Here is a 70849-nt window from a genome sequence, read left to right as displayed (position 1 = left end):
GGCTGAGGAGATGCTCAGTGGTTAAAAGTACTTGTCTCCCGAGCCTGTCGACCTGAGTTCGATATCCAGAACCTACCTGGTGGAAGGAGCGAATGGACTCTTGCAAGTTGTCCTCTGACCTTCACATGTGCACCATGGCATGCATGTGCCCACACTCACATGCACACTTTGTACACATACATGATAATAACCTAATAAAATTTAAATGTAAAAAGATAAAGAAAAGAAGGAAAAATTACTACAAAACTTGACAGCTTAAAACAATAAGACAGTTCTCTTACTTGTTTTCTGTGATTCTGGAATTCTCATGAGGGTCTAGTGAAGATGTGAACTGGGGCTGTGGCATCTAGAGCCCTGAGTGGGTTTAGGGGTGGGGGTCCAGTTCTGAGGGGTCTCATGCACATGGCTGGCAAGTCAGTTGGCCGTTGGAGGGGTCTTCGTACTTGCTTATGGTCTGACTGCCTCTTCTAAAACTCACACTGATGTTCACTTGCTACTCTGAGACGGTCGAGAGGTTCCGTGGATTGTCAAGAGGTTAATTAGGTCAGGAAGGCCAAACACCAACATTGTGGGAGTGGGTTGATGATCAGAAGCCTGGGTTTGCTCTAAGAGCAAGACCAGCCCCGCCCCACCCCTGCCTCGGGCCCCTGCACATGCTCCTTCGCCACATGATTCCCCGTGCTGCGTTACGATGCAGCAAGCAAGCCCTCGGCAGGGCTGGGCTCTCAGTCCCAGACTCCCTGACCTTGAGGACTTTGAGCCAATTAAACCAATTAAACTTCTTTATGACTTAATGTGTGGTATCATAGCAGCGCACAGCTGTGTGGGTCTCTCCACTGGGCTGCCTGTCTGCGGTACACGGCCGCTGATGCACTCCGCCCCCCATAGCCAGTGGTTCCAGAGAGCAAGGGAACTTCCAGTGGCTTTTTTGATCTCTGGAGTTAGGCTCTCACTTCTGCAATCGTCCAGTGGTTACAGAGGTCAGTCACATTCACGCGGAAGGAAACCGCCTACGTAAGGGAATAGATACCCTGGGGTAAGGACCATTGAGGAAACTGCCTACGCAAGGGAATAGACACAGTGAAGGAGCTGCCTACTTAGGGGGATAGGTATCCCAAGGAAAGGATCACTGAGGGCCATGGTGAAGCCACTACCAAAGCAACAAACTAATTCACCCAAAGTGACTCGCATAGGAAGCATTCGTTGTAGGTTTTGTGTGCACGTGTGTTTGTGCATGTGTGGTATGCGAATGTACGCCTGCTCATACAAGCCTGGGGTCAACAGCCAGAATCTTCCTTGATTGCTTCTGCACCTGGTCTTTGTGACAGAGGTCTCTTGTTGAACTTGAAGCTGAATGTGACTAGATTGGCTGGCTTGAAAGCCCCACCCACAGGATGCACCTGTATCTACTCACCCCCAGAGCTGGGATTCTGGAGGCTCACCTCCATGCCTGAATTTTTTTTTCTTTTCTTTTCTTTTTCTTTTTCTTTTTTTTTTTTTTTTTTTTTTTTTTTTTTCGAGACAGGGTTTCTCTGTGTAGTTTTGCGCCTTTCCTGGAACTCACTTTGTAGTCCAGGCTGGCCTCGAACTCACAGAGCTCCGCCTGGCTCTGCCTCCCAGTACTGGGATTAAAGGCGTGCGCCACCACCGCCCCGGCATGCCTGGATTTTTTATGAGTTCTGGGGATTTGAACCCTGAGACTCAATGCTTGTACAGCAAGCCCTTTACCCACTGGGCTATTTTTCCAGCCTAGAGGCAGGCTTCGAACTCAGGCAATTACTACACCACAGGCTTGACAATCTGACAAGCAAGTGCCTGCCGATTGTTCCTGTCCTGGAGGTATCCATGCTTGAGATCCTGCTTCAGATTCCAGTGGTCAGCTGATCAGACACTATCTTATGTGTCAGATGGACGCTTATCAAAGACACAAAACTGAGCATGCTCATAAAAGGTTGTGCAAACATCACTTTATGGTGTGGACTTGCTGTGTCAAAGGAAACCTGGAGTTTAACTCCAGCTTTGTGGTTGATTTACTATGGGCCCTCAAACAACTTTCAGTCCCTTAGGGAGCCTTTGTTTTCTCATCCACGTGCCGGAATAGTTCAATTCCGATTGGGGATTTCATGCTTAAAACTGTTACCAGGAATGCTGAGGGATTCCCTCTCCACATTCCCCGACTCTCCTCAGCCCTTGCCAAAGCGCTTTGAGAACTATCCCTGATTGGTGGATGTTTGTCTCCAAGTGAAGTGGACCCTTCAGGTATGAGGGGCACCCTTCTGGACACCCACCAGATCGGGCCAGGCTGTTCAGCTCTGCTTCACCCGCAGCTGGCTGGCACCATTGTTTGCCCATAAAGCTGGGCTCCTTTCCAATTGCTGATGCCCTCTGGCCAGGGGAGAGGCTCAAAGGACTCAGTTGTGTGGCTTCCTCCCTCCCCTAGGGCAGGCCTGGGTCATCCAACAGGCTGACTCAGCCCCTGCAAAGGACAAAGGAGATAGAGATGGTTACGGGAAAGAATTTGACATTTACTACCTCCCCAAATTCAATGTCAAAATAATTACCATGAGGAATATCCCCTTACACTTATTCTGCAGTCCAGTGACATTCTACAAAGGTTGGCGTGGGGTGCTGTTTCCAATTTCAGTACTTAGGGACCCGTATAATTACTTTAAAGATTCATTTTTTTTTATTTTTAAGTGTGTGTGAATATGTGTGTGTGTGAGAGAGAGTGTGAGTGTGTGTGTGTGTGGTGCATGTGGGTGCATTCACCCATGGCCAGAGGTCAAGTGTCTTTCTCTGTCTCTTCCACCTTATTTTTTGAGAGAAAGTTGCTGCTGAACCTGGAGTGACACTGGCTGGCAAGTGTGCCCCAGGAATTCACCTGTCCCTATGCCCCTGTGCTGGGGTTATTGATGAGCACTACTACTCTGTTCTTCATGGTGGTGGTTTTTCAAGACCGGATTTATCTGTGTAGCTTTGGCTGTCCTGGAACTTGTTCTGTAGACCAGGAGGACTCAAACTCAGAGATCAGTCTGCCTCTGCCTCCAAAGTGCTGGGATTAAAGGCGTGGGCCACCACTACCTGGCTCATTTTTTTTTTCTTCAGTTTTTCCAGACATGGTTTCTCTGTGTAACAGCTCTCGATGTCCTGGAACATACTCTGTAGACCAGGCTGGCCTTGAACTCACAGAGATTCACCTGCCTCTGCCTCCTTAGTGCAGAACACCACCATCACCCAGCTCGAATAAGTACTTTTTAAATTGCTACTCAGTATTCCTTATTATGTGAGGCTGTGAAAATATACCCAATGCTTATGAGACCCCTTCCTATATGCTTCACGTACATGTCTCAATTCAACGTACCGACTGGTCAATATCATTTAACCCATTTTAAAGATGAAGAAGATGGCAGATGTGACTCAGTGGTAGAGCATTTGCCTAGCACGCTCAATCTTCACTATGAGAGAAAGAAGTAGGGTTAGGGAGAGAAGTAGGGGGAGGGGAAGAGAGAGGGAGAAGGGAAGAGGAGGGAGAGGCTTGGAGAGGTTTGCAGTCATAACAATATTTTGGCCAATGAGGAAAATGACAGTGGTCCTTTAAGATTATAAAGGAAAGCAGGTCATGGTGGTAATCCCAGCACTTGAGAGACCTGAGGCAGGAGGTTTTCAGTTTTAGACCAGCATGGATGTGCTAGTTAGTTTTATGTCAATTTGACCCAAGTTAGAGTCATCTGGGAAGAGGAAAGCACAATTGAGGAAATGCCTCCATCAGATTGGCCTGTCGGCAAGCCTGTGGGCACTTTCTTAATTAAAATGATTGATGTGGGAAGGCCAGTACACTGGGCCAGTGCCACCCGTAGGCAGGTGGTCCTGGGTAGTATACATGGTCAGCAAGCCATGGAGAGCAAGCCAGTAAGCAGCATCCCTCCATGGCCTCTGCTTTGGTTTCTGCCTCCAGATTCTTGCCTTGATTTCCTGCTCTGACTTCCCTCAGTGATGAACTGTAAGCTGTAAAGTGAAATAAATTCTAGCCCGGCAGTGGTGGCACAGGCCTTTAATCCCAGCACTCAGGAGACAGAGGCAGGAGGATCTCTGTGAGTTTGAGCCTCGTCTACATAGTGGGTTCCAGGACAGCCAGGGCTGCTACACAGAGAAACCCTGTCTCGGGAAAAAAAAAAAAAAAAAAAAAAAAAAAAAACAGAACAAGCAAACAGAAAGATGAAATAAATCTTTTCCTCCCCACATTGCCTTTGGTCACCGTGTTTATTGCAGCATCAGAAAGCTAACTGGGTCAATGGCCTACATAGCAAGGCCCTTCTGTCAAAACACATAGATATACAGTTGGGGCTGAAGAGGGGCTCAGGAGCTACGAGCATCTGCTCTTGCAGAGAGGACCTGGGCTCTGACACCCTCTTCTGACCCACATGGGCACCAGGCACTCACACGCTGCACAGATATACATGTGAGCAAAACACTCCCACACACAAAACAAATACATTTAAAATATTTTAAAATTATAGCAAAGCTGAAAAATCCCAATTTCCCAGGGATGCTGCAGTTGTTCCTGTTGTTAGCACTGTTCTGTTCTTGTGCTAGTCCTGATGTAAATCCCACTGCATTGCCATCACACAACATTACAGCAGTACAGTTGTGTACAGTGCACAATACAACACAATGACAAGAAACCATGGATCTTAAAAAATCTTATTTAAAGCCGGGCATGGTGGCACACATCTTTAATCCCGGCACTCGAGGAAGGCAGAGCTCTGTGAGTTCCAGGATAGCCTGGTCTACAGAGTGAGAGCGAGAGCGAGAGTGAGAGCCTGGGCTGGACAGAGAAACCTTGTCTCAAAAAAAAAAAAAAAAAAAAAAAGAATCTTATTTAAAAAATAAAGTTCATTGTAGCCAGGACGTGGTGGAGCATGCCTTTCATTTTGGCATTCAAGAGGCAGAAGGCAGGTGGATCTCTGTGAATTCAAGGCCAGCTTGGTCTACAGAGCTAGTTCTAGGACAGCCAGGGCTACACAGAGACACCCTGTCTCAGAACACAAAAACAAACAAAAAGATTCACTGTAGGACAGAATGCTTGAGGGGGTCCCTGCAGGTGTCACACAGGGAAGCACCTCAGGAAGAGATAAGAATGAAAACCTAGGCAGATTGATTTCATCAACCCAGACCAGACTTCGGGGAGTCTAATAACAGACGGGCAGTCTATTCCCAATGTATTTAGTCCAGTAAAATTTGAAGAAAAAAAAAAAGTTTGCTGGTGTAATACAATCCCCAGTGCACAAAGACACATAACTACATTGAAACTCAACTCAGGGTACATATCATTTCTTCCAAGAAGATGGGTTCTAGAGATAGGCTACCTGTACTAGCTTAAAGGCCTAAGTGTCTGGCCTGGTTTTAGTCGTACAGATAGCACAGAGGTCATGTGGGCTGTTAGCCACCTCTGGTCCTGGTTGTGGGAGCTTGGGGGAGCCTCTGGCTATTAGGGTCATTTAGATTACCAGCCACCTCCCTGTCTTGGTTGTAAGAGCTTGATATGGCCTGGCCCAACACAGAACACAGATCACCAGGCTGTTAATCATTTCCACTTCTCAGCTTTCTGGATGGAAGAACAGGTTTTTCATCTTTTGCATTGGAAAGACAGTCCTGTGTGCTTAGCATTCCTGGTTTCTCTGGAGATCTGTGGGCGCAAGGACTGTCATGCTGTGTTCTCAACAAATGCCGTAGGCTGGCACTGTGTGTGGCACAGGCCTGTAATTCCAGCACTGGAGAGGTGAAGACAGGAAGGCCAGGAATTTAAAGCCATCCACAGCTACATCAGGACTTCAAGGAGCCCAACCTGGGCTATGTGAGACCCTGTCTCAAACCAAGCAACCAACCAACCAGTAGGAAAAACAAAAGTGTGCTGTGTGACACCACAGCAGCCTTCCCCGTCTTGTTTTTATGTCTCGATTCCATCAAGAGGCCACGTGGAGTGGCTGCCGTATGTATACCGTCTATGTTTGCATAAGTACCCTCTGATGCTTGCACAATGGTAAAATGCCTAACGATGCATTTCTCAGGATGTAACTCTGCCAGATAAATGAAGGATGATGTCTCTCACAAGTGAGTTCACTTTTGACCTCAAACTGACTTTTAAAACAGAAGCAATTTGTTTATTTCTTCCTCCCTGGTATGTATTTAGGCTACCGCCCACCTTTCCCCTTTAAAAAAATGTCATTAAAGTGGACATCCTTGTACATACTACTTCTTTACATCTACATGGATGTCTCCTAGGGTGGGTTGTGATTGTGCATTTCAGAGTCAATAACTGGGTAGGGGATCTTATCTTTTTGTTTTGTTTTGTTTTCCTAGAAAGGGTTTCTTGGCTGTCTTAGAATCAGCTCTGTAGACCAAGCTGGCCTCGAACTCACAGAGATCCACCTGCCTCTGTTTCCTGAGTGCTGGGATTAAAAACATGCACCACCACTGCCCAGCTAAGGGATCATTACCTTTTTTTATATACCGAAATTGCTTAACATTTCTCCCGGAAGTTGTTTTGCTGTTTTGTTCTGTTTGTTTTTTAAAGATTTATATATTTATATTCTATTGTGTATGGGTGTTTTGCCTGCATGTATGTCTGTATACTACATGTATACAGTGCTCATGGAGGTCAGAAGAGGGCATCTGTGGTGGTTTGAATGAAAATGACCCCCTTAGACTCACAGGGAGTGGTACTATTGGAGGTGTGGCCGTGTTGGAGTAGGTGTGTGATGGGGGATGGGCTTTGAGGTTTTAGAAGCTCAAGCCAGGCCCAGTATCACTCTCTTTTTTTGCTGCCTGCCTATCAGGATCTAGAATTCTCAGCTACCTCTCCAGCATCATGTCTGCCTGCATGCTGCCATGCTTCCTGTCATGTTGTGGACTAAACCTCTGAAACTTTAAGCCAGCCCCAGTTAAATGCTTTATTTATTTATTTATTTATTTATTTATTTATTTATTTATTTATTTAATAAGCGTTGCTGTGGCCATGGTGTCTCTTCACAGCAATAGAAGCCTAAGACAGCACTGGATCCCCAGCAGCCACATAGGTACTGAGAACCTTACCCAGGTCCACTGCAAGAGCAGCCAGTGCTGAGCATTTGTGCAGCCCATATGATAGGATCTTAGGTACCACAGACTGACCTTGAATTTGCTGTTAATTAGCCAAATATGACCACGCTAGGCAAACACTCTGCCAGCTGAATTACCTCTCTAGCTGCAGAAAGCCCTTTTTAACTTTCATCTTGCCAACTGGAGATCTTAGTGTCTCCCTGAAAAGTATAGACTTTGGAACATACCTGAGTCTGCTCCTTTTCTAGCATGACTTTGGCCTAATCGTTTTCTTGTTTTCCTCTATTAAATATATATGTATATGTATATACATGTATATATACATATAAATATATACAAGCTGGCATGGAGCATGGTATGGTGGTTTGAATAAAAATGGCCTTCATGGGGCTAGAGAACACAGGCTGTTCTTCCAGAAGTTCTGAGCTCAATTCCTAGCAACCACATGGTGGCTCACAACCATCTGTAATGAGATCTGGTGCCCCCTTCTGGTCTGCAAGGATATGTGCAGGCAGAACACTGTATCCATAAATAAATACATTTTAAAAAAATGGCCTTTGAATGCTTAGTCACCAGGGAGCGGCACTATTTGAAAGGATTGGAAGGATTAGGAGGTGCGACCTTGTTGGAGAAAGTGTGTCACTAGGGGTGGTCTTTGAGGTTTCAAAAGACCATGCTAGACCTAGGCTCTCTCTCTGCTGTCTGCAGATCAGGATGTAGAACTCTCAGTTACTTCTCCAGCACATCTGCCTGCATGCCACCATGCTCCCTGCCATGATGATAATGGACTAACCTCTTAAACTGTAAGCAGGCCCCCAATTAAATGTTTTCTTTGTAAAAGTTGCTTTGGTGGCCATGGTGTCTCTCCACAGCAATAGAACAGTGACTAAGACACATGGTGACAATAGATCAGTGACTAAGACGCAGGCCTATAATCTCAGCACTTGGGAGGTGTGGGTGGAGGATTTAGAGTTTGAGTTCAACCTGGGCTACTTAGAAAAAACCAGCTCTAGCAGGGAAGAAAGGGGAAAAGCTGGGCATGGTCATCCCACCTGAGAGCTTAGCACTTGGGAGGGAGAGACAAGCGGATCAGAAGTTCAAGGCCAGTTTCAGCCACATTGTGGATTGAAGGCCAGTCTGAGCTACATGAGACCCTGGAGGGAGAGAGAGAGAGAGAGAGAGAGAGAGAAGCTAGAGAGATGGCTCAGTGGTTAACAGCACTTGCTGCTCTTCCAGAGGACTGATGAGTTTGGTTCCCTGTACTCACATGGTGGCTGACAACTGTAACAGGGCCCCAGACCTTAGTAGCCCCCAACACCTGACTCCATGATGGAACTACCATTCGGGCTGTAAAACTCAGCACATAGACAGTGCCACCCGTCAAAACTAAAACAAAGACCTAATCCGTCCAAGCCCATAGTTCTAGGAAAGTCTCTAAATGTACTAATCTTGCTTTTTTGCTTCTGTAGTTCCAATTCTGGCTAACTGTTCATGGTAACTGAAGTATGTCAATCCAGGATATGGTTTTTGTGCTTAAAAGCTCACCCTGAGACAGGCTTGAGGCTACAATGGGATCCTGAACACCCAGTGTAGTCACTGGCTGGCTGATAAAGACTTTCTATTGGCTTAAACCCATGTCCAAGCAATCTTTTCTGGTGGATACCCCACAACAACAACTATCTATAATTCTTGGTCCAGATGATCTGCTATCTTCTGGTCTCCATGGGCACTGCACACATGTGTACACATACATACAGACAATAACTCACACATGTAATATAAAAATAAATAGATCTTGAAAAAGAAAAAGAATGAATAAAAAAGGAAAAGCAGGGGAGGGTATGGCTTAGTAATTCAATATATAATACATGCTTAGCGTACGTGAGACTCTAGGTTCCATTATTAATAATAGGCAAAAAATTTCCTAACTTTATACTCATAAAATTTTTGTGAGGATGACAGTGAATGTCCCTAATTTGCTCGGCACTCAGAAAATGCTTAATAGACAGTGCTCAATAAATAGTTCTGACTTAATTATGTATCATTAAACATAAACACTCAGGGCATATAGTGCACACACCCTCTTTTTTTCTTCCTGGACAGAGCGTGTAATGGATGGAATCAAAGAAGCGACTGTGGACTGTGGGGGCGACTCTGATAGAAGCTACTGAAGGCTGGCGGAGTACAAGGTAAACTTTTGGTTTCTAATGAAATTACCTTAGCACTCTTAGACAGCTTATCTCCAAATCCTTGCTTGCTTGCTTGCTTGCTTGCTTGCTTCCTTTCTTTTTTGAGACAGGTTTCTGCATGTAGCTCTGGCTGGAGCTCTCATTATAGACCAGGCTGACTCCAACTCTAGCCTCTGCCTCCCGAGAGCTGGGTTAAAGGAGTGTGCCATCACACTTGGCTCCAAAGCTTCTTAGTTAGGAAACTTTTTTTTTTAAGATCACAATAAGTGGCTTGGATGGCCTTGAACTCACTATGTAGCCCAGGCTGGCCTCAAATTCCTAATGCTGATCCTCCTGTCTCAGCATCCTAAATACTGGGAATACAGGTATGTGCCACCATGCCTGGCCGAAACATTTCTTTCTTAACCCTCTTCCACTTTTTTCTTTTCTGCTTAGTGTACTGAGTCTAACTTTGCTGACTCACACACACTGAGCGAAGGCATGGGCAGAGAGCAATGTGGGTCACAAAGAAGTCACTGCTAGGCAGTCACAGTTGGAGTCAGGAAACATCTGAGAACATTTTTTTTTTTTATTTTTTTGAAACTGGGTCTCTTTGTAGTCCAGGCTGTTCTGGAACTAGATATAGAGCCAAGAATGGCCTTGAACTCTTGTCTATGCTGGCTTGGAGATTTCCCTTCTTTGTTACAACGTGGCAAAAGGAAGATAGGGCCCTTGCTTCTGCCTCTGGACACTGTCCTAAAGATGGGGCATTTCTGTTTCAGTAGCCATCTGCTGAGCTTGTGAGAAGCTAGTCTGATGACCCAGATAATGCCTGAGGGTGGCAGAATAGGGAGAAAGAAGAACCTGGGTAGATGTTGAAGGTACAGACCTGTCATGTCACTAAATTAATGTTCCTGGAGCCCACCAAGTACGGATTCTTGTAAATTAGGGATAAATAACATCCTTCCGTGGCTGAGCCCTTCTATAGTTGGACTTTAGGCAATTAGTAGCAAACTTGTGACTCGTGCCAGTGAAGGGTAAGGTCTAAGGTGTGGCCACCGAGTACAGAAGCTGATAGGAAGTGGCGGTGAAGGTCACGGATAGTCAGGAGGTGAGGAGTCAGGAGGCCAAAGTAGGGTATGGTCAACCTCATGAAATGACAATTGTCCAAGGGGATGGGAGGGCTTAGGAGGGAGAAGAAGAGCACAGGGCAGGAGCCAGTCTGCAGTGAATGAAGAGGAGGCAAGGCGAGGCAGGGCAGGAGAAAAGTCACTGAATAGCATGGAGCTGAAGAGAGCTGGTGTTCGGATGTGAAGAGGGAGAAGGGGTCAATCAGGATCATTGTGCTTCTAAAGAAGGGAAAGCAGTTGATGTCAGGTAAAATGGTACACAACTGTAATCCCAACTACGTGGCCCACTGAGATAGGAGAGTATGAGCTCCAGGTCAGCCAGAGCTCTGTAGTGAAAGCCTGCCTCAAAACACCCAAACAACAACAACAACAACAACGAAAAACCTGTGCACAGCTAATGCTCCTGTAACCCCAGTGCTCTGCGGATGGGGAGCCAGAGCGCCTCTGGGGCTTGCTGACTGCCAGCGGAGCCCCAGACTGGAAGAGCGCCAAGCAAAGTGAGAGACCTTGTCTCAAGGGAATAAGGTGGAGACTGCTAGAGGAAGACATCAGATTTCTGCCTCTGGTCTCCAGTGCATACACACGAACACACACGTACGCACGCGCACACACACACACACACACACATACACACGCACACGCACACGCACACTCACACACGCACATGCACACATCAATAAAATGAAACAATCCTGCCACTTAGATCTCTCCTGTTTTGGAAGAGCCCGTTCTGTCAGCCCATTCTCTCTAGCTTCCATCTTCCAGTGCGTTTGTCTTTTTCTCATCGCCTTATAGAAAGTCTTTGTGTAGACAGGATTTGGGCCTTGGGTCTGACATACACGTTGTGAGTATCTTTTCTCCATCCATGGCTTCTTTTCACTTTTAAGCAAATACTTGTCAATTTCACATCGAATCCTACGTGGGTAAAGTGGTTATTTTTCACTGTTTTCCCCCCTTAAGGTTTCAGGGTGCAGGGAGCCTTGATGACTTGGCACTGCCCAAAGTACAAGATTCTTTTTCAAGATTTATTTTTATTTTATGTGTATGATTTTTTTTTTTTTGCATGCATGTACGTGCACCACATGTGTGTTTGGTGCCAGTGACGGTCAGAAGAGGGCATCAGATCCCTTTGGAGTTACAGATGGTTGTGAACCACCATGAAGGTGCTGGGGACCTGACCCAGGTCCTTTGGAAGAGCAGTACATGCTCTTAACGGCTGCATCCTCTCAGCAGCCCCAGCAGCCCTGGATTTTGAACTTCTTTTCTCTCTTGACCTTCCTCCGCCACCAGAGGTCACACAGTGAGCCCTGGTCCTCTGGGTTGATGAGGTCAGGTGGTGGAGGGTCTAGGGACCAAGCTGTAGCCTTGAGTCTGGCAGACAAGGCGCTCTGGGATGCCCAGCTGTCACATGTTCATGGACCCTAGGACCTCATCGCCCACACTGGAGCACAGGCAGGACCCATAAGCAGAGCAGGCCTGGACTGCTGCCATCTAGCCTCTCCCACAGCCTCCTCAGGGTGGCTTTGTGCTTCCTGTTTGAGTGAGGCGAGAGGCTCTGTCCTTTCCAGAAGCTCAGAAATCCTACAGACAGGGCCATCAAGACAGCTCAGCAGCTAAAGTTACTCGGTGACAACCCTGCCACAGATAGATAATTTTTGAAAACCCCTCTGTTGAGGAGTTTCATGGGACTCCCCTCAATAATAACTCCAAATGGAATACCAAGTATGTTTGGGGCACTAAAGAATTTACATTCATCATTTCATTTACTCTGCACAGCAACACTAGGAGTCTACACTACGAGTCTACACTACTGTCCTTTATCCAAAGGTGGAAATAAACAAACCAACCTCTGCAAAATGACTTGTGGTAGGTTAAATGGCTCCTGAAAAATATACTCACATCTGGGCTAGCACTTGCAAAGCCCTGTATTTCATCCCTAGCACAGTCAAGAAAGAGAAGTACACAGGCATGCTCAGATGGCAGTTTTGTCTTCCGTACAATGTATGATCCTAGCTCTGGCCACTTGTGGAGAGGCTGTGAGCATCTTCCTGGATGCCCGGATTTATGAGACTGTCGATGTTTGCATTTCAGGACCCAGGTCTTCTGAAAAGTCCTCTCAGGATCCTTCTCGACAGCCTTCTGTTAGCCTTTTCCCACTTGACAGTTTTTCTCTGTTATAAAAGAGGAAATAGAAAAATATTAATTATTAACACAATCCTGGCATCTAAGAAGTGCCTGTGATCACCAGAGCATGTCAGATAGACAAGGCACAGAAGAAAACAGGCAGGTTTAGATGTGGGATCCAGCTGTCTCTCACCATTTTCGCCTCAGAGGACACACCCCGGGCTCACTTCCTTCTCCTTGTTCCTCCAGGTCCATGCGTGGGTCTTCACTTCTTCTGAAAGAAGCAACAACTAGGCACTCAGGTACCCTGTGTGGGCTGAGTGCCAGGTGTGCACCCCCAAAAGCAGCTACCCGGCACCAGCCTGGCTGAAATGCCTCCCTGGAGATTCACCTCATCCTCCACAGCTGCCCTCTGACACTTCCTCACAGTTGCTTAAAACAAAACCACAGCTCATAGGTGAGTCACAGCCCTGGGCTCTGGAGTCCCTGGGGGAGAGTTTGGCACGACATAGAAAGTCTCACTGCGGCCCCCATCACCTTAGCTTTCTTTCTGGGAAGTGGGGGCAGGGGCACGGCACAAGGTCCTGAGTCACCCACCAGTCACCTGTTAGACTTCCACCTTGTCTACCATGTCTCTCCCACTTCCCAGGAGTGTTAGATTTCTAGGGCTGCTGAAATAAAGGCCACAACTCTGGTGACTTAAAACAGCAGAAGTTTTATTTCCTTCCTTCCTTTCTTTCTTTCTTCCTTTCCTTCCTTCCTTCCTTCCTTCCTTCCTTCCTTCCTTCCTTATTTCTTTCTTTCTTTCTTTCTTTCTTTCTTTCTTTCTTTCTTTCTTTCTTTCTTTCTTTCTTTCTTTCTTTCTATTTTTTTCAAGACAGGGCTTCTCTGTGTAGCCTTAGCTGAACCAGAACTAGCTCTGTAGACCAGGCTGGCCTCGAACTCACAGAGAGCCACCCACCTCTGCCTCTTTAATCCTGAGTGCTGGGATTAAAGATGTGCACCACCACCGCCCGGCCCCTTCACATTTCTTGAGCCTGGAAGTCCACACTCAAGGTGTGGGAGTAGCGTAGGTTTCTTCTGTCCCAAGCTTCTCTCCTAATCTGGTGACTGTTAGCAGGCCTTGGTGTTACTGTTTGATTCTGAAATGTCCCCTGTGAGCTCCGCAGGCACCAGGCATGCACATGATTATACAGACATACATGCAGACAAAACACGTATAAACATAAAAATAAATTAAAGGCCACAGATGCACGTGCATGCCTATAACCCAGCACTGGGGAGGCAGAAATAGGCAGACTCAGGGCTGGCTGGCTAGAACAGCCGAGCCAGCAAGCTCCTGGTTCAGTGAGAAACCCTGTCTCAAAAAAGAAAAATAAAAGTTGGAGAGAACTGAAGATACCCAAAGTAGCTGATAAAGTTGGCATTTTTGGCCTGTGGATGCATGACTCCAACCTCTGCCTTCTTCACTGTGTGACTCTCCACTGTCTGTGACTCTTTCCCCTTTTTTCTCTTATAAGGACATTTAAAATTGGATTTAGTTTTTTTTTTTTTTCCAGGTAAGGCCACATTCACAAATGCTAGAAGCATCTTTAGTCAGAGGACCACCATTTAACTCCCAACACCATCCCTGCCTATGTTCCCGGAGCAAGTCTAGAAATCACCTTAGTTCCTGGAAATTGGCAATAGCAGGGGTTCCTCGTGGGGTCTCTCCTCATCTTATCTTGACATTTGACTGGGGAGGCTCACCTTTGTCAGGAGGGGAGCAGGAAATGAGAGGGGACTCACCATAACAAGAGTGACAGCTGACAAGAAGAGGCAAATCATGACTAACACAAGCGTTCAGAAAGTTCTGCAGTGTGGACATCTGGTACAGAGCAAAGCGCTCCATTGGTACCAAGCAAGTGAGAGTGCCAGTCTGTGCTCATCCAGATGATTCTGGGCCACAGAGAGAACGTGGTGAGGGATTTAAGCTTGCATACGAAGGGTGGGGGCAGACGCTGGCCTGGAGACCTTATATATCAGTCATCAAAGAGGGAAGCGATGGTAGCTGATTTGTCCACCACATCAGAAAACAACCATGGGGACAACATCCCAAGAGCCACCTTGCTATGACCTCTGCTCGGCCTTTGTGTCATCCATTCCTGTCTACAAGTCTTGACCAGGTAGCTGCCCTGGTCAGGCTCTGCTGTGATGAAGAGATGTCCCAAGGCTTTGGGTTCTGGTCTGAAGGAGTCCACAGCTTTTGAGCTATCAGGACTCTAGTGAGGTATCCGGAAGTGTGTACAAGACATTTCACAAAACTGCCAACCCCACCCAACGATATGGCCTTAGAGGCAAGTCTCACTTACTGGAAAGTTCTTTGGCAGATCAGCAATTTCCCTGGTGACACTGAATAAAAGAGACACTGGGGGTACTCATATGAGTCTTAAGAATGTAGAGATGGTGCCCACCAGCATCAGCCTTAGTGCCGGGTGTAGAGAGAGTGTATGTACATGTGTGAGAATCCGAAGTAACACAGAGGAATTGGTAAGACATGGAGAGGATTGCCAGGGCTTGCTGGTCAGCCAAGCCAGAGAAGGGGTCGTGTGTGTGTGTGTGTGTGTGTGTGTGTGTGTGTGTGTGTGTGTGTGTAAGAGAGAGAGAGAGAGAGAGAGAGAGAGAGAGAGAGAGGGGTGAGACTCTGTCTCAAGGGAATAAGGCAGAGAGAACTAAAATAAGATGCTCCATAACCCCCTCTGGCCTCCACACATGTGACACACACACAGAGCCACACAGATGCACACATCACACATATATAAGTGTACCACACACACCACATCAAAACAAAGCACACCAAATGGGCTGCTTGCAAGGGGTGGACCCTTGCCTAACCTTGTTTATGAACGTGTGAGGGAGTTTTGTAGGAGTGTTCTTGTGTATAAGCACACGCATTTGTTAAATGTCCAGGGAACAGGGACTTGGTCCTGTTCCTTTCGAATCTTTGCATCTGGCAGTTTCAAATAAAAAGTTTGTGATGTGATGCTAGCTGGGATTCTGAGGTCAAACAGAATGGGTACCTCTTTTATTGTTTTAGTTAATCAATCAACCAATCAATTAATTAATTAATTTTGATTTGTGGAGACAGGGTTTCTCTCTGTGTAGCCCTGGAACTGGCTCTGTTGACCAGGCTGGCCTCGAACTCATAGAGACTGCCTCTGAGTGCTGGGATTAAAGGTGTGTGCCACCATGCCTGGCTTCCTGGGTGCTTCTTTATTTGCACATTTTATGTATATGGTGTTTTGTCTGCATGTACATGTGCACACCAGAACAGAGCATCGGATCCCATGGGACTACAGTTATTGGTGGGTTGTGAGCCACCATGTGGTTGCTGGGAATTGAACTCAGGACTGCTAGAAGAGTAGCCAGTGCTCTTAACCACTGAGCCATCTCTCCAGGCCCTGTGTGCGCTTCTTACTTGTGAGCAAATCACCACTGTGGGCCTCAGTTGTTCATCTATAAATGGGTATGGATGCACCTTACAAACATATTGAAGAGTTTGGAATAGTGGAGAATGGCAGAATCTGGTGATACATGCCTTTAAACTCAGCACTTGAGAGGCAGAGGCAGGTGGGGCAGGCAGATCTCTGAGAGTTCGAGGCCAGCCTGGTTTACACCATAGCCAATTCCAGGGCAGCCGACCTACACAGTGAGATCCTGTGTCAAAAAAGAAAAAACAAAACACACCTGTGGCGAGCGAAGGTGTACCCAACAAATGACAACTTCAGCTACATCACAGCTAGCGCCTGGCTCTGGGCTAAGCCCGTTCAGAACAAGTGTAAAGACCATTTCCAAGGAAAGGCCCTCTTCCCTTTCCCACCCTCCATTTGTTTCTATGGGGAGGGCCATACCAGGCAGTCAGGTTGAATGTTTCCTGCTGTCCAAACTGCATTCTTCAGGACTGAGAAAGGGGTTGCCTCAAGCTGAAGCCAAAGCTGGGTGCAGGGCGCCCTCGCCTGGTGCAGTTGGGTTAAGGCGACTCCAGCCCGACCAAGGCTGACTTCTGAGGTGCAAGGGTGCCATCAGCAAGGGGGTGTCTCCTTCGCAGGAAGCCTGGCCAGGGCAGAGGAAGGGGAAGGGGACTCTTTTAAGGCTTCCTAAGAGCCATCTGCTTTCTTGGTTTTTCTTCCCTCTAAGCTCGCTCTAGAGATGGCCCCGCCCATCAGACTGGTCCAAGCCCCTTGTTAGAAATCCCCAGTGCACTCCTCCGCAGGGTCGTCACTTCAGAAGTGACCAGGTGGGGCAGCCTACTGATTGCTCGGGACCCCGGATGAGCCTCTTAGCCTGTGCCAGAACCAGAGTATATGTAGATGAGTACAAGGTCACCTTCAGCTACCTACTAAGTTGAAGACTAGCCTGGGCTACAGGAGACCCAGCTTCAAAATTTCTGTCTCTGTCTCTCTCTGTATGTCTGTCTCTGTCTCTTCTCTCTCTCTGTCTCTGTCTCTGTCTCTCTGTATGTCTCTGTCTCTGTCTCTCTGTATGTCTCTGTCTCTTCTCTCTCTCTCTCTGTACGTCTCTGTCTCTGTCTCTCTCTGTATGTCTCTCTGTCTGTCTCTGTCTCTTCTCTATCTCTCTCTTTGTCTCTTCTCTCTCTCTGTCTCTATCTGTCTGTTTCTGTCTCTGTCTCTCTCTCCCCCTCCCCACTCTCTCCAGAAAAAGACTCAGATCTCCAGCAATACCTGAGACTGAGCGGAAGTACAGTGGTTGGGGCAGCTGTCAGGAAGAGTCATTTCACAAACACTGTGTGCCACATGCTGAACTGGACATTGGCGATTGAACATCTGGCCAAGCTAGACACATTTCTGACTTTTCTCCTAATGGAACAAACACATCATTGGGTAAGTTATGAAAGTGTATCCCATACACCCCATATACACACATTCAGACACCATTACATCTACACCCATTTTACAGGCGGACAGACTGATGCTCAGAGAGGACTCTTGGGTGGTGAGGGATGTTGTCTCCCAATGGTTGGGTCTGGAGGGATACAAGAGGGCAGTGGTGTGTGGCACAGGCCTTGTGAAGGCAGCTCCTGGAATCCTGTCACCTACCTACAGCAATCAGAAAGAGAAGGGCTGAGGCAGAGGGGAATCCTCTTTCAAGGACTGGAAGATGCTCACATTGGCAGCAGACACCTCTAGGCAGACCCAGAGGGTGTTTACACATAGGAGAGGGGCCTGAAGAGAGGATTATGGGAGAAGGAGATGGAGGTACCTGGACAGGGATGGAACAGTGGTGGGAGGGGGGCATCTCAGAAGGGCAGAGTCCAGCCCCATCTCCTGAAGCAGACGTCCTTAACACTTAGACGTCATTCCTCTGTTTTGTCCCCAATGAACCCACAGTGACAGCCTGGGACAGGCCTCTCAGCCAATAACAGGGATCTTGCTCTCTCCACCCCTGGCACAGGGACCTCAATGTCTGAAAGGGATGTACAAAGGGCAAGTGGAAGGGGCAGCTTGTTTCTGCTCAGGGGTCAGGAGCCCAGCAGCCTGCCAGAGGCATTATGGGAGCTTGGACTTAGAGAGGAAGGAGACCCGGCAGCCACTTGTCACTGGAGCTTATGTCCTGCCTCCCTGGCACTGTGAGCAGTCCCTTGTATCCTGCCTGGTACATGTGTGTGCGTAGGTAAATCCCAGTCTGTCCGTTTCTCCTCCCCCCTCCTCACATTGAGATAGAATCTCATGAGGCCCAGGCTGGCCTCAAAGTTGTTATATACCTAAGGATGACCTTGAACTTCTGGTCCTCCTGTCTCCACCTCTCGAGCGTGGGGGTTACAGGTGTGTGCCACCAGACCCCGTTGTTCCCTTTTCTTTTACACAAAAAAGCAGCATTATAGGCCGATTGTTCTATACATCATTTTTTCCTAATTCTTTATGTAACACACCTTGAAATTTGTTTGATCTTAATAAACGTCGCCCATTAAAAACTGGCAGTCTCTGTAAGATGGCTCCGTGGGGAACAGTGCCGGCCACCAAGCCTAACGACCTGAGATCAGTCCCCAGGATGCACTTGGTGAGAGGAGAGACTCACTGCCACAAATTGTCTTTTGACCTCCACATGAATGCTGTGTCACACACCACACACACACACACACACACACACACACACACACACACACACACACACACGGGTATGCATAAAAAAAAAACCATAGTTGCCTTACTATTCCTCCCTGGTGGGGTTGTACCATTACTTAATAAATCTTCTACTGAAGGGCATGTGCACCTTTTTCGGACTTTGACTTTTAACATCATCACTCACGTGTGTGTGTGTGTGTGTGTGTGTGTGTGTGTGTGTGTGTGTGTGTGTGTATCTTTAGGCTAAATTCCTAGAAGTGCAGCAGTTTGGTTAAAAGGTATGTGAGTCTGTTATCTTATCAGCGGTTACCAGAGTGTAGTTTATGAATGTTTCTAAATTCTATGTCTTGGGGGGGGCTTACCAACAGTGTACAGTCACATTTAAAAACACACACATCTAAGTAAACTTAAAAAGAAACCCAAATATAACCTTTCTTCAACCCACGTGCAGGGTAGCATCAGGCCTTCTACCCCCATCTGGCACTAGTGAGAGAGTCCTCCTCTCACTGTGGATGTGATGCGGCCTGGCCCCTCATATGTCTCTCCTGGTTTCCTTTCCATTACGAAAGGATAGAAGAGCCAATCCCCACTAAGACACCACACCAGTCCTAAACACGTACGTGCAGAAGAAAAGACCTGTAAAATATATGAAGCAAAGGCCGCTGGATTGGAAAGGACAGATTTCAATAGCCCTTCCATCTTTTGGAAGAATGAAGAAGCAGAAACTCAGCAAGACTACAGAACTCTGCATCACCATTAGCCCGCAGCATGTAATGGACGTCTAGCAGATTCATGAAACAGCAGAACACACATTTGTTTCAGATGCCTGACAACTGTGCACCAAGACTAACCTCATCCTGGGTTGTCATCCTTTGTTTTCCATTGTGATAGAATTTTTTTCTTTTTTCTTTTTTTTCCGAGACAGGGTTTTTCTGTGTATTTTTACGCCTTTCCTGGAACTCACTCTGTAGCCCAGGCTGGCCTCGAACTCATAGAGATCCACCTGGCTCTGCCTCCCAAATGCTGGGATTAAAGGTGTGCGCCACCACCGCCCGGCTGTGATAGAAGAAAATTTTACCAAAGAAACCTCAAGGGTTCCTTTTTGTTCACAGTTCAGGGTAGAGTCCATCATTGAGGGGAAGTCAAGGCAGCTTGTATAAGCAGGCCACATTGCCTCCACAGTGAGAAGAGAGCAACAGATGCATGCATTCTAATATCCAGCTCTCTTCCTTCATTTTATACAGCTCCAGGGTCTCCTGGCCAGGGAATGGTCCAACCCAAATGGGTCTTCCCAAATTGATTTCAACCAGTGTAATCCAGATAATCCTTCACAGGCACGCCCAGAGGCCCATCTCCCAAGTGGCTTTAGAGTTTTCAAGGTTAAAAATTGACACTGTGGTGGTTAGAAAGAAAATGGCCCCCAAAGGAAGTGGCACTATTAGGAGGTGTGGCCTTGTTGGAGGAAGTGTGTCACTGTGGGGGTGGGCTTTGAGGTCTCCTCTCCTCAAGCTTGCTCGGTGTGACACAGAGTGGCCTCCCTGTTGCCTGTAAGATGTAGGACTCTGAGCTACTTCTCCGGCCCCATGTTGGTCTGTGTGCTGCTATGTCCCGCCATGATGATAATGGACTGAACCTCTGAACTGTAAGCTGCCACCACAATTAAATATGTCTTTTATAAGAGTTGCTGTGGTCATGGTGTCTCTTCACAGCAATAGAAACTCAAATTGAAAAGAATTAAAACCATACGGAATACAGTCTCTAAACAATGGAATCAAACTAGAAATGTATGACAAAACAATAATGGGAAAATGTCTGAACCTTTCAAAGCTAAACAATACACGTCTAAAGAGTTCACAGGTCAAAAAGAAGCCTCAGAGAATTTGTTTATTATTATTTGCACTCGTGTGTACCACAGTGCACATGTAGAGTCAGAGGACAACATCCAGGACAGTTCTCTCCTAACTTCAAGTCAGGGTGTCTTTTGTTTCTGCTTAAGCTTTGCTGATTTCCACAAACTTCTAGGTAATTTTGCTGTCTCCGCCCCCCCCATCTTGCCATAGAAGTGCTGGGAATACCCAGCCACAACAATTCCACCACATCTCATTTGTCTGGTGTGTGTGGTACCATATGGCCACTTGGTTACCTGAAGGCTTCATTTCAGAACTGAACCACAGGAGAATCTTTGCTGTTGTTTTGTTTTTGTTTTCAAGACAGGGTTTCTCTGTGTATCCCTGGCTGTCCTGGAACTCACTCTGTAGCCCAGGCTAGCCTCAAACTCACAGAGATTCAACTGTCTCTGCCTCCCGAGTGCTGGGATTAAAGGTGTAAGCCACCATGTCTGGCTTGAGAACCTTTTTATTATTATTTTATTTTTTGAGATTATACTATAATTATATATAATATAACATAATTATTTCCCCTTTTCCTTTCCTCCCTCCATCCCATGAAGCCACCTGCCTTGCCACCCCCTTTAAATTCATGGTCTCTTTTCCCCTAATGGTTGGTGTGTGTGCGTGCGTGCGTGCGTGCGTGCGTGTATGTGTGTGTGTACATACATATATATTTCTAAATACATAAATACAGCCTGCCTAGTCCATATAATGTCACTTGTATATATATGTTTTCAGGGCTGACTGTTTGATATTGGATAAGCAGCAATTGGTGTGTTCTTTCCTGGGGAGGACTATTCTAGTCTCGGCATTCTCAGTTGCTTGTAGCTCTTTGTCTAGGGTTGAGGACTGCGTGAGCTTTCCCTCTCCCACGTTAGCATGCCTATTGGTACCGCTGTCCTTCGGGATATGTTTAGACAGCCATATTGGTGAAACTCCATGGGTGTAGCTCCTCTGACATGTCTAGGACACACAATTTCACACCAAACTTCTTGTTTCTCTGGCTCTTAAAATCTTTCTTCCCGGACTGGAGAGATGTCTCAGAGGTTAAGAGCATTGACTGTTCTTCCAGAGGTCCTGAGTTCAATTCCCAGCAACCACATGGTGGCTCACAACCATCTGTAATGAGATCTGGCGCCCTCTTCTGATGTGCAGATATAACACTGTATATAAGATAAATTAATTTTAAAAAAATCTTTCTGCCCCCTCTTCCATGATGTCTGAACCTTAGGTGCAGGGGTTGTGTTGCTGATGTAGAGTTGGGACCGGGCTCTACATTTCGGCCTTTTGATCAGTGTGGTGTTCTGTCGTGGTCTCTGTCTTTTGTAAAGATCCCTCAAAGAGGCAGGAGAATGGCACTGACCTGTGGGTATAGGATACAGATTTAGAATGTAGTTAGGGATTATGATAGTTTAGGAAGACAGGGGTCGTAGGTTCTCCTCCATGATCCATGGCTTCCCTAGCCGGGGTCGTTGGCTAGGTCTCTAGTACCCGGCATGATTTCCCTCTGGTTGAGTAGGCTGTCAGTCTAACTTGAGAGCTGGTGGTTACTGACAAGGTGTTTGTGCCGCTGCTGCACCTTAGGGATATTGTGCCATGCTGGTCATTGTTCTGGTTCAAAGGAGTCATAGCTGGGTAGACCCTCCTTAGAAAGCTTCCACGGTGCCTTTAGGTACCATGAAATTTAGTTCTCAGGAAGGAGGCTTTCAGGTCAATTTTTATTTTCTTTTTAAACTTGGGTTCTGGAAAACAAATCCAGAAGCAACTCCATGAAGTTGTGCTCTGACCCACATGCATGCTAAGGCTTGTGTACCCACATGTATACATTATATACACATATAATCACAATAATAATAGTAAAAAGTGTATATGTTATAAAAATGTTTAAATGTTATAAAAAATAAAATAAGAGTCGGGCATTGGTGATGCACACCTTTAATCCCAGTACTTGGGAGGCAGAGGCAGGCAGATTTCCGAGTTCAAGGCCAGCCTGGTCTACAAAGTGAATTCCAGGACAGCCAAAGAAACTCTGTCTAGGAAAAAAAAAAGACTCAGATCAAAGGCTAGCAAGATGGCTTCTTAGTGGGCAAAGGTACTGGATACCTGATGCTGTGAGTTTGATCCCTGGGACCCACAGAAGCGAAAGGTGAGAACTGAGTCCCACAAGTTGTCCTCTGACCTCCACATGCAAGCTGTGGTGACCTGCATATACAGAAATATATAAATAAATAAACTATAAAAAATAAAACCGATTTTATATTTAACACTCTCAAGAAAGAAAGATCCATGCCTAAATATTTTCACTGGGAAATACTAAGGATTAGAGAGTTTCTGGGTGGTGCTTGTCTTTAGTCTGCACTCAGGAGGCAGAGGCAGGAAGATCTCTGTGAGTACAAGGCCAGCCTGGTCTGCAGAGCAAGTTTCAGGACAGCCAGGACTGTTATACAGAGAAGCCTCAAAAACAAAAACAAAAACAAAAACAAAAACAAAAACAAAACAAAACAAAAAAACCCAAACAAACAAAAAAACCAAACCCACACATAAAACAAAACACAAAGATTAGAGAGTTAATACACACTGGAGAGAAGGCTCAGTGGTTACGAGTGATTACTGCTTTTGTGGAGGACCTAGGTTTGATTTCCAGGTTGATCCACATCAGGTGGATCACAACTCCCTGTAATGCCAGTTCCAGGGGATCCGATTCCAATCTGATTCCTTTCGGCCTCCAAGGGTACCTGCACACAGGTGGTGCACAAAACTCACACAGGCGCACACATAATACAAATACAAATAGAAGTTTTTGGAAGAGTTAACAGGCATTCTATATAGTCTCTTTTAGAAACCAGAAGGAATACTTCTGTGTTCATCAGCTTCCTGTAACTATAACAAAAATACTTCAGACAATCAACTTACCAGGACAAACAGCCCAGCATGGTAGACCAAGCCTGTAATCTCAGTACTTGAGAAGCTGAGGCAGGAGGATCTCAAGTTTGAGATGGGACAGGACTATATATTGAGGTCAAGGCCATTGAACTACATAATGACAGGGATGGAGGGGGGACGACAGAAGAGAGAAAAGAAAGAAGGGAGGAGAGAGAAAGGAAAGGGAAGAGGTGTGTATGTGTGTGTGTGTGTGTGTGTGTGTGTGTGTGTGTAAGAGATTGAGTGATTGATTTTGGTCCATGGTTTTGTAACCAGGATAGTAGAGTTTGTGTCTTGTCACTATAGAGGCCAATGAGCAGAGATGAGGATTGACTCTTTAGGACATGCTTTATTCAGAGTCAGCAACCTGAGATGGCAATGGGGTAACAAGGATGGGGCAGGGAGTGGGAAAGAGGACGGAGTAGAGAGAGGGAGGGTGTCCTAGTTTGCTTTCTGCTGCTTCGGTAAACACCACGACCGAAAGCAACTTGAGGGAAGAGTTTATTTCAGCTTACCCTTCCGGGTAACAGTGCATCACTGAGGGAAGTCAGGGCAGGAAGTCAAGGCAGGAACCTGGAAGTAGAAACTGATACAGAAGCCCTGGGGAAGTGCTGCTTACAGGCTTGCTCCCCATGGCTTGCTCAGCCTGCTTTCTTATATACCTCAGGAACAACTACTCAGGGTGGCACCACCCAAAATGGGCTGGTCCTCCCGACAATCATCAACAAAGAACATTCTCCACAGGCCTGCCTACAGGCACTAGGGATAGAGGCATTTTCTCAATTGAGGTCCGTCTTCCCAGATGACTCTAGCTTGTGTCAAGTTGACAAAAATAAATGAATGAATGAATGAATGAATAAATGAATGAATGAAATAAAAACCTAACCAGGATAGCCAGGCATGGGATACTTCCCTGTGAATTATTGACCAGGACGGCTCCAGAGACCCCTAAAATAATACAGGTTATTGCCACTGTTGTTGTTTGCCCCCCAGAATTAGACAGTGTCTTAGTCACTGTTCTATCGCTGTGAAGAGACAAAACACAGCAGCTCTTATAAAAGAAAGAACTTAATTGGGGGCTGGCTTACAGTTTCAGAGGGTTAGTCCATTATCATCATGGTGGGGGCATGGCTGGAACGCTTCAGGAGCATGGCGGTACTCATGGTACTGGAGCAGTACCTGAGAGCTACACCCTGATCTGCAGGCCGAGACAGACAGACAGACAGACAGACAGAGAGTAGATGGAGAGAGAGAGACAGGGGGAAGTTCACACTCGCTACTGTGAGCCTGGTCAAAGAACCATAGTTGGGGAAACAAGGTCCTCAGGAGGAGCCTACTACTGTTGCTTGGCTAAATGAATATGTCGCCTCCTAAATATTTGTTTACACCCACAGAGTGGAAGAGCCCTCAGTTTTGGTCGGAGAAGCCTCTTTCTGCAGTAAGTGACAGTCAGTGCAGACATTCGTGGCTGGTCAAGGTGCTGAGAGGAAGTGACTGCTGAGCGCTCAGCCCTCAAAGAATGCAAGGCCTGGATGAAGGAGCAGAGGGGTCTGGCAGGGTGTCTTCCTAGGGATGCCATGGCATTGCAATCATGAACTCAGAGCACCTGCAGTTATCTGCACAGGACCTGCAGGAGACTGGATCCCCAGCAACATTCCGTCATGGACGGGGGAGGGGCTCATGAGACGTTGCTAAAATTCCTTCCCAGGAGGAGACATAGGCAAACTCTGCTCTTCCTCCCACATAAACTGAGTCGTGATTCTGCCAAAGATCACTCTAGGGGAACCAATGAGTTCACGGAACTTCCTGACAAAGCATACATAGGTGAGGGGTTCCTTACAAGTTGCCCCCCCCCCAAAGCCACATCTGGAAGGCCTCTCTATCCAGCAGGCCTGAGGGCTTCTCCAGTAGCCAGGGAGCTGGATCCTCCTTCCCTGGCTATAAACTCTAACCTCTTCCTGAGGCCATGTTCGATTAAGGCAGAGTTAGTTGCATAATATAGCAAGCAGGTCGTGGGGTGCAGCTGGATACTCAGGAGAGGGTTTGGGACCCTTCTCTCCACTCCATGAGATGTAAACGGTAAACAAGTCCAGCTGGGATAATCCTTTTACAAGGGGGCCAACTGAGCGCCCCAGAGATGGTGTTTGCCCACAACACGGGCCTGGCTCCTACATGAAAGCTATTGGCAGTTATGGCTGCTGAGCCACGGGTGAGCTATCTATGCTCCTATGGATAGCTCCACACTCTTTTCCACGTGGGTGGCTTGTGGGTCACCAAACAAAAACAATAAGAAGACATGATAGTGGAATGGGGACTTGTTGAGGAAGGGTAGGGACGGGCAAGGGAGGGAGGGAGAGTGTCACAATGCAACTTGTAATTTTCCTTATTTTTCTTTTGGAGACACTTTCTAGCCCAGGCTAGCCTGGAACTAACTAGCTGTAAGACCAGACTGGCCTCGAACTTGTGGCAATCCTCCTGGCTCTGTCTCCCGAGTGTTGGGATTACAGGCGTGTACCACTAGGCCCAGCTCTTTACTTGTATCCTGTGCGGTAGAGAGTCTTGCATACCAGAAGAAATTAAGGCTCAGGGAAGTAAATCGGCCTGAAAGTTCTGCATTGTTTTGACCTCTGGTTCACTGGCTGAACGATGGGAGAAGAACCTCCCCTCTCCACGCTCCCTTCCTGCCGGGTGCCAGGAGTCCAAAGGCCACAGAACATAAAATATATTATTTTTTGTGGTTGGGATCAAAGTCCAGGCTCGTTGCCGCTCAGCTCTGCACCTCCCGCTAGACTCCGCCCCCAAGTCTCAGCCCCCGCGGGACTCATGAATATTCAAATAAGGAGATATTTAAAGACGCCGGCGCCAGGCGTAGATCCCTGCCCCGCGCCGTCCGGCCCCCTTCATTGAGTTCATCAGTCCTAGCGGAAGCGCCGCCAGCATGTCCGATAAACTGCCCTACAAAGTCGGTGAGTCCCAGGGGTGCAGTCCTCCGCAGCGACTCGGCTCCCCGCCCTGGGCTTGTTGTCCGTACCAACCTGAGTCTGGTCTAGGCAGCGGCCTCGGGGCGCCCGGGACCCCTAAAATCGCTGGCCTGGCCTCGCAGGTGCCTGGGGGTTGGAGTCCGCGCGCCGCAGAGAGCTAGGAGTGGGAAGCAGCCACGGACTACAAGTCCCGGCGTGCCCCGCGGCAGGCGCCCTGAGCGGCGGCGCGGGCTACGATCCTTGGTTCGGCAGCGTGCTTCTCGCGTAGAGACTGGCCCTTGGGAAGCGGACCTAGCGGCTCTGGCTCTGGTGTCTGGCGGCCCGTGTGGCCCCCAACAAGGGTCCACCACCTTCTGGGCCTTGAGCGGGGCTGGAGAGCGCACTGGTGCTCCAGGTGCTAGTGAGGAGAGGCCTGGAAGGCAAGTCCCGGTGCACCGGGGACTTGGGGCCAGCTCAGTCTGGGATTATCTGGTGCACGACCAGAAGAAAATTTAGAATGGTTAGAAATTCCCCATCCTTTCGTCCCGGCGACGGAAAGCTGACCGAGTAAACAAATGTTCGGCTGAGCGTTTGCAATGGGATAGGCGCCGCCTTGTAGCATTATTCTAGACTAATCCGTTTTATTATCGTAGCTCCCTAGGGAAGGAACGATTCCCCTTTTACGATGAAAACCCAGAGGTATAGAAGTTATTTTCCCAGAATCTTGCAACTGGGAAGTGGTTGGCTAGAATTTGGACCCAATACGTCATGACCCCTGGGCTCATCTCTTTCACTGCTGTCTGTATGCAGGGGAACACACGTGGAACAACCCTAATGAAATTTCAGCACAATCCAATTCAGGCTGGGCTTAGTGACACAAGCTTGTTATCCCAACACTCACTTCTGAGGCTGAGGATCGATCAGAGGTCAGCCTGGGCATACAGTGAATTCCAGGTCAACTTGTACAAAATAGGGAGACCATATCAACAAAACTACAAACTAACCAAAAAAAAAAAAAAAAAAAAAAAAAAAGCAATTCAGGCTGGCTAGCCTTTAAGATAACTTCAAGATGCCATTAAATTGGAGAGGGTCACCAGCATGAGACGGATGCTATGCCATTATACCGAGAAGGATGACTCGGAAAATTCTTATTAAAATAGTTCATGAGCCGCCAGTAGATCATTGTCTCCATTGGTTAGATGCTGAGACTGGGGTTTAAGTCAGCGTTGTCATGCTGTGGAGGGGTGGGGGACCATGGGTTGTGTGGATAGGTCCTTTTGTCATACTGTGGGGGTGTGGGGACCATGGGTTGTGTGGATAGGTCCTTTTGTCATGCTGTGGGGGTGTGGGGACCATGGGTTGTGTGGATAGGTCCTTTTGTCATGCTGTGGAGGGGTGGGGACCATGGGTTGTGTGGATAGGTCCTTTTGTCATACTGTGGAGGGGTGGGGACCATGGGTTGTGTGGATAGGTCCTTTTGGCTTGCTCTTTTTGACAGGTGTTCCTGTGACTTCTGTAACTCTGGTCCCTTGGCACCCAGAGCTCCTCCTGTCCCTCTGGAGTGGAAGTCCCAGGAGAACTCTGGGACGGGCACAGCTGCCACAGGGGCAGTGAAAGAATCTTTCTTAGCTAGAGGCACAGGTGATCGTAGACGGGGTGGGATTTAAGCAGGAAAGCCATTGTCCTCTCCAGGAAGGCCTTGAGAGCAGCCTCGCCATCGGTCCTGCCTCTGACTGGAGACTGTAAATGCTGGAAGTTAGACTAGGTTCTCCCTCCCTCCTCCCTCCCTCCCTCCCTCCCTCCCTTTTGCCATCCTTGCCCTGTGCCAACCTTTTATGAATCTTTGCTCATTTAGTTTTAGCAGATGATGTGGTCAATAAACATTTTCTGGTCTCCTCCTTGCTGGTCACTGGAGATATAAAAGTGACTCAGGTAGAGTTGAGACAGGGAGGCGGCCTCTGTAGTGTAGCACGGTCTCTTGGTGTTTTGAGATGGGTCACTTTTCACTCTCCATGGCTACCAGCCCCCATTCTCATCTCTCCTCACTGAACTCCCGACGTCCTCCACAGCACTGTGCTTAGAGGTTTATGTCTTAGAGTTGGCCAATAGGATCTTTCAAAAGACAGATCTGGTCATAGAATGATACCTCTTTTGAAACTCTGTAGATGACCTACCTCACTGCAAGTAAAGTCTTGATTCTTCTTCTTTTTTTTTGGGAGGGGGGTGTTTCGAGACAGGGTTTCTCTCTAGTTTTGGTGCCTGTCCTGGATCTCACTCTGGAGACCAGGCTGGCCTCGAACTCACAGAGATACCGCCTGGCTCTGCCTCCCTAGTGCTGGGATTAAAGGTGTGCACCCACTGCCACCCAGCCATCCTGATTCTTAATGCCTCTGAGTCAGCCTGGCCCATTTTCAGGTTTTTTTTTCTTTCTCATTTTTATTATATGTGTATGTATGGGTGTTTTGCCTGCATGCATGTCTATGACCATGAGTGTGTGGTGCCTACAGAGGCCAGAGGAAAGCGCTGGATCCCCTGGGACTGGAGTTATAGGCAGTTGTGACTCTCCATGAGCTGTCAGGAACTGAACCCCAGTACTCTGGAAGAACGCCAGTGGTCTTAACCATTAAGCCATCTCTCCAGCCCCTCCATTTTCAGGTGTTTTTGAGCATACCCTGAGCCAGGTACTTCATGTGGCACTTGGTCTGAGCCATCCAGGTTCACGGCTCGTGTTAAATAAAGCCCTATGATGGGAGAGGTCCATGTGGCTGTGCAGCTGGTGAGGGGGACGAGGTGGAGACAAAAGCAGCTGGTAGACTGGGGAGGGGCCTGAAGCCAGGGAAGGATTAGGATTTTAAAGTTTTAAAGGTGTCCCACTGGGCTGTAATGAGGAGCATGGTATGTGGGAACAAAGGGGACCATGAAGCTGCTTTGTAGGTCCAGCTGAGAAGTGGTGCTTTACACAAGGGTGAGATGTTCAGTCAAACTGAAGGCTGGGGCATAGTGGCCCACACCTTTAACCCCAGCACTTGGGAGGCAGGGGCAGGCAGTTAGTTATCTGTGAGTTTGAGGCCAGGCTGTTCTGCATAGTTTCAGGACAGCTGGGCTACATAATAGACTCTGTCTCAAGGAACAAAACAAAGCAGTAACCCAACAACAGCAAACACAAAACAAAAAAAAAAACCCCCCCCCCCCCCACCAGAACTAACCAAACAAATATGCTGACAGAAGCAAATATGGAAACAGGAAATCTTACAGGTTCGGGGCCAGAATGGTTGATTGAATGGTGATTTCATTTCCTGAAATGGGAGGATTGAGGGTGTGTGGCCAAGGAGTCTTGAGGGCTCCTACTTGATGGATAATGATTGGACAGCAGTCTAGAGGTGCTGAGTCAGCAGCTGGATTATGTGCGCCTCAAATTCCTGGGAGAAGTTTGCACTGGAGGTAAATACGTGGGAGTCAGCACCACAGGGAAGGCATTCAGAATCATCTGAGTAGGACTGACTTGGCAGGAATTGGAGAGGGGCGGAGATGGGTCCTCAGGGCTGGATGCCAAGGCAAAGCAGTCTTTAGTGGGGTCCCTGCTCCTGTGAGAAACATAAGCATAGATAATTACCCCAGTGGTACCCGGAATGGAACGGTGAGATCTGAGGGGTGAGAAAATTGGGGACCAGGGACAGCTTGTCCTTTTTGACAAACAAGAATGCCTAGTCTAAGCACAAATGAGGATGGACTCCGTGGAAGGAAAGTGAATGACTGTGAATTGTGAAGTAATGTTATCTGTTGATGGGGAAAGATGCCTGGGGAGAGGAGAAGGGGATAAACTTACTAGGAAATGTAGGATTGCTGGGATGTGCCCGGCATCCCTTGAGTGTTATGTTCATAGTAAGCAAGACTGTCGTCCTGGGGCTGTGGTTCTCCTGCTGGTTCAGGGCCTTAGGTACAGCAGAGAGCTGGCTCCAACCAGGTGGAAACTTTGACTTTTGCTGACTAGGTCTCTGCGAAGCTCAGGATGGCTTCAAAATCATGGCACTTCCTCAGCTTCCCTAGTGCTGGGATTACAGGCATGAAGCTACCCATCCTAGCTTCAGGTGTGAGCTTTGCCAAGGGAGGTCTCAGAGGCTGAGAGCAGGGGGTAGACATGGGATCCTAAATTGGAAGAAAGAAGAGGAGGTCATGAAGGGGGCTTGGTAAGGACACTGGAAACTGATAAAATCAAAGGTTTAGAGTCTGAGCTGCTCCCTCTTGGAGTTGGGAGTGTATAGGGAGAAGGCATGACTAGAGGTAGTTGCTTGAAATTCAGATTTCTGAAGGAACTCTCATTGATAGCCTGGGGTAGTGTGTGTGTGTGTGTGTGTGTGTGTGTGTGTGTGTGTGTGTGTGTGTGTGTGTGTATAGGAGCTGTGTGTATAGCCAAGTGAACCCTCTGTAGGGTGGAGTGACCTTGGGAACTGTTTGTTTAGTGCTGGAAGTTGAACTCAGGGCCTTGGACACACCCTCCCACTGCTCCTTAGAAATTATTTAATGCAATGTAGGAAGCAGAATATTAATAAAGTCTTCTTCTTATTAGTATTAGTATTTGAGATAGGGCTCCATGTGCCCAGCTTGGCCTTGAACTTGCTATGTAGTCAAGGATGACCTTCCTCCTGCCTCCATCTGGAATTAGGCATGTTCCACCACTCCTGGCCTCTTTAACTATTTGCTAAATTATTAAAATGTCTGTAGCAGCCTCCTTTTCTCCTTCACCCCTCATTTCCTAGAGTGAGTAAGGTCTGAGCTCCCCAAAGGTAAATGCCAGGGAGATGGCTCAGCTGGCAAGTGCCTGTCTTCATAAGCCTGAGGGCCTGGTTCACATCTCCAGCACCCATGTAAAGCTGCAAGCACCCATAACCTCAGTGCTGAAGAGGCGGAGGCAGGAGGCCTACCCAACCAAGTCAGTGAGCTTCAGGTGCCGCGAGATCCTGCCTCAAAAAATGAGACAGAAATGGGAAAGACGCTGACATTGGCCTCTGGCCTCTATGAATGTGCATACATAAAAATAATTCAGAAACAAACAAAACCCACCATGAACCCCAGGCCCATCCTCTTTGCACCTTCTGGATTTGATTTTTTCCCGGGGAGCGACGTGGAGGTTGGTAGGTGTCAGTGGAAAGGATCGACAGTGGGATTCACAGTCTCAGCTGTTTTTAAGGGGCACTTCTCTGTGTTGTGAGTGACAGAATGCTGTGACAGATTGCTCAGCCCAAGGGCTCTAGGGTCACACTTGGATCAGTCCTTACACGGTGATGGTGCTTCATGGCTGAGGGGAGGAGGTGGCTCACGTAACTTGCCATCTTGTTCCTGCAGCGGACATTGGACTGGCGGCCTGGGGACGGAAGGCCCTGGACATAGCTGAGAATGAGATGCCAGGTTTGATGCGCATGCGGGAGCTGTATTCGGCGTCTAAGCCACTGAAGGGTGCTCGGATTGCCGGCTGCCTGCACATGACTGTGGAGACTGCTGTCCTCATTGAGACTCTCGTGGCTCTGGGTGCTGAGGTGAGGTCCGCAGCTCTGTGACTCCTTTGAGTCCCTTGCTTTCTCTGGGTTCCGCCATGGGAGACCTAGCTGGCAGAGCCCCTCTGGTCACTGGGTTTCCTCTCTGTTTCCCACTGCTGGCCTCCTGTTGTGGCAGATAGTCTTGTATTTTTCCTCCGGTTGGGAGAATAGCTGACTCCTCATTACATCTTCCTGCCTGAGAAGAAAACCCCAACACTCCGTTTAGTCATCTAAAAGCATGCCCGTTGGCCTTCTTATAGGTCAAGTGCCTTCTAGAAAGTCATAGTTGCTAGAAAGGTAGAGTGCTATGATTCATTGAGCCTGGATCATATGTAGTAAGACCTCAAGGAGAGGCCTGGTAGAGTAGGGTAACCATAAATAAGAATACTTGAGGGCTTGTTTGTATTTTGAGACAGCATCCCACCCTGTAGCCTAGGCTGTCTAGGCTTGAGCTATTTTTCTACCTCAACCTTGCAAGTACTGGGATTTAACTGCTTACACCCACCTCCTCTGACATGTTTTTAGATTTGTTTTATTTTATGTGTATGGATGTTTGCCTGCACCTACATCTGTGTACCACTTGTATGTAGTGCCTGAGCAGGCCAGAAGAGGGTGTCAGTTTCCTTACAACTGGAGATGGTTGTAAGCTACCATGTGGGAGCTGGGAATCGAACTCGGGTCCCGGAAGAGCAGCCAGTGCTATCAACCACTGACTCTCCAGCCTCATTGCCTTCTTTTTATTTTCACCATTCCGTTTGTTGGTGATCTGGTCTCATGGCTGTATTAAATACTGCCTGTGTGGTGATGACTCATGTACACGCCTGACCGGGACCCACAGTCTCACATGCCTAAGTATTGATATAAACCACTTGGAGATCGAGCACACGTCCCAGGCTGAACAAGTCCAAGCAAGCCTGGCAGTTTTCTGCCCTCCTCATCCTGAAGTCTTTGCCACATTAATAAACGGCAAGTCTGGCCTTGAGATTCTCTGCGGGAGGACCCTGGAGTAGCCGGCAGCCCCACATCACTTTCACTGTTGCTGCTGTTTCTTCCCTGCACCCTGCTTTAGAAGCTCCTTCGCTGTCTGTTTGTTCACATAGCACTGGAGTAATGTTTATCTTTTAATTGGATGTATGTGATGGTTTTGTCGGTACCTTCATGTGTGTGTAGGTACCGCATACGTGCCTGGTGCCCCCCGAGCCCGGGAGTCGGTATCTGGTCCCCTGGAACTGAAGGTGGGGTTGTAAGCCGCAGCATGGGTGCTGGGAAGCAAACCAGGGTCCTTTAGAAGCGCAGCAAGTGCGCCCCCCCCCCAGCCATCTTTCCAGTTGTTTATTTGTGTGTGTTTTGAGTCAGAATCTCACTGTATAACTCAAGCCGACCAAGAAGTCCCCATACCGCCCAAGCTGGCCTTGAACTCTGATCTTCCCGCCACTTGAGTACTAGGATTATAGGTATGTCACCAGGCCTGCTCAGTGATTTATTGCCCCCCTCCCCCTTTTTTAAGCTCTGGTGGTCTGTTTTTACTGCTCTGGCTTCTAGCCATTCATTTGCCCGGAGTCCTCAGCCGTTCACTCTTGGCTTCAGGGCTTTCCTTTCCCCGTTCCTAACAGGGCGCTTCATAGCCACACCAGTGACCAACAGCCTCGTTTTCCTGGCTCTTCTAGGTGCGCTGGTCCAGCTGCAACATCTTCTCTACTCAGGACCACGCAGCGGCTGCCATTGCCAAGGCCGGCATTCCAGGTGAGCGGGCCTGATGTGGGCTGTGAGAGAGCAGATTAAGCACTTTGCTTTTTGGTGTTCTCTTACTGACTCCTGTAGCAATAGGCTTCCATATGCAGACAGAGGCCCTTAGCCTATTGACTTAGAGCAGAGAGCGGCTTTGTCCTCTACCTCATCTCAGATCCCATGGGAAATACTTCCTGACCCGCTGAACTACGTGTTCTCTAAGGAAAGGATCTTCAGATTGGGAGCCACATGGTGCAGAGGGAAGGAAGTTCCTTAGAGGGACTCTGTGGATCATTTTCTAAAGGACTGGTGAGGTGTAAGGCAGAAGAAGAGTCTCAGAGGTGCACTGGCTGAGGTATGGTAGTTTAGGAATTTGAGAAAGATGTTTGCTGCAGAATGGTACGGGACTGCAGCCAGGGGTGGGGGTTGGGGGGGTTGGGGATGGAGGTGGGGGGGTGGGGGTGGGGCACCAGGGAGGGCTTGTTAGATTCAGTGGTGATTAAATAGAATATACAAGGATCTTTGTCAGGAGCTGGAGAGATGGTTCAGCAGTTAAGAGCACTGGCTGCTCTTCCAGAGGACCCGGGTTTGATTCCTAGTACTCACATGCTGGCTCATAACCATCTGTAACTCTAGACCTAGGAGATCCAGTATCCACTTCTGGCCTCCTCAGGCTCCAGGCAAGCACAGGGTACATAGACATACTCTAGACAAAACACTTAGACATTTGTGGGCGGGGTCCCTAATTCTGTAGGTAGACGGGGCCTTGGGAAGGGTTCCTCTATAGCCTCACAGGGCTGAGTGCCTGTCAGCAGCCCCCACCTTGGTGAGGCTTGGTGGCGCTCCTTCAGGAGAGGCCTTGTGTTCAACAGCATTATCTTCTACAGCTGTGGGGAGGGAGGCAGCCGGCTGCTTGGCCAGTGTCCTGTGCAAACAGGAGACTCTTGAACCCCACACCTGTGGAGTTCCCCCTGATGGGAGGAGCACCGGCCAGCCGCCAGCACCCTTGTGGCCCATGCTGCTTTACAGTGCTGTGCTGAGTGCTGCATTTCCTGGTCTCCCCTGGGGGTTTTGTGAGTGGTAATAGCAATGCCTCCTCGTGGGGTTTGCCCACGAGGATGGGCATGGAGCAGTTACAGTACCTGGCACAGAGAATGCTCCATCTCTGGTAGCTTCTACAGGGGAACTTTGCCCAGGCATCACCTGAAATTACCCACCAAGACTGCCAGGCCCTCACGACCTTTCAGTGAACAAATCTAGGATCCTACCTGGTGGTGCCCAGTGAGCAGGACATGGGAGTCCTGTCCTGTGTGGGCCAGAGCCCTACTCCATGGAGCCCAGGGAGGAGATGCAAAAGGGAATAATTATTTCTAGACGCCTATGTCTAGGGCTGTGCATGGCCTCTGTGTGTGTCACTTGATTTCTGCTATTGAAGCTCCATTTATAGCAGAGGTAAAGGGAGTTTCTCAAAGTCACGTGGCTGGGAAGTTCAGAGCCAGGGTTTGAGCTTAGGTCTGTCTAGCTTCAAGCTGTGTGCTTCCCACTGCTGTTTTATAAGGATGGACTAACTAGGGGTGGGCGTTAGAAGGAGACCATACTGGCTCTGTTGGTGTGGTTTTCTGGAACCTCCCTGCCAGCTTCTCACGTGGCACTCACCCTGCAGTGTACGCCTGGAAGGGCGAGACAGATGAGGAATACCTGTGGTGTATCGAGCAGACGCTGTACTTCAAAGACGGGCCCCTCAACATGATCCTGGACGATGGAGGTGACCTAACCAACCTCATCCACACCAAATACCCACAGCTTCTGTCAGGTAAGCGGGTGGGCTGGGTACTCGTGAGCCTGCTCCTTCGCAGACATGAGGAATGGGCCCGGCAGATTCTCCATAGGCCTGGAGGACAGGAGGTTCCTGCAGGCATGGAGGCTGCCTTCTGACGTGTGATGTGAAGCCAGGGGAACTAGGGGTGGGGGCAGAGCTGGCTGAGTTCATAAGCCAAGGCTGAATACAGAAGGCCCTGAGGTAGGAAAAACGAGCCACGACTAAAGGAAGGAAGCCTTCTCCTGAGGGTGTTGTGGGCTCTGACAGGGTAACTGGGTGAAGAATGGTGTCGGGCACTAGCACAGTGGTGGGTGGAGGACACTGGAGGTTGAATCATTAGGCCTATAGGACTCTGTATAGGACAGCATCCGATGACGCCTCTCCTTTTGCTGGCCTCGGTGACGGTGGACTTTACAGTCAGGTACAGAGATGGGAGTGACTGGGAATGGAAGGACTTTGGGTAGAGATGTGTTCTCTGATGTTCTTCCTCTCGTTCAGGCATCCGAGGCATCTCTGAGGAGACCACGACCGGGGTCCACAACCTCTACAAGATGATGGCCAATGGGATACTGAAGGTGCCTGCCATCAATGTCAACGATTCTGTCACCAAGGTGAGCCCTGGGGTAGAGTCCGCTCCGGTCATTGGTGCCCAGTGAGCTTAGGAGTGGATCTCTGAAGGGTGTCCAGGAAGGGTATGGCCTGGGGCATGAAGCCCTTACCTGAGGGGGGGTGGGGCAGAAGTCTGAGGGTGGTAAGTGCATTGAAGGGAGGCCTGCACAGTGGATCGTAGCTGTTCAGGAACATTGGCCTTGGTTGTCAAGAGCTTTAACGTTAAGCACGTTCTTAGACTCAGCAACCTGCCCTGGGCATTGATGACCCAGAAAGGATTCTAGACCAGCCAGGGAACAGCCAGGGAGATAGTCTTAAGGGTGATGATGAGGAGGGACATGGTGGGTGGGGCCTTGTCTAGTGGAGAAGAGCCTTAGGGGTCTGCCCAGGCTGACAGTCCCAGTGGGTTCAAGTCTCAGCCCTGTGGGATGCTCGGAGGCCTGGCCTCAGGGTCTTGCCTGCCCCCATCGTCCCCTCGCCCCTCTCCTTTCAGAGCAAGTTTGACAACCTCTATGGCTGCCGGGAGTCCCTCATAGATGGCATCAAACGGGCCACAGATGTGATGATTGCGGGCAAGGTGGCGGTGGTAGCAGGCTATGGTGACGTGGGCAAGGGCTGTGCCCAGGCCCTGAGGGGTTTTGGGGCCCGAGTCATCATCACCGAGATTGACCCCATCAATGCACTGCAAGCTGCCATGGAGGGTATGATAGTGTGAGGGTTGGCTGTTGGGGTAGAGGAGGGGTGAGCCACCTTTGGTAACACATGTTCAGTGTCCGTGCAGGCTATGAGGTGACCACCATGGACGAGGCCTGTAAGGAGGGCAACATCTTCGTCACTACCACAGGCTGTGTCGACATCATCCTTGGCCGGTAGGTACGGGTGGGAGTCCTGGGGAGCAAAGGCACACAGGCTTGGGGCTGTTCTTGGTCTCAGGTCTCTCACAGGGTTGGGCTCCCTCCCAGGCACTTTGAACAGATGAAGGACGACGCCGTTGTGTGTAACATTGGACACTTCGACGTGGAGATTGACGTGAAGTGGCTCAATGAGAATGCTGTGGAGAAGGTGAACATCAAGCCCCAGGTGAGAAGCCCCGGCCTTCCCCGCAGGGCTGGCGGTGAAGGGCTGAGGAGGAGGAGCGGGCTTGTGGGTGCCCGCCATGGAAGCTGTCGTAACCTAGACAGCGACGTGTGGTGGAGAAGCCTGGATTCCGAGCTAGGTTGGAGGTACAGGGTTGTCGCTGAGGCCTCTGAAGTGACCTAGCTGCTTCAGAAAGCCCCCTTGTGCTGTGAGGGAGGATCGCATACAGCGGGGGCTGCAGAGACAGGGCTCTGCGGGTGTTCGTAGCCCAGCAGGCATGCTGGCAGCTGAAGTGCATGGGCTTCTGGCAGCAGGGTCAGGATGGGGGAGGTCAGGAGAGGGGCGGGCACTGCTGCATTTCTGTCTAGAGCAGCTCTGCCAAGTAGGCCGTTGGTGAGGTAGAGAGAGGACAGCTTTGCCGCAGGGCACTGAGAGATGAGTTCTTTGGGGTATATGCAACTCTATTTGGCTTTTATTTGTTGTTGGTTTATTTATTTCTTACCCGATTATAAATAAAAGTAATGCTCCCAGAAGACTTTTTGGCTTTGTACATCAAGAGCTTTTAAGTTACGCTCTATTTTGCCTTGTAGAGCTGGAGATTAAACCCAGTGCTTCATGTAAGCTAGGCAAGCACTGTTAGCAAGTGAGCCACGCCCCCTGGCCCTGCATTCAACTATATATATGACCCGGGTTCAATTCCCAGCACCCACACGGCAGCTCACAACTGTCTGTAATTCCAGCTCCAAGGCACCCAATATCCCTGGCAAAATACCAATGCACATAAAATAAAATTAAAAAAAATGATAGTCATGTATGTGAAGGATTCAGTACAGAGTGTATGGCAATAATGGCAGTAGTAGCTGCTACCTCCTGAGTACCTACAGTATGCCAAGTGCTTTATAGGTCTGAATTCATTAAGTTCTCATAACAGACCGGTGCGGCAATTGGCTACTCTTGTGTGTGCTAGCTCTGTAGCGTGGTTGTTTGGGGGCATTTTAGGCCATCTTGTGCAGGGTAGGGGGTGGGCAGAGATGGGCAGTGCCCACCATCCCTTACTGTTGCCATGGGGACTCGCAGGTGGACCGCTACAGGCTGAAGAATGGGCGCCGCATCATCTTGCTGGCTGAAGGCCGGCTGGTCAACCTGGGCTGTGCCATGGGCCATCCCAGCTTCGTGATGAGCAACTCCTTCACGAACCAGGTGATGGCACAGATTGAGCTGTGGACCCACCCAGATAAATACCCCGTCGGGGTTCACTTCTTGCCTAAGAAGGTAAGTTCTTGACTTGGACTGCAAGCTGAGGCCCATGTGCTGGCTCCTGGGCTCCCTGTGTGGGCTTGCTAGAGTCTCTTAAGTGTCTGTCTGCCCTCTTACTTGTCCTCCATAGTGTCCTCCATAGTCCGTAGTGCCCCCTGGAGCACACCCACAGTGGCGTGGGCTTTGGAGTGTGACTCCCCAGCTTTGAAGCTGTGTCTCCATTCCTCAGCTGTAAAGTGAAGGCGGGAGTATTTTCCTCACTAATGGCGAGGACCTCCGAGTGTCTCCAAGGATTGGGTGGGTAGTTGGTAAAGTAGGCTGGGTGGGAAGTGAAGGGTTTGAAGAACACACGCTCCAGGTAAAGGGGTGGCTGCCACTCAGCTGTCACCAGCCCAGAACACAGCTCCAGAGGACACGCCTTCTGAGCCCTGAAGAGAAGCCATATGCTAAGGTCTTGGTATGAAATAATTTTAAAATATAGGCAACATATTGTAGTTTTAAAAAACTGGATTGGCCCCATTTGGTTGGTTTGTTTATCCGTTTGGTTCTGAGACAGGGTCTCATAGCCCTGATTGGCCTGGATCTCAGTATGTAGACCAGGCTGGCCTTGACTCCGAGGTCTGCCTGCTTCTGCCTCCTGAGAACTGGAGGTCTTGTCTTGGGTCTTTTGTTTGTTCATTTTGTGGTGTTAGACATGGAGCCCAGGTTCTTATACATGCTACACAACTACCCCTTAGCTGCATCCCTAGTACTTGGGTGGGTCAACTGAGCATGTCCGTAAGATGCATGCGGTCTAAGGGTTATTAGGTACCTTAGTTAATGATGATAGTAGCCACCACTGACTAACTTATCCTCTTGAACAAAAAAATCTGAATGTCACTGATCTTTGTGACAGCTTCCAATGGTGGGTATTTATTGCGTGTGCCCTACAAATGAGGAAACCAAGGTTTAGAGGCTGGTGTGCTCTTGGGAGTCACTGGGACTCCAGCTGTCCAGGTGGTCACCCATTATGTGTCACACTGGTACAGTGCTGTGGGAAGAAAGGCAGCCTGAGCTAGACTGGCCAGGCATAGGAGGTCTTCATCCTGCTTCTAACTAATATGGATTCCAGGTTAGGCCTGTCTTGCCTTTACTTGCATCTAGCTTGAACCTGTTAATCACTTTCTTTAGGTTCCTCGCGGTCTGCTAACGTAGGCATAATCCTTCCCTTCCTACCCCTGGGGAATGTTTGTGAAGCTCTAAGAACATTGAACATAAAACTGCTTGGGAATGTAGACACACTCTGGGCTGGGCTGTAGGCAGAGTGTCATGCCATCATGATGTAGGACTTTGCGAAGAGAGAGTGCCTCTTGATAATATATATGTCCTAGGCCACAGTCCATTTCAGGAAGCCTGCTGGTTAGCGCTTGAGTTAGAGGAGGTGAGGAGATATCATTGGTGGTGCCACCAGAATTGTGATGGGAGGGTGTGTATGGTTCTTTTTTTTTTTAATTAGTTAATTTTACACCCCCACGGGGAGCTGGGCAGCCAAGACAGCACCCTGAAGCTGGCCATAAGGCTGGGACAAGGTGTAATGAGAGCAGTACCCCTTGCCAGCACCGCCTAGAGCAGTTTCTGTCGGCTAGACGTGGGCGAGTGGACTAGAGCGTGACACTAACTCCAGGTTTTTCTGTTCCTCTCCAGCTGGACGAGGCAGTGGCCGAAGCCCACCTGGGCAAGCTGAATGTGAAGCTCACCAGGCTGACAGAGAAGCAGGCCCAGTATCTGGGCATGCCCATTGACGGCCCCTTCAAGCCTGATCACTACCGCTACTGAGAGCCGGGACTGCCCTTCACCTTCCAGCTGCCATCCTTGTTCCAGACCCTACCTCTCTTTCCCAAGAGCAAACGTCACCAAACTCTGCTGTTGCTTCACCAGGGTTCGTCCCGCTGGGGCTGGTCACCCTGTCTTTGGATCCTGTTGTGTCCTTCATACTGTTCCGGGGGTGGTGAGGGGGACTGAGAGTCTCCGGTCAAGATAGAGGTACCTGGGAGCCACCCACAGGGCACATGAGCTCCAGAGTCTTGGAAGTCCTGGGGCTGTGGCTAGTGGTGGTCACAAGCCCCTGCACTTTACCATCCAAGCCCTCACGTGGTCTTTAGATCCATGTGCTTGGTTTCTGGGCCCGGGACCTGAGAAGGAGCTCTACCAAAGGGCAGGAACCAGTGGAGTTGGAAGGTTCCTCAGAGCTTGGCTTATTCACCATTGGGCCGGCTCTTCAATCTCGATACTGAGGTTGGTACTTTTGGTCCCTATTTCACAGGGGTGAGAATAGATTAAGAAAGGACAAATGACAGCTGGAGATTGAAAGGGTCAGAAAAAAACAATAGGCGAAGATCTATCATTATTTGTAATTGATGGTTCCTATCACAAGCCTGGGTCACAAAGAGATTCATTTGGCCTATAGTGTTTAGAATGTTAACAAAGGAAGGTGGATTAAATAAAATATCTGGTGCCTAAGGAATTTCGACCCTTTATTATATATGTAAGATATTGCTTACCATGTATGACAATTTTAAGTGTGTGGTGTATGTGCATGTGTGTGTAGGTACATGTACCTGGGCTCATGGAGCCCAGAGGAGGACATTGGGTTTGTGAGCAATTCTTTCTCTTCAGGGAGTCCTGCAGAAATGTCTTTTTTTTTTTTTTTTTTAAGATTTATTTATTATGTATACAGCATGTATGCCTGCAGGCCAGAAGAGGGCTCCAGCTCTCACTACAGATGGTTGTGAGCCACCATGTGGTTGCTGGGAATTGAACTCAGAACCTCTGGGAGAACAGTCCGTGCTCTTAACCTCTGAGCCACCTCTCCAGCCCCCAGAAATATCTTCTAAAAAAATCAGAGATCTCATAATTTGAATCACACAAAAACAGAGAGAAATTGAGCTCCCTCTTATTTGCCCAACTGATCATTTACAGAACCCGTTGGACGTTGAAGTCAATTAAAAAGAACCCACACCCACAGGATGACGTCTGAGTGTCCTCCACGGAAGGGAGAGCCTGGTGGAGATGCTGGAAGTGTGAGAGCTAGACACAGATGGCTGGGGTGTCCAGGGACGCGAGCAACTCGGCCATCCCATGCCCCTGCCCCTTCCCCTTCTCTGCCCAGCTTTTGGGTTCCACGTCTGGCAGCAAGAGAAAGGCATTGGAGAAGAGGTGGTGCTTGAAACAAGGACTTGAGGAAAGTAGGGTTTTAGCTTGTTTTGTTTTGTTTTGTTTTTGAGACATGGTCTCAAGTGGCCCAGGCTAGCAAACCACAGCCAAAGGTGACTCCATTTCTGATCTTCCTGCCAGTGTGATGTGGGTACAGGTTTGCATGTAGAGGTCAGCCGACAACTTTCTGGGGTTCTCCTGTCTTCATGTGGGATCCAGGGATCAAACTCAGGTCTCAGGCTTACACAGCAAAGCACTCACATCCATCCCCGGCTTCTCAAAGTCTTAAAGATTTCAGACAAAACCCCTGGATCATTCAGCAGTCCGCTGTCACAGGGATAAGGGACTGAGAGTGCTCATTCCAGCTTAGAGGGTTGCCCTTAAATAATTACTCTCTCTCCCTGCAGTACATGTAGTTGAAGGTGTGTAAACTACGTGAGTATTTGATGACTGCTGAGAATAATTTATAAAAATTCAAATGCCAAGGACCCACTTCTCAACTGATCACCATAAAATGACAAAGGAGACTAGTAAGGTCCCACTGAGGATAGGTGCAGTCCCTGCACGAGGGGAGTGGGAGGAGGAGGATCAGGAGTTCAAGGTCATCCTTGAACTATGTGGGGAGTTGAGAACAGCCTGAGCTATGCAAGAACCTGTCTCAAACAAATAGGCAATGATAGATGGATAGGATCAAAATGTACTGAATAAAAGGACAAAATATTCAAGAATAAAAAGCAGTCCTAATTCATGAAAAAATGAAAGACAGCTCTACCCAGTACTATTTCTTGCACACTAATTGTGTGTAAGTTTGGACCTGTAAACACCTTCGTTTTGAGATGGCTTTGCTGTTTAGTCCAGGCTGACCCTGAATTTACAGAAATCTTGCCACAATTTCTGGAGTGCTGGAATCATAGAGGGGTGCCCCATTGCATCCTGGCCTTCAAGGGGGCGCTTTTTATGATCTTACTCATTCTTTATGAGAACTTACTAGAGCCTTGAACTATTGAGGCTGAGAGAAGCCATTTGGATGCGCTAGCTGTTATACTAGGTTGGATTCTTGGAACTAAAATCAAGACCTTTCTATACCACAGGTCCAGGGCTAGGAGGAAGGAGCAAGGTTTCAGACTCCTTAATATTAGGATAAGTAAGCTGGGCAGTGGTGGCACATGCCTTTAATCCCAGCTCTGGGGGGGGGGGGGGGGTGGCAGAGGCAGGAAGATCTTTGTGAGTTCTAGTCCAGCCTGGTCTACAAAGGGAGTTCCAGGACAGCCAGGACTTACATAGAGATACCCTGTCTTGAACCCCCCCCCAAAAAAAAAGAAAAAAAAAAGTCTATCTATCTATCTATCTATCTATCTATCTATCTATCTATCTATCTATATTTTAGGATAAGTACCTCAAACTAGAACTCAGGTCTCTAAAAGCAAGGCTTCAGCAGCGGGGTTGCTTCCCCCCATCTTCACCCCACCCTGACAAATAGACATGATGGGGAGACTGCTGTTCTGAGTGATGTCCCTGACAGTGGTGTATAGATGTAACCAACTGTCTTATTAAATAAGAAACACAGAAACAATGCAAAAGAGAAAGCCGAGAGGTCAGAGCTCAGAGCTAAAATCTCACCCTTCCGCCTGCGGTGTCCCAGCTTCCCGAATGAGGGCTCTATTTCCTGTCTGTTCGTCTATTTAAAGTATTTTGTTCTGCCTTCTCATTGGTTGTAAACCCAAACACGTGACTGCCTCGTCACTGTCTGAATGCACAGCCCCCTACGTCTTAAAGGCATATGTCTCCAATGCTGGCTATATCCCTGAACACACAGATATTTATGGGATTAAAGGCGTGTGCCACCACCGCCACACTCTTGCTATGGCTCTAATAGCTCTGACCCCCGGACAACTTTATTAACATACAATCAAAATAATATTTCAGTACAATTAGATTACCACCACAGTGGTGTCTTTCCGGGTGTTTGATCTGTGAGAGTCCCATGCAGCCCTAACCTGTCCTCTGGGGGTTCTGGCTTTTGTTACCCTAGCTTTTTCCTTTCTTCAATGGAGATGTCCTCTTGTTCTTGGAACTTTTTCATTTAAAACAACAAAACTCTCCTATCTGGTCTCAGATGTAGCTCTGTACTCAGATGTGCTAACGATCACAGGTGTGATAATGACCACATACCCGCAATGAAGGATGATGTGTCCCCTGCCTTCTCCATGGCTCCTTGTCCAAGTTTCATGAGGGAAGAATTAGCTGAGGCCCTCAGTATCTAAACTGGCCTTCACTGTGCGTCTCCTCTACCCGAAAAATCACGATGAGGTTGTGGGGGTTGTGGGGGCAGTGACCTGAGGTTGAGGAGAAGACCTGAGTCTTCTCAGGATAGTGACAAAAATACCTCAGATTATCGTCTTGAAGCTCAAATTCTGTCAAGTTTTAAGAGCCGGGGTTGAGGAGGGAGTCGTTTAGGGGGTAAGGGATTTAGAATACTTTTTGAGATCTAGACAATACTTAGTATATTTTTATAAAGCACGTTCGTACTCCGTTCTGTAGGAAGAAATCTGCCCACATTGCTAATGTGAGTTAACCTTCCACCTAGATGTCCAGACAGCCTCTGGGGGAGGAACGCCAGACTCAGTGGCCTTGGTGTATGCCAACCCTCCCATGTACACAGAGACGATAAAGAGGCAGAGCCTCCCCCTGCTACAGAGTGGGCATGAGAAGGAGAGATGCCCCTACACCACAGATCTCTGGGGGGACTGGCCGCCTGACCGGAGGGCAAGGCTCACTGGAGTGACTGACTGTCTCCCTTCCTGTGTATTCAATCTCCTGGCTAATGAGGAGACGGAAGGCAGAGCCTAAGGATAGTAACTCAGTGTCTCCTCCTCAGGTTGTCGGCTCTGAAGAAAGCCCCGTTGAAAGACTGAGTGCTTGGTGTCTGCCTTTGTCTCAGGAGGCGAAGGTCCACTTACAAACTCATAGGCTACTAGACCCTTGAGTACCTTAGAGCACCGCTAAAGTAGAAGTCAGTGTTTAGACATGGAGAGATGGTACCCAGAGCTTTAGCAATTTATCTGAAGTCACCTTGCAGGTCTGGGTACTTCCTGCCTCCATGTCTCAGGCTGTTGGGGAGACTCCAAAGTCTTAGCTGGAACACTTAGCTTAGTGGGCTGGACTCATCCCAGGAGACCTGCTTGAGGCAACCGGGGTGCTCATGTAATCCAGGCTTAGCCAACTAATTTCAATCAATTCATCGATCAACTCCGCAAACTGGCTTAAGAATAAGCATGTGATTCAAGTTGGCCCAGACTCAAACACAGGGCTTTAGGGATTTTGCTAGAAATCTGGTGTAGTGAACAGTGAGCCAGGAGCTTGCTCTGGAAGCTGAGAGTGAACTCAAGCAGCTGCAATTTACTCTAGTAGTTTACTAGTTGCTCTAGTAGTCTACCATCATCATCATCACCATAACCACCACCACTACCATCATCATCACCATCATAACCACCACCACTACCATCATCATCACCATCATAACCACCACCACCACCATCATCATCATCATCACCATCATAACCACCACCACCATCATCATCATCATAACCACCACCACCACCATCATCACCATCATAACCACCACCACCACCACCATCATCATCATCACCATCATAACCACCACCACCATCATCATCACCATCATAACCACCACCACCACCACCATCATCATCATCACCATCATAACCACCACCACCATCACCACCATCATCATCATCACCATCATAACCATCACTGGAGCCACCTCTCATATTCAACTCCCACATCTAGCTGGGGAAGTTGGCAAGTAGTTACTGTTTTTCTGCAAGCTATCAGGAGAAAAGTCCCCAAAATACAGCATTTTACAATTTTGAAATATTTTACTTGATAAAACAAAAAATCCATTCCTGCCAGGCGGTGGTGGCACACACCTTTAATCCCAGTACTGGAGAGGCAGAGCCAGGCGGATCTCTGTGAGTTCAAGGACAGCTTGGTCTACAGAGCGAGATCCAGGACAGGCACAAAAACAACACAGAGAAACCCTGTCTTGAGAAAACCTAAAAAATAAAATGAAATAAAAATAAAAAAAATTCCTTTTCAACTGTCTTCTCTTTCAGCACATGTCTATCCTCTTATTCCATGGAAGAATAAAGAATAAAAAGTCTACTCTAGATGAATCTGAAAGTTACTACAGATGGCCTGGCTAATTTGGTTCAAATCACTTTCTTATCTTCACTTATCCCATTCCCTCCACACATGGGAATTGGCCCCAGGAGCTAGGTTTCTTTATAAAGTTCCTCTTGGAGAAGGGTAATTTCCTGTCAGTGGTTAGTGGTCCACATCTGTGCTCCTGGAGACATATGGAAAGATTTAGAATCAGGACCTAGTGATTGCCAGTTAGATTGACCTAATGTCCACAGTCCAAGGCATCTGGGGCCCTGGGGACTTCCGCCTCTGAGACTACTGATTTTTTGAAGTATACTGCTTCTGTGAAATCATAAGCTTTAATTTATTTTAAAAATATCAGAGCCTTTAAAAATGTAATAAAAACATGCATGTTTAAATCTTCTATGCATTAAAGTTTAACATGCTGAAAAACCACCTGGACCAAATTCTGACATAAACCCTGCTGTTCCCTCATGCTGTATGAGGTAAAGGGTGAGCTGTTAAAACCTTACATCTCCTGGTGATTGAAACTTTCTTCAGAAACCAAACTAAGAGAAACACTGGTTGATGAGGCTGGTATAGGAGGGCAACTGTTAGTATATAGTCACTGATTTCAATTTTTTTTGTGTGTGCATTATTATAACATATTGATAAAAATACTTTCATGTGTATTATATGATGAGATTCTCACTTAAGACTTCAACTTCCGGGGCTGAGGATGTAGGTAGGTTGGTAGAGAGCTCATTTAGCAAATATCAAGCCTTGGGGTGGATCCCAGCAGTGCATACACTGTAAACCACACATGGTTCTGCGTGCATGTCATCTAGTACTGAGGAGATAGAGGCAGGAGGATCAGAAATTTGAAGCTAGCCTAGATTGGGCCAGCCTGGGTTACATGAGACACCCCTCCCCCATGTCAGAAAAAAACTTAAGTGACTTATTCAAGGTCACATTATGAGAACTTCAGGCACACAAGTTTAAGGGTGTGGGAAGAAATAAATAGTGCAACAAATCTTTCCAGGACAGTTTACTCAGTGTGTGTGTGTGTGTGTGTGTGTGTGTGTGTGTGTGTGTGTGTGTAGAAAATATGATTGTGTTGGAGATGAACAAGGGTACTCATATCCTCATAATATACAACCATAACTTTTTGACATAAATGTGAGTTTTAGTTCTGGTCACCAAAGTACACCATGATCTTAGAACTCTAAAGCTTACAGGGGAATTGTGAAACAATAGAACTTGGGATTTCAAAGCTGAAGGAAAACTTGGGCAGGGAACTGCCTCACTAGGTCTGAGTCAATGGCAGCAAGAGCTAAGTGTGAGGGAAGAGACTCCATAGGCTAACAGTTGTTCTTGTCTCTTATCAGGACCAGTGGTCACACCTAAGCTCTGTAGGGACAATACCCATACTGGAGTTTTTCATTAGAGTAGTTACCTTACCCGGCATTACAGTAGGTGGCCAATACACATGCTGAATGAGTGAACCATTGGACTGGTCTTCCATGTTGTCTAAATCCAGTAACTAGTGGGCTGCAGGGGTGGTGGCACTTGCCTTTGGCCCCAGCAGTGGGAGGCAGAGGCAGGCAGATCTCTCTGCGTTCAAGGCTAGCCAGAGCTACACATAGTGATGTCTTGCTTGTCTCAAAACAAAGCCAACATCAAAAACAAACCCGCACACAACAAGAACAAATAAATGGGCTGAGTGTTTAGCTTTTCATCCCAGCTTCAATGCTAGGAGCCAAATAGTACTTGGTGAGGGAACAGTGTCTGGAAAACACAGGCGCAGTTGCTGCAGTGTGTTCCCAATATCCTCGTCACTGATGACATTTGCTCAGCAGCAGCTGTGGTACAAGGAACAAAATGTTCTTGCCTTGTGGGCTTGCAGCCCAAATGACAGAAAACAAAGCAAACAACAGGCAGTTTTTCGGTGAGCATGGACGTGGGTGAGCATGGACGTGGGTGTGTGGTGGTGCTGTGTTAAGGCATGGAGAAATAATAACAACTTCCTGGATTTTTTTTTTTTTACCAACAGCTGGAATTATTATTTCTCATTTTAAAGAGACATAAATGGCAGCCAGGGAGACAGACATTAGGATTTGCCCAGGGTCAGCTGTCAGCACTGTGTGGACAGCTTTGCCTGGAGCACCGATCTTTTCTTGTGCCCTGTCCAGGTGGTGGCTGGGTAGAGGTGTTTGTCTCATTGTTTCCAAACAGCCTGGGTCTCTATTTGGGAAAAGGTCTGTGGCAAGGAGGGTGGTTTGAGGGAGTGAGATTTATCTTTATTATGCTTACTGTGTGTATGATGTGTGTTTGAGGATGCATGTGTACTGAAGAGTCTGTTTTCTCTTACCTTTACATGGGTCCTGGGGATTGAACTCAGACTGGCAGGCTTGTGAGCCATCTTGCCAGCCTGAAAAGCTGGTCACACCTGTATCAGACCTTCCGCCTGTCTTCACCCCCCTACTCCCACAATAGAGAGCTGAGCTACATGGTGGTTACCAGGGCTGAGAGAAGGGCTTCATACATTTCTGTCTTAAAATCTCTCTAGAGAATCTTTTTCCAGCAAGGCCCCCTTTTTGTTTTCTTTTGGTACTTGCGTTGTAGTGATTTGGGGATGGCGGCAGCTCAGGCTAGGCGAGCTCCCCGCCTTTCTCCCTAGCACTAAGGGGCACAGGTGCCCCAGCCAAGGACAAATAGATGACATTCTCTAGCGCCCTTCCTCTATTTACACCCCCTCTCCTTCCTTACGGAACCTGCTCCCCAAACTCTGACTCCTTTCTCCAGGTGCTCTCCCTCCCACGGGTTCTTCCAAAGTTATAATGCTGCACCTCAGCTTTTCACAGACCGAGAATCTGGGGGATTTCAGAAACGGTCTGAAACATTTTTGGCAATAGGTCCTTGATAATTTAGTGCGATTGCTGCTTCTTTTCAGCCCCCGCCCCAACTCCCCACACTGCTTTCTTACCGGCCAACGGAATTAGGGTGAAGATCAAGGAAGGTTGTGTAGATTTTTGCGTCTTTGGGAGCCCAAATTCTAGGCTATTAGAATAATAAAAAAAAAAAAATGCCTGGGACTAATGCCTGGCGTAAGAAAACATCTGTGTGCCCTTGGGAACAAGGGAGGAGGGGGTTTCGTTAGTGCCTTTGTTTGGGAGCCTCTTAAAAGTTCTGGGATCCTCAACCCAGATCCTGCGGGCTTTAGAAACCCACGACCCCGACCCCACCCGGCTGAGAATGCTCGTGGAGTTCTAGCACGTCTTGGATTTTTGTGGTCTTCCCCAGGAGGAGAATGGGTGAGAAGACTGGAAGCCCGTTCCCTAACGGTCCCTTTCCCCTGGTCTGGAGGCAGCCGGTAGTGGAAGGCTGGAACTAACCGGGCAGCATCGTGCTCAGCGGCAAGACGCACAAGCACCAGCCACGCGCGAGCTTCCCTTCGCGCTGGAGAGCGGCGCGCGCTCAGTCCTCAGGACCAGAGCTCGGTAAAGCGGTCGGACGCTTTGGACTCATTTAAAGAAACAGCCACACTTTCCCAGCAGCCTAAAGATTCTGTATTTTGATTTTAGGCTCCATTAGGCTTCCCCCAACACCTGTCCTCGGAAAGCACCCACCACCCACCACCACAGGCCACGCCCACTCGCGAAGTCCCACCCACCAGAGACCCCTCCCCCAGCCTAGAAGCGCCCCTGACCCTGAAGCCCCGCCCAGGCACCCATCCCGGAAGCTGCGCGCGCAGCGAGTAAGCGGCTTCAGCAGTTGGGGTTGAGTACGCGGCAGGAGCAGACGCTGCGGAAGAAGCGGCACTGGCAGGAGGCGCACGGGTCGCAGCAGGCGGGCGCAGGCGGCTTGCAGCTGTCTCGGGTGGCCACGCAGGGCGTGGGTGGCGGGGGCCGCGCCACCTTCTTAATCGAAGCCTTTTTCTGTAGGAGAGACGTGGGAGGCTGCTGAGCGGGCCACCCTAGTCCCACGCGTCCTCATCTGCAGTGGAGGTCTGGGACCAGAGACTTCAGCCCTGCTGCCCACCTCTACTCATATGCACAGGCCATCCTAGGGGTCCTGCCCTCTGCCCCCCAACCTGCACACCGCCTTCGTCTTCAAGCTTACCTAGCTCCGACCTGGCCCTTTTCTTAGGAGATCCCACTCAGCCCCAGTTTTAAACACGTTCCGGCTTCACTTCAAGTCTCATCCACCATCCCTGTCATCCGCTGCCACTGTTTTAGGCCTCATTACCTTCTTCCCCTTAGTGGCCCTGTCTTCTAGAGTTACCATCCTCCAGTGCACCAAAGAAGGCCCTTCCTATGACCGCATCACCTGCGTTAAGGCTCTCCAGTGATTTCTCTGGGGAGAAACAAATTTTCTTTTGGCCCTGGAGGACCTACCTCTATGTTTGGCCTCTTCCCTCCTCTCCTGTTGTAGGCTACCCCATAGCCTAGGGGCATGCTAGTATTAGTAGTCACAGCCTGTGTGCTGTTCAGTACTCAAATGCATACAGTGCAACAGAGGAACTGAGTTTTCTAAGTTTAAAGCAAGCATATAAAGTACTTTCCTGTTAAACATAAATTTACTCAGACCACATTTAGCATTGAAATTGAGGTTTGCTGTGTGAGCTATACACCAGATTTCAAAGACTGCATAAAAATAATTTTAAAAGTTGTTTATATGGGGGGTGGGGTGGCAGCACTTGGGAGGCAGAGGCAGGCGGATCTTGAGTTGGAGACCACCAGCCTAGTCTACAGTGTGAGTTCCAGGACAGCCAAGGCTACATACACAAAGAAACACTGTCTCAAAAAAAAAAAAGTTTATATGTTTAAATATTAATACTTTAAATATGCTGAGTCTAACGTTTTTTAACGTGCTATTAGAAAATAGAAAATTATATATAGATGGCTTATACTGTGTTTCTATTAGACATTGCTCTAGAGCAGTGGTTCTCAACCTTCCTAATGCTGTGACCCCTTAATACAGTTCCTCATGTTGTGGTGACCCGCGACCTTAAAATGATTTCATTATTGCTTCATAACTGTAATTTTGCTACTGTTATGAATCATATTGTAAATACCTTATATGTGACCCCTTCAGAGTCGTGACCCCCGTGTTGAGAACCGCTAATCGAGATTACTAAATTTTTCATTTAAAGGCATGTAGGCCTTCACCATGCTTCAGTTTCTTCACAGAATGTATCATGTAAAAATGTAAACTTGCTTATTGTTTTACTTGCGGCCTGGTCTCCCCCACACAGATGTACGCTCCACACAGCAGTATCTCTTGTTCATGCCTGAATTCCCAGCACCTAGCAGGTACATATATTTTGTTCTCTCCTCCCTGCTGGTTACAGCTGATCCAATTAGCCGAGGCACACTAAAACAGGAATAGTGTGTGAATTCAACAGTGCCTCATCTGGTATCTATCAAAGTGTGGGAACCTGTATCATAGCAGTATGGTTTTAGGTGGTGGGTACGAAAACATTAAATGGTCCTTAATCACTTAGTGAAAAGATGTTCTTTTTTCTGTCTTTCAACTTGAAAGGTGCTAACATGTCCTTTATTGCTTTCGAACACATTCTTGCTGCCTTTTAACAAAGCAGGCTTTAGAGCTTTTAGCAGCTAATAACATCCAGCTGACTTCAATACTAACAGTGTGTGTATATATATATATTTTTTCCCCATAGTGGGAACTGAACTCATGGCTTTGCATGTTATAGGCAAGCTTTACTACTTCACCATATCCCCACACTTTTAAAATGTTTATTCTGTGACAACATCTCAATTTGCCCAGATGGACCTTGAATTTGCTGCATGACTCCAGCAACCCTTGAACTAGGGAGGGGTCCCCCTGTTCCTGCCTCCTAGGCAGCGGGGGTTACAAGCCTGTACTGCTAGGCTTATTTTCATTGAGTCTTTAACTCTAGCTACAGCAAGTGATATTAGTCTTCTATCATACTTCGGTTTTTCAGTGGTTGTGCAGCCCAGGCTCATTCAGAACTTGGCATGTAGTTTGGGATGACCGTGAACTCCTGATCTTCTGCGTCCACCTCTCAAATACTGGGAGTACGGCTGTGTGCCACCACACCCAACCTCTCTTTTCTATTCTTGACGTTTTCTGATTTGTAAACAGGTGAGGCAGCTGGGCAGGGTAGCCTGGATCTGTAACCTCAGCACTTGGGGCGCTCAGGACAAGGAGGATCGCTAGTTTACAGGCAGCCTGCGCTACACAGCCAAAGCTTGTTGAGACTACTCTAAGGCTCGGTGATGGAATGCCTGCCTAGCTTGCACAAGGCCCTGTAAAGGAGGAGTTCAAAAAGAAACTCGGGTCCAGCAAGAGCAGTTCTGCAGCGTTTGGGGTTTAGGTAAATATCCAGAAGAATGGGTGGCCGCTTTCAGGAAGGGGCTGGGGGTTCTTAACTAGAAGTGGCAACTTTTTTTTAGCAGGTGTCTGTTTTGCTCAGTGAGCTCAGGCTCTCTGGCTTCTATGGAGGTCCGGCCTCAAGGCTCTAGGCCAGGAAACCTTTAGGTTGTTTTCACTTCTTTTGTTTCGTGTAGGCCTGGAGATATCTTACATTTAGTTCTCAGCCATGGCTTGCAGGTCTCCCACCCCCACTGTGAGAACTCCCAGGCCTACCTTAGATGATCCCTTCCGCTTCTCAGCTTCCAGTCTCTTTTGCTTCTCGGCTTCCTGTATGCTGATCTTCTTGGATTTCTTCTTCAGTGCTTCAAAGAAGGGCAGAAAGAGCAAAGCCAGATGTTTCTGGGGTCCACGTTGTGAAGTGGGAGGGGTAGAGGGGGCTCTGGGAAGTCTCGGAGTGGAAGAGAGAAAGAGGGACTTCGGGATGGATCACATTATGGGAATCAAGCCAGCAGGTTCTCATTAGCCTGGCTTCAGACCTAAAGAGCAGAGTGCTCTGAGGGGAGGCAAAGAGGAAGTCCAAAAGGGACCTGGGACCTGTCTGTGGCATCTGTTAGAGACCTGGACTTGGTCTTTTGACCTTGCTAGCCCTTGATCACCACAGGTACCTTTCACCTTGCAGGTGCAAGTGCATTGCGAGTCTCTGGAAGTGGACTCAGTCTTCAGTTCCTGGCACATCTGTGTTATCTATGGTTTTGTTTATTTATTTTAAATGCTCAGAGCTCAGAGCCAGGTTCGCCTGACTTGAATCCATGTAACAGCTGTGTGATCTCCCTGACAATCAATTTCCTCATCTACAAAAAGGATTCTGTTATAAGTAAAGTATGTTAGTAAAACAAAAAGTCTGACACGGGGCTGGAGAGATGACTCAGCTGTTAAGAGCACTTGGCGCACTTTCAGAGGACCCAGATTTGTTTCCCAGCACCCACAAGGTGACTCACAACTATCTATAACTCCAGTTTCAGGGGCTCTTCTAGATTCTTCTGGCCTCTGAGGGTACCAGGACTGCACATAGTGCCTAGACATACATGAAGGCAGAGTAAGTACCCATCTACATAAAAGTAAGATGTTTTTAAAAGTCTGACGTAGCAATGGTGATTAAGGAACATTGGTGTCTCCCCTCTTCCCTCTTTTGACTCTCTGATATGTCTAGACCAGCAGTTCTCAACCTGTGGGTTGCGACCACTTTGGCAAACCTCCATCTCCAAGAATTAAGATTCATAACAGTGGCAAAATTACAGTCATGAAGTAGCAACAAAGGCAATTTTATGGCTAGGGGTCAGCCCATCATGAGGAACTGTATTAAAGGGTCGCAGCATTAGGAAGGTTGAGAACCAGTGCTCTAGACCACCTTTCTGTGCTCAGTGAAATGCAACTCAGCAAAGAGTTGTGAGCTCACGTGTATAATTTGCCTCTGTTTGAATTCTGGCTCTGGCCATTAGGAACTGATGTCAGTAAGCTCCAGTTTCATCAGCGGTGAAATATAAGTAAAACCAAGAGCTACCTCACAGAACCTACGCGTGTCTCCTTTTATTTTGGTTACAGGAACTGAATCTCGATGTCTTGCATGCTAAGCATGTGCTCTGCCCTTGTGCTCAGACTGAGCCTATGCCCTTTATGATCAGGTGAGATCAAACCAGGAGATCGCTAGCTAATGCCAGACTTCGATGCTCCTTGTAACTTCCCATCCTATGGCAAGACTGGTCTATTGCAGACTTAGTTCTAGTCCATGGTTTTCCTAAAGTTTGTTTTGTTGGGGAGTTTTGGGATTCATTAAGTTTTACAAATGCTAAAGTTAAACTAAGTCCAGCGGCATCTTGACTTCAGGCCTCTTCAGATCTCTGACACACTCAACTTGGTGGCATGCAGAGCTCTCCCAAACCCAGGACACTGTATTTCCCTAGGAATGAGCAAGAAAGAGCCATAGCTAAGCTGCTGGCAGCCTGGGCAACAGGCTTGACATCCTGCACCTGCTCTCGTGGATCAGAGCCTAGGGGCTGGGTCCCAGGCCAGGCTACTTACCCACAATAGAAACAGAAGAGAAATCCTTGCAATTCGTGGAAGAGTTGCTCCTCAGACTCTTGTCATCTCTGAACGTCTCCTCGGGTACCAGGTGGCTGTAGACAGCAAGGAGGCACAGGAAACCCACTAGAGTGGCCAGGAGCAGGCGCGTGACGTCCATCCTGAAAATCCTAAATTGGACAGAGAAGGTGGTTGGTGGTGGGTTCGGAGAGAAGATGGTGGTAGGAGGATGTGCCTTTGGGCTGGCCGTCTGACTCTGCTATACAAGTATCTCAGCAGGGCCGGAAGTCTGGCAAGGCTGAGGGCAGGGATGTTGATATAGGGAGATGACAGAAAAGGAGAGATGGGGAGAAGAGAGAAAGACGAGGAAGGGAGGGAGATTAAAAGAGCACAGGAATGCATTGTGTTGGTCTGTGCTGTCCAGAGGGCGGGGTACTGACTCTTTCTGTTTCTTTTCTTTTCTTTTTTTTTTTCTGTATAAGCAGCGGTCCCAGGGGACCTTAGGCCTAGGCAGAGCTGTTGAAAGTGCCCCCCCCCACCCCCCAGGAGTGCCTCACAGTGGCAGAGGTCTTACCAAGGTGAAGAAAGTACAAGTTAAAAGTCAGTGAGAGGGATGAGGGATGAAGGTCCCTGAAGACAAGTGGATGCCATCTCATACACCAGATTCCCTGCTGGCCCAGAGGGAACAGATGCAGGTAGGGATGTGCTAGGGCTTGTCAACATAAGATAAATGGATTTCTTTATTTACTAGCTGGAATTTGAAGGGGCAGATGGTTTTTAGCAGGTTTCTTTCCTCAAATGCCTTTTGTCACTATGGGATCCCCATCCCTCCCCACCCAACTGCCCCATTTCCCTCCCTAGTTTTGGAAAAGCCTGGGTCTGCACTTCCAATTTTCCCTCCACCCAAGACACAAGCACTGTGAGAGAGAAGAGAATAACATAGTTTGTTCATCCCGATCCTACCCACTCCTGGGCTCCCTGTGCTGCTGTCTGGCCAGCTCCAGCCTCCTCCTCTCCACTCCCCACTCGGTTGGTGTGCTGGCTAGTTTTATGTCAGTGTGACACGAGTCAGAGTCATTTGGGAAGAGGGGACTTTGGTTGAGAAACTGCCCCCACCAGACTGGCCTGTGGGCAAGCCTGGGGTGCATTCTCTTGATTGATGACTGATGTGGGAGAGCCCAGATCAATGTGGGCAGTACCACCCCTGGGTTGGTCGTCTTGGGTGCTATAGGAAAGCAGGCTGAATAAGCCATGAAGAGTGAGACAGTAAGCAGTATTCCTCCATGGCGCCTGGCTCAGTTCCGGCTTCCTCTGGTAATGAGCTGTGACCTGATAGTTGTAACCTGGAATAAACCCTTTCCTCGTCTAGTTGCTTTTGGTCATGGGGTTCTAATGCAGCAATAGAGACACTCAGATGGTTGGCATCAGGCATTCTGCATGTCTGTTATACTGTAAGAGAAGACCCAAGCAGTTGGCCTCCACCCCTCCCAATCTTCTTGAAGTTGTAGCAGATGGTCCTGACCTTTAGAAGTCCACCCACCCATATGGCCCTGATGCCATTTCTGGTCACCTCGGATCTTTTTCATCCCTGGGCACTGCCTGGCATAAACTCACCACCAAATTGCTTTCACAAAGCCTACTTAGTTGAGAGTGGGCACTGGCCCGACCACTGTGTTTTCAGTCTCGTTTTTAGTCTTTAGTCTTGGCTCAGTTTTGCTCAACTCTGGGCAAAAGTGCCCTTTTTGTCAGGCTCCAGTTTCTTTCCTGGTAAGGTGAGAGGAATGGACTACATCAGTGGTTTGCACTCATATAAGGCTGACTCTTTAAAACAAAGGTGACAAATATATAAAATGGGTCTAGGTAGCTCAGTTGGCAGGGTACTTGTCTAGTGCACACAAAGCCCTGGGTTTAATTCCCAGTACTGCATAAACTGGCAGTGGTAGTATATACCGATGATCTTACCCTTAGCACTCAGGAGAATGAGAAGTCCAGGGTCATCCTTGGCTACATAGTGAGTTCAAGGTCAGTCTAGACTGTAACTAAGACCCCATCCCCTGGCCAAAAAAATATAAATAAATAAATAAATAGGTAACACAGAAGCCTCTAGATCAGGTCTCACCTGAAGACCATCTTATACCTGGGCTTCCATGTAAACCAACGCTTCCCTTGTTTTAAGCTAGTATGAGTTGAGAGTTTTCTTCTCAACCCAAGGCTTTTTTTTTGGGGGGGGGTAAGAAGGGGATTGTTATTTGTTTTGGTTTCAGATTTTCTTCTTTTCAAACAAACTCTTACTGTGTAGCCCATGCTGACCTGGAACTCACAATGTTGCCCAGGCTGACCTTGAGCTTGCCTCCGGACACCGAGTGCTGGGATTACACGTATAAGCCACCACACCCAGCTTTTAACCCCAGGCGTCCTCAGAAGTGCTCTCCTGTCATCTGCAATAGGGGTTTATCTTACCAGTGCTTTAGATCTAACACCAGACTTCAAGCAAAAAACCAAGCAAAATCAAAGTTCAGATTTTCTCCAGCATGGCAAATCGTGGCTGATATTTTTCTTCTCCCTTCTCCTATATCTTCCCCCCTCTTTCCTCTTATACCCCCTTTCAATGTGCAGCAGAATAAGTTAGTATGTATTAGGCTGCCTTTGGGGCTCATATTTAAAAAAACATCTCTTCTCTTTGAACACCGTGATCACTGCCTACATCGTGAGACAGACACACACAGCAGCAGACTGGCTGTGAAGACACGTGACTGTTTCTTTCCATCCTCAAAGACCCTCTCTGAATAGGACATTGGGCAGAATCATCTACACTAGCACAAACCCCTCTCCCGGCTTCCCTCACAGTGCAGAGGTGGCCTGGAATATGGGCAGTAAGTGTAGAGCTTGACTCTGCTGGAGGCCTTCCTCCAGGGACCGTCTTCCCCAGAAAAGAATCTCAGTGGCCACCTTTGTCTGTCTCTTCCTCTCCCTGACCTTTCTATTTTCTCACCAAGTTTCACCTTATGTGCCCTTGTGTTTTACTCCAGCCTCACTTTCCTCCCACCCCACCCCTCTCTCTCGGCAGGGTTTCTCTGAGTAGCCTTGGCTGTCCTAACTCACTCCGTAGACCAGGCTGGCCTTGAACTCAGAGATCTGCCTGCCCTTACCTCCTGAGTGCTGGGATTAAAGGCTCCCCAGCCTCACTCTCAATGGGAAAACTTCATACTGACTCCACCCCCCTGCTTTTCTCTTGCTTGTGTATCACCTTGCTCATCTGTCTATCTGCTCATCCTCTCAACTACTCCCGGTCCTGCCTCCCCCTCCCCCAGGGCCCTGATCAAAAGGCTGGTTCTAAGCACTTCTCTTCTTTCAGCCAGGCTGGCCCAAATGGTACGCTCTCCCTTTTTGAACCCCCTTTCTCTTCAATTCAATACCGTGGACATTGTTCAGAGCTTCATTGTTCTTTAATTGTTCACAGGGGCTGTTCTCATCGGTTAGACACAATGCTTTGTGTGAAGTAGGTAACAGTGAAGCTGAGAGAAGTCGGATCTGTGGTTAGACAGACGTGACTCCATCCCTTACCAGTTATATGAGCGTAGAGGGGAAAGAGGTCCTCTGACCCCCTCTATGTTCTTATGTGGGCTCTTTGGTTGGATCTAGGAACCCAATTAGTATAAGAACTGATTAATAAGAGAAAAAGCATAAAGTTTTATTAAATTTACATGTATATGGGGATCTTCACAAGAGAATGAAGTCTGAAGAAATGCCCAAAGCACGATGCTTTTATGTTCTTTAGACAAAGAATAATAAATCTGTAATGACAAGACAATTGGCTATCTGGATGAGAGGAGTCAATTATGGAATTGTTGCTAAGAGATATATGGGGTGAGAGAAATCTAAGGCAGAGGGGATGCTGCATTTAAGAAGCTACAAAAGGTTCATTGAGATGGCAGGTAGACACAAGGGGATGAGACTTGTAAATGATGCTAAGCAGTTTGAACATTGTCTTCAACTGAAAAAGACCAAAGAATTGTGGATGAGAAAAAGGACTTAATCAGATTTGCAACGTAGAAAAATCACTCTGGCTGCTGTGTGGGAATGGGAGGAAGGAAGACAATGAGGAGATGGATGCTGGGCTCAGGGCTAGCAACACCCTGCTTCCTGCCATCTTTCCAGCCTTATTTTTCCTGTGTTCATTTTTTACACACACCTGTACAATCACTGGAACTGAGTGATTGAGTGTGTAGAAGTATAAATTCCAGCCAAACTTAGCTGCTTCTTGGCTCTTGTATGAAGCCCATTCTTCCCACTTTTTCTTTCAGTTTTTTTTTTTTCCTTTTTTGAGACAGGGTCTCATACTTAGTTAAGAACATCATATTTGTTCTGTGAGTGTCTATTAAATTGTGGCATAATTAATTGCTGCTTTGGGTAAAGATATTGATGATCCTTACTTATTAAAAAGCAGATGTGCCAGTCAGACAGCAGTGGCGCATGCCTTTAATCCTAGCACTCGGGAGGCAGAGGCAGGCAGGTCTCTGTGAGTTCAAGTCCAGCCTGGTCTACAAAGGGAGTTTTAGGACAGCCAGGGCTGTTACAAAGAGAAACCCTGTCTCAAAAAACAAAAAGCAGATGTGGTGCTGGGGATGTGGCTCAGGGGATAAAAGCACTTGCCATGAAAGCCTGACAAACTGTGTCTGGATCTCCAGAACCTGTGTGAAAATGAGACACAGAAACATGGGCATCTGTAATCCTAGCCGACCCCTGTGGAGAAACGGGAGGCAGGAGAATCCCCAGACCCCCAGGCCAGCTAGCCTGGCATATTCGATGGTGAAAAGACTTTGTCTTAAACAAGGTGGAAAGGTACACATGCCGTGGCTTGTGTGTCTGCACCTCCTACCACCACATAAGCAGCCATGTGCTCATCCCCCCCCCAAAAAAAAAAAACACTAAAAGGCAAATGGGAGCTGGGATGTAATTTAGTTGTGCTTGCCTAACAAATAGGGTTTGGATTTCCCCACCTCCCACTCCGTAAATGTGCACACCTATAATATTAGCACTAGATTTTTCTCTGATACATACTGAGTTCAAAGCCAGTCTGGGATACGTAACACCCTGCCTCAAAATATAAATAAAGAGGACCTGTGCTGTGGGACAGTCTGTATGTCAAATTGCTCTGATTGGTCAATAAATAAAACACTGGTTGGCCAGTGGCCAGGCAGGAAGTAGGTGGGACAAGGAGAGAGGAGAATTCTGGGAAGCGGAAGGCTGAGGCGGAGAGACACTGCAGCCGCCGCCATGACCAGCAGCATGTGAAGATGCCGGTAAGCCACCAGCCACGTGGCAAGGTATAGATTTATGGAAATGGATTAATTTAAGCTATAAGAACAGTTAGCAAGAAGCCTGCCACGGCCATACAGTTTGTAAGCTATATAAGTCTCTGTGTTTACTTGGTTGGGTCTGAGCGGCTGTGGGACTGGCGGGTGACAAAGATTTGTCCTGACTGTGGGCAAGGCGGAAAACTCTAGCTACAGACCTGGTTCAATCAGTGGATAAAGGTGCTTCTTGTTTTGCAAGTCTGGAGACCAGAATTTGATTCTCAGCATTTACACAAAAGTGGAAGGAGAGAACTGACCCCAAAGAGAAATTGTCCTCTGACTGCCACACCTGTGCTGTGGCGCATATGGCTCCCCCGGAAATACTAATGAAATGACATCTAAACATAAACAAGCAAGGAGCTGGGGAGCTGGCTCAGTGGGTAAAGTACCTACTGTAGAAGAATGTGGACCTGAGTTTGGGTCCTCATCACCCAGAAAGAGCTGGGGGAGCCTGTCTGTAATCCCAGGACTGAGGTGAAGGATTGGGGAGCCAAGTAGACGCCTCAGAGCTTGCTTGCAGGTCCAGCCAGAGAGCAAGCACCAGGTTAAGTGAGAGACTGTGCCTCAAAAAATAAGGTGGGATCTGGGCATGATGGTATACACCTGCTATTTCAGTAGTTGGGAGGTAGAGGTAGGTAGATCTGTGTGAGGCTGAGGCCAGCCTGTCTACATAGTGAGTTTCAGGCCAGCCAGGGCTACATATTAGACCCTGTCAAAACGAAAACAAAGACATACACAAAAAAGTCACCAACAATAATGATAATGCAGACAGCAGTAGAAAAAGACAGCTAAAGTCAACCTCTGGTGCCACATGCACAAAAATAAATAAAAATAAATAACAAGGCAGATGTGATCTTAGAAAGGTAACTTGTGCTATTACTAACTAATGGTATTTCTCATTAATGTATCAGAACAGATTAATGCAGAGTTGGGTTCTAATGAGACAAAAGTCAGGACTGGTAAATTTGGATTGTTAGAAGAAAAACAAGTTTGCCTCATGAATAGTTAGCACGATGTTTTGAAGCTTTCAGTTAGCCTATGCTGCTTAGAAATTATAAAGATTAAAACTTAGACTACAAATACAAATCTATTAGAAAATATTTAATTAGTTGCATGCAGTTAAGCATATATTTTAAATTTTATTCTGTAGCTCTAGTCTCTTCCAAAACCAAGTGTTTGTTTAACTTTGGCCTCTAAGTGTGCCAAAGAGACTCTCTGACTTCCAAATAGCAGAGCTGTAGTATACTAATTAGAAGAACAAATGCATGAAAATATGGTGGAAGAGTCAGGAAACAGCTCTGATCATGGCAAAACATAAGAGGCGACGCCATTAGTCAGGAGGCAGTGTGGCCTCCTTGCATACTCCACCATAAATGACCTGATGTTGCCAGACACACTTACTGTGAATTCCTGCAAAGAGGAAGAAGGGTAGTTGGGAAATTGGGAGTTAGAAAAGGATTTAGGGGACGATTGAGACCCAGGGACAGAGCTCATAAGCCAGAACATGCATGATGGGATTGAATCAATAGTCTAATCCAATATCACAAATTCAAGGGGCAGAAGGACTCAGGAGTCAGCACCTGGGGGTATGGACATCCACAGTGCGGGCAAAGTGCACATTTATCACTTACTCTGAACTTGGTCACCAGAGTGGTCACAGACACTGCACTGTGCCAGGAGGGGTGGGCAATTTGACCAGGTCAAATGCCCAAATGAACTTGGGACACACCATGATAGAGTGAAAAAAGGAAAGTTCTCCTGATAGATTTAGAAACTTGTGCTGCGTTTGAGAACAATAAAGCCTCAGTGTAATTAATTATACTTGGGTGTTGGGCGAAGGCTAAACATAATACAGAAACAGAACACATGGGTGTGTGAGGGTCCTGAGATCATAAAGGTTTTAGAATTTATAATTTTATGGATTTTTTGAAAAGCAGTTATCACTTATATATTATATTCAACCATGTATAAGGGGTCTAGGTGTCCCCAATTAAAAATATTGAGAGCTGGGCAGGTGACACTTGGGAGGCAGAGGCAGGGGGACTACCCAAGAGTTCATGGCCAGCCTGGTCTGCATAGTGAATTCTAGGCCAGACTCTGTCTCAAGAAAAACTGATGTTCCCACAACAGGAAAAAAAAGGAGGAATATTTATTTATTTATTTTAAACTTTAAATACATTACGCACATGTGTTTTGCCTACATGAAGGTGTCAGGTACCCTGGAAACTGGAGTTAGAGACAGTTGTAAGCTGCCATGTGGGTGCTGGGAATTGAACCGGGGTCCTCTGGAAGAACAGCCAGTGCTTTTAACCTCTGAGCCATCTCTCCAGCCCTAACTTTTTTTTTTAATTTATGTATTTTTTATGTGCTTTGGTGTTTTGCTTGTATGTATATCTGTGTGAGGGTGTTGGATCACTAGAACTGTAGTCACAGACAGCCATGAGCCACCATGTGGGTGCTGGGAATTGAACCTGGGTCCTCTGGAAGAGCAGTCAGTGCTCTTAACTGCTGAGACATCTCAGGAGTATTTGTAATAAGCAGGATAAAGACTATGGATTTAATTCCTCTGATTCAGGACAGATTTTATTGTCAAATGAATTCAGGTAAGGTCAGATTTTTTTTTTTCAAGACAGGGTTTCTCTGTGTAGCTTTGCGCCTTTCCTGGAACTCACTTGGTAGCCCAGGCTGGCCTCGAACTCACAGCCTGCCTCTGCCTCCCGAGTGCTGGGATTAAAGGCATGCGCCACCACCACCCGGCTCGTAAGGTCAGATTTTGATGCCAACTGAGTTACCAAAGGTGGGAGAGGACTTACAGGTTTCAGAATTGGAGGGTTTGTAATTGGATGTAAAGATTTCTGGGCCCATCCAAGCCTCATGTGTGTTAGGGTTAGAGAGCGATGTACCCATTGCTGTCCTACAGGGCAGCAGTGTTGAAAACAATGGCCAACGGCACTTCCGTTTCCCAGAGAGATGTCATACATGGTGCCTTCCTTTTGAGGACAAGGGTTTCCCCTCTGAGAATAAGCCTGAGTTTTGGAAATAGATAATGATTTGCAGACTACTCTGGTAAAAATAGCAGTGTTTTTTGCTAAAAAATGAGGTGTGGCCTAAATCATGGGGCTTTTAATTATAGAAATAACATAATTTGTAGCTGATGAGCCCAACATTATGACAGTCAAGTTGAGTGCTTTTCCCCAAAGCTATAAAGTTTGAAAGGCCATAAATTTGCTCTAATGTTGCAAGTTGCTTAAAATAGGTTTGGATTTCAAACATGTCTTCAGAGGCAAGTTAATAGTTATACAAGAAAAAGCACCATGTACACCAGCAGTGGTGAGTCATGCCTGTGGCCCCAGCAAGGGCTGTGTTGCCCAGGCTAGAGGGTTGGTTTGACTTTGAGAGCTGCATAAGAAGACTCCGTCTTGGGGTCTGGGGAGATGGCTCCGTAGTAAAGTGCCTGCTGTGCAGATGTGAGGCCCTGAGTTTGAATCCCTCCACCTCCAGCCTGTGCCTGTAATCTCAGTGCTGGAGAGATGAAGACAGCTGGATCCCTTGGGTTTGCTGGCCAGCTAGTCTAGCGGAATCGGTGAGCTCTGGGTTCAGTGAGAAACCCTGTCTTTAAAAAATTAAGGTAAACAATGATAGAGGAAGAAACCAGACATCGAGTTCTAGCTTCCACATGCACCAGCACACATGTGCACACATGTACACACACGTATACAGACACACAAGAGCCCAAATTGTACCATTATGACACTAATAATTAAAAGCTACAGAGAACACACACTCCTGAAGAACTAAGCAATATTATCACAAGAGAAAGAAAGACCTGAGATAATCATAGTAAATTCAGATGAATAAGCTTGAAATAATTAGAAACTATCAAGTATGGAAGACAAAGATGATTCAGTGTGAAGTTAATTAGCATCTGTGGATTGGAGAATACAACAAATGAAAAGACGACGTAACCAAAGCAAAATGACGCACGCTTGCCCTCCCTGCAAGGCAAGGGGTTGTGATTTCGTGTTGCTCGCGCCTCAGTAGACTCCAGCCTGACCAGGAAGAAAAGGAATCGGGGAAGGGAGAAAAAAAAAATCAAGATCAGGCAGCATTGGTCAGAATAAGTTGTTGTCAGATGTGGGCTTGTGCTCAATTGTAGCGTTACTCTCTACAATCATGGTCGGGCCGTCGGGACAAGATGAGGGCAGACCTCTGTCCTTGCGCTCTGGTACCTTCCAGTTTGCCAAGGAGACTTTCTAACTTGTCTAGGATGTCATGGCTATTCTCTGTCTCCTGCTCTAAGTTCTTCCTTTCCCCTGGGGACCCCCTCAAGTTCTCTAGCCCACCTCTGGACTCTCACCTTTGGCAGACAGGAGCCCCCCATCTTTCCTGAGATCCCTATGGAGTGCCAGGCCCACTTATGTTGTTTGAAATCCTGCTACTTTGTAAGTGGAGCTACAGAAGTCCATGCTCATTCCAGCTAATGTCCTCACCAGACCAGCACCCTCCCACTGAGCTGTGTCCTCGGAATAAAATGCAATTTATGGCCATCCTACCTCAAGATGTCCACCTTTATTTACCCAGTTGCCACAGCATGTCTTACAGGTCACTAGGGTAATAGAACAAATGACCTCAGACACAGGGAAGCTGTGTTACTGGGTTACTTTTCTTTTTTCCCAAGAGCAGCGCTCTGAGGCGTGGTATCAGGAGGACAAATTCTGCCGAGGTTGGGAAAGAAACACTTAAAGGAAGAAGAGACTAACGAAAGGGAGAAGCCCTGGCCATAAATTTTGCTCACTTCTCAAGACTGTCTCCTTAAGAGTGGGTCTGAAGAGAGGCAACTCAAGGCACTGAGCCCAGTATGCTGAGGGATTTTGAAAACCAGCCTAAGCCATGACTGATGGGGAACATTAGGAAGTCAAGGTCCATTAAGTATGAGGACTTTGTCAACATTTGGACTTGTAGATTTGCTGTCATTGGTTAGTCCAATCCTAGAAGTTAGTGCTGAGCCAAAAGCTTGCAACCACCCTCGGCTGAGTCAACCTCGGCTGAGCTACCCTTGCTGTTGCTTGGACAAGTGAATGCCACTTCAACAACCCTCCATTCTGTCCTGTCCCATCCACTCACATAGTGGTCCCCCCCCAAACAGTCCAATCACATTACTCTTTGCTTATAAACCTTTAAACTTCCCATTGTCCTTTGTGGGTTTTGTTTGTGTTTTGGTTTTCAAGACAGATTTCTCTGTGTAGCTCTGGCTGTCCTGGAACTCGCTCTGTAGATCTTTGTAGACCAGGCTGGCTTCGAACTCACAGAGATCCGCCTGGCTCTGCCTCCCGAGTGCCGGGACTAAAGGCATGCGCCACCACTGCCTGGCTGTTTTTGATTTTTTTGACAGTGTCTCATGTATCCCAGGCTGGCCTCAAACTCACTACTTAGCAACTAGGGATGAAACCTTGATCTTGTTTCACTACCTGAGTGCTGGGATTACAGTCACCACACCCAGCTAATTTACCACCGTTCCTGAAAGAAAATTCACATTTCCTATAAGGTCTTGCTACATTCTTTGAGTTCATTTGTTAGATTTCCCCTTATAAAGCATCATCTTATAGACATATGGTACTTTCTGATGGTGGGATATACCAAACTCTCAATGCTATTCCCTTGACCTTTAATGCTCTTTCTCTAGGACTGAGACTGATTCCTCCACCTCTTCACATGGCTGGACCATTGGCCAACCTCTGCACCTGACCATCTTCTTCCTTGTCTATTTCATGTCAAACTGTCCCGCTTTCTCTATCCTAGCCTATTTTTCCTCTGCCCCACCCCGGTAAGGACCAAACCCAGGGCTTCATGCATCCTAGACAAGCCCTGTATCATGAACCCTATAACCAAGGAGGCACCCCTCTTTGCTTTGCTTTGTTTTGTTTTGAGGCAGAGTCTTGCACTGTCCTAGACTGACCTGGAACTCATGTGGTAGTCCAGGCTGGTCTTGAACTCACAGCCATCTTCCTACCTCAGCCTTTCAAGTGCTGAAATTTTAGGCATGAACCACCGCCAACTCAACTTGTTTCATAAATCAGCGCGATCTCAAACTCAATATGTAGTCAAGTATAATCTGAAACTGCTGATCCTCCTGCCTCTCTCTCCCAAGTGCTGGGATTACAGGCATGTGCCATCATACCCAGTTTATGCATTACAGGGGATCAAACCCAGGGCTCCCTGCACGCTAGGCAAGTGTTCTATCTACCATTGACCAACATCCCCAGCCTCAAGAGACATGTTTTTCATAAGCTCTGAGATGACTGTGATTTGTGAGAAACACTAATTTGGTTCTTCCACCCTGGTTCCATAGATAAGGAAACCAAAGTGCCGAGCAGGAAGGAGGGTGGAAGCGTGGGAGTCCAGGTCATTGTACTGCTCTCTCCATGTAAGCAAACAAACCATTGACTGGAAAACAAACAAGCGGCAATGTGAATTACAGTGGCTACCATTCGTTGAGTACCTGCTATATGGCAGGCTCTGTTGTAGGTACATTATATACATTTAACCCCCGTTAAAAGTGTAGCTCAGCCGGGCAGTGGTGGCGCACGCCTTTAGCCCCCGGCACTCAGGAGGCAGAGGCAGGCGGATCTCTGTGAGTTCCAGGCCAGCCTGGGCTACAGAGTGAGTTCCAGGAAAGGCGCAAAGCTACACAGAGAAACCCTGTCTCAGAAAAACCAAAAAAAAAAAAAAAAAAAAAAAAAAAGTATAGCTCTTGGGGCGGGAGTGACGACTCAGCAGTTAAGAGCAGTAAGTCCTGCTCTTTCAGAGGACCAGGTTCAGTTCCCAGCACCTGCATTTCAGCTCACAGTTATCTGTAACTCCAGTTCCAGGCAACCCAACACCCTCCTATGGCCTCTAAGGACTCCTGTGCACATGTGATGTCCATAACACACACACACACACACACACACACACACACACACCCCTTTAAAAATAGCTACAGATCAGGGCCGGGGGTACAGGCACTTTCTGTATGAGCCTGAAGACCCGCATTGGATCCCTGGAACCCCTCTAAAGAGCTGCTTCTGTGGTGCCCTTCTGTAATCCCAGCACTCCCATAGCAAGATGGGAGTCAGAGACAGAAGAATTAGAGTGCAGGGGTCAGCAAGCCTGGAGTGTACACCGCACAGCTGCAGAATCCTGAGAGACCCCGTCTCAGCAAGGCAGAAGGAGAAACCCTACTCCCAAAGATGTCCTCTGATCTCCACACTCACGCTGCCCCCCCCCCCGCCCCGGCCTCTCTCACACACACAGTTAAAAATAAACAAATTTATGTAAAAAAATCTACCTAGCACAGTGATGAAAATACAAACTGCAGAAGTACGGCCGTGGAAGGAGTCAGTCCCAGACCTAACTCTGCACTTTCCCAGGAGTGGACGGGAAGGAGGAGACCAGCCTGAGGAGTGAGTGATGCTGCACACCTGCATGCAATTCTAGCGCCTGGGAGGCGAGGCACGAGGCTCACAAAGTTTGAAGCCATTATGAGCTACACAGTGAGATTGTCTCAAATAAGACAAAAGAACAAAAAAACAGTCTCCCACGACAGAACAAAGCAAGCCGCCAAAGAAGCCTTTGCAGTCCCAGCATTCAACATGTGAAAGCTGTATATAGTTCAAAGCCATCCTTGGCTGCTGCAAGAACGAGAACACCCAAAAGCCTCTATGGACTGTAGTTTGCCGCCCTGGCCAAGTCCAGCTTATTATGGAAGAAATTAAAACAGAACCAGAACAGCTGTTCTTGTGCTAAGGCCTGGATTTAGGATTCCTTCAGTTCCATTCACAGTGGACGCTCAGTCAGATGACTGAGGAGGAGCCAGCAAAGTGACTACTTCTGCCTCTGCTGACTAAGGCTGCCAGCGGGCTGTCAGGGATGGCGCTCCGCTTCTGGGAAGCAAGCTTCCCTGGCTCCCTCAGCAGGGACTAGACTGAGGCAGAAATATGTCTGCCAGTAGAGAGGCCACATCTGGAGTCTGCAGTCTGCCATCCTCGGTCTTCACAAGGAGAGAGTCTGGGAGGTCTACAGGAAGGGGGCTGGCTGAGGGGAGCAGAGACCTCTCCCTCTTTTGGAGCTGAGCTGGGGCAGGGAGTGGGAAGGAGGAGAAGGCTGTGGCTACTGACCAAGACTTTCTCCCTGACCAAACTTCAGCTAGGATCCTCTGAGCCTGTTCTCAGCTAGGGTTTGGTCTTGACCTCGGGTCCAGTTTTAGCAAGAGTCCTGCTAAGTCAATTTCACAATCGTCCACTGTCCACTACCTAAGTTCCTGAGCTCCTTCGGCCTGCCTTTAGCAAATATTCCATTAGGTTAACATGAATCCCCTTACAACTGGTGCTTCCTCTAAGGCAGAGGTTCTCTTGAATACAGTTCTTTAGATTGTGGTGACCCCCAACCAGAAAATTATTTTCACTGCTACTTCATAACCTTAATTTTGCTACTGTTATGAATAGTAATATAAATATCTATGTTTTCGGATGGCTTTAGGTGACCTCCAAAGGGGTCACAACCCACAGGTTGAGAACCGCTGCTCTAAACTGTTTTTTTTTTTCTCCCCATTATCTCATCATCTTCCTTACTCTGCTCTCTTCAGTTGCCTTGGCTGTGTTCAGGGTTGAGCACAATTCCTCTCTTCTATAGCAGGGCTATTTTTGTTAGTGCTAGGGATCGAACCTAGGGCCTTGTGCATGCCAGGCAAGTACTCCACTACCACATAACGTCCCCAGATCTCTTTTGACTTTTTTTTTTTTTTTTTAATGAGACAGGATTTCATTCAGTTGCCTAGGCAGGACTTGAACTCACTCTGTAGCCCAGGCTGACTTTGAACTTGTAAACCTCTTGACTTACCTTCCTGAATATCTAGAATGATAGACCTTAGTCACTAGGTCCAGACTGAAATACTGATGGATAAACTCTGTCTTCTCATTTAAGGAAAAACCAGAATATGTTTTCTTTAACAACGTTAAAATGATTTATGGTCTCTTGAGCAGTATTTCTATGTCCAGACTAAATAGTGACTAAACTGACTAGTCTAATCACCACGCCTAACAGATGCCAAGGGACGATGTTAATGGGTAGTGTGATTTCGAGAGGACACAGGCTAAGTAGCCAGCACCAACCAGAGAGGGCCTTTAGCAGGATGGAAAATCACAGAACCCCCTTGCTGCCTGGGAGGCAAAGGCAGCAGCCTGACACCGCATGGGTCACACATTAACCAAGTTTACCCAGAGAAAGAATGACTCCTGTCGTGTAGCCTAAGCCACATATGGCCCTTTTCCCTCCTTATATCAGGTGGCATGAGTCACATATTAACTCAGCCTGCTTCCCCCAAATGCAAGGTCTTGCTCTCCCTCAGAAACCTTCAAAAGAAGATGCCTTGTCAAGTGATGGTTGATACCTTTACTCCTGGAGGTAGAGGCAGAAGGATCTCAGTGAGTTGAAGGTCTATATAGTGAGTTCCAGGCCAGCCAGGCCCACACAGGGGAACCCTGTCTCAACAAATAAACAAATACCACACATACACACACACACACACACACAAAGAGTAGACACCTTGCTTTGGCAGCATTGAAGATTCTTATTATTTTTTTTTGTTTTGTTTTTTTTGTTTTTTTTTTTTTTCAAGACAGGATTTCTCTATGTAGCTCTGGCTGTCCTGGAACTCACTCTGTAGACCAGGCTCACTTCAAACTCACAGAGATCCACCTGGCTCTGCCTCCCGAGTGCTGGGATTAAAGGCGTGCACCACCACCACCACCACCACCACCACCACCACCTGGTGCAAAGATTCTTTTTTCTGTTTGTTTGCTTTTGCTTTTTGAGATGGGGTTTCTTTGTGTATCCCTGGTTGTCCTGGAACTCACTCTGTAGACTAGACTGATCTAAAACTCACAGAGATCCACCTGCCTTTGCCTCCCGAGTGCTGGGACCAAAGGCGTGCGCCACCACCGCCCAGCACCATTGAAGATTCTTACTTCAGATCCTGTTGTAGCACTAGCTTCAGCATTAGTAAGTCTCTTGCCTGAAGACAATTGGACTTAGCACCTCTCTCTTTAATTCTTGCTCTTCCTCCTCCCCCACCTCCTCCTCTTCCTCACCTGACAGTGATGTTGTAAAACATATATTGGATACCTGCATACAACACTTAGATCTCCGAATCTGCAGAGGGAAGTGCTCTTTTGTAAGCTGAGTGCTGATTGGTCAGGAAGAACCAAGGCAGGAGTCCATTGTTGGATCTTTTGGTGCTGTGCCCTCCATCCTCCGGGGAGGAGGGAGGGTAAAGGAGAGGCTGGTCAATTAGTTAATCGCTCATACTGATGTAAGAAAAGCTCTCAAAGGACAGGGTGCAGAGAACTGTCCAGCTGATCACATGGAGGTTCCCAGAAGTGGCACACCTGGAGAGGGTATGGTAGTAGTGCCCCTCTCCCCCTAAGTCTTACCCCACGCATCTCTTCATGTGCCGCCCATCACTATCCTGTGTGATATCCTTTATATTAAACTGCAGTCTACCGTAATAATACCCCTGAGTTCTGAGGAGGGCTTGTGGGAATCCCAACTCATTGATGGATGGTTAGAGGCTGGGCAAAATAACCCGAGGCTGAGGAATGGCATCTGGACGTGCCCTCAACTGTGGGACCTGGCACTGTCCTAAGAGTGTCACAACTGAGTTAGAGGATGCCCAGTTGGTGTCTACTTCAGAATGGTTAGCTTGGTTGGTGTGTGGACTGTCTTGTGTTGAGTTTTGATTGAGCAAAGAGGAGAAAGCGAGTCTGGGCTTATTTTTTCCTGTGTCCTCAGGTGGTTGAATGTTAGACACATAGTCTGCTTCAGGGTTCATCTGAGGCCCCTGAGTTCAAAGTGCAGAGACAGTTTGAAACTGTGCCCAGGCAGCTGCTTGTTAGTGTGGAGTCTGTCTCCCAGGTCCCAGACACTCGTTCCTCTGGAACTAGGAACACACTGCAGGTAGGAGCTGATGGAATGATCACACTCTCTCCAGATATTATTCCCTTCAGCCTGCTTACCTATCATCTTTAGAAATCACGCTCCCACCCTGTTTCCCAGGAGTCATGCTATCTTCTGATTTTCTGAGTTCCATTTATTTGTTTGGGATATAGTCTTAAAGCCAAGGATAACCTTGAACTTCTGATCCTCCTGGCCTCAACCTTCCAAGTTATGGGCATGTACCACGTATCCTGTTTTGTTTTGTTTAAGACAGGGGCTGACTATG

The 70849-nt window shown here is 47.7% G+C and overlaps 2 protein-coding genes and 1 long non-coding RNA gene across 6 annotated transcripts in view; 1 reads left to right on the top strand and 2 right to left on the bottom strand.

Annotated features, from left to right (window-relative positions):
- Nucleotides 1-12197: 12197 nt before the first annotated feature.
- On the bottom strand, nt 12198-13131 carry LOC119087799. Its single transcript, XR_005091276.1, has 2 exons — nt 12714-13131; nt 12198-12567 (listed from the first exon to the last, which is right to left on the bottom strand). It is a non-coding gene; the product is annotated as an uncharacterized LOC119087799 (long non-coding RNA).
- A 13202-nt stretch (nt 13132-26333) lies between these two features.
- On the top strand, nt 26334-40940 carry Ahcy (adenosylhomocysteinase). Its single transcript, XM_028888935.1, has 10 exons — nt 26334-26419; nt 31757-31947; nt 33615-33690; nt 35339-35488; nt 35993-36105; nt 36597-36804; nt 36885-36972; nt 37066-37183; nt 38258-38452; nt 40121-40940. The coding sequence occupies exons 1-10, from the start codon at nt 26392-26394 to the stop codon at nt 40250-40252; spliced, it is 1299 nt and encodes a 432-aa protein (XP_028744768.1). The 5' UTR covers nt 26334-26391; the 3' UTR covers nt 40253-40940.
- Nucleotides 40941-49339: 8399 nt separating this feature from the next.
- Nucleotides 49340-70849, bottom strand: part of LOC114706533 (agouti signaling protein) — an 86394-nt gene continuing 64884 nt past the window's right edge. For 3 of the 4 annotated variants that reach the window (XM_028888944.2, XM_037205338.1, XM_037205337.1), the window contains exons 2-4: nt 54236-54405; nt 52430-52518; nt 49340-49731 (exon numbers count right to left, since the gene is read on the bottom strand). In XM_028888944.2, the coding sequence (XP_028744777.1) occupies nt 49561-49731; nt 52430-52518; nt 54236-54395 (420 nt within the window). In that variant the 5' untranslated portion in view covers nt 54396-54405 and the 3' untranslated portion in view covers nt 49340-49560. Of the gene's footprint in view, nt 49732-52429; nt 52519-54235; nt 54406-55198; nt 55274-70849 lie in introns of those variants that run through there. The other variant, XM_037205336.1, reaches the window with a different exon arrangement.

Source organism: Peromyscus leucopus, chromosome 4, assembly GCF_004664715.2.
Source record: "Peromyscus leucopus breed LL Stock chromosome 4, UCI_PerLeu_2.1, whole genome shotgun sequence".
Classification (NCBI taxonomy): Eukaryota; Metazoa; Chordata; class Mammalia; order Rodentia; family Cricetidae; genus Peromyscus; species Peromyscus leucopus.
The sequence above is the reverse complement of the archived record's forward strand: the minus strand, read 5'-3'. Positions and strand labels throughout refer to the sequence as shown.

Coding starts and splice junctions, on each gene's coding strand:
- Ahcy (XM_028888935.1), top strand. CDS start 26,392: ATGTCCGATAAACTGCCCTACAAAGTCG. Junction 35,489..35,992: donor ATACCCACAGCTTCTGTCAG/GTAAGCGGGTGG, acceptor CCTCTCGTTCAG/GCATCCGAGGCATCTCTGAG. Junction 36,805..36,884: donor ACTGCAAGCTGCCATGGAGG/GTATGATAGTGT, acceptor GTGTCCGTGCAG/GCTATGAGGTGACCACCATG.